This window comes from Aristolochia californica, unplaced genomic scaffold (assembly GCF_029961685.1).
Source record: "Aristolochia californica isolate CCGP_79_NKW_82.1479 unplaced genomic scaffold, dmAriCali1.0.hap1 SCAF_4, whole genome shotgun sequence".
Taxonomy (NCBI): Eukaryota; Viridiplantae; Streptophyta; class Magnoliopsida; order Piperales; family Aristolochiaceae; genus Aristolochia; species Aristolochia californica.
In genome coordinates, this window is record NW_027182103.1 from 35,368,506 (window position 1) to 35,440,594 (window position 72,089).

At 38.8% G+C, this 72,089-nt stretch overlaps 1 protein-coding gene and 1 pseudogene across 1 annotated transcript; both read right to left on the bottom strand.

Annotated features, from left to right (window-relative positions):
- Nucleotides 1–40,136: 40,136 nt before the first annotated feature.
- Nucleotides 40,137–43,470, bottom strand: LOC137963632 (enolase 2-like; annotated as a pseudogene).
- Nucleotides 40,269–41,593, bottom strand: LOC137963289 (putative pentatricopeptide repeat-containing protein At3g23330). The gene is made up of 2 exons (XM_068810430.1): nucleotides 41,221–41,593; nucleotides 40,269–41,110 (listed from the first exon to the last, which is right to left on the bottom strand). The coding sequence occupies exons 1-2, from the start codon at nucleotides 41,591–41,593 to the stop codon at nucleotides 40,269–40,271; spliced, it is 1,215 nt and encodes a 404-aa protein (XP_068666531.1).
- Nucleotides 43,471–72,089: the final 28,619 nt, after the last annotated feature.

Here is a 72,089-nt window from a genome sequence, read left to right on the forward strand (position 1 = left end):
TACAAGGCTATGCATAAACAACTAGTGGTATGAATCATATTAAAATGTGCATCACCCAACACCACACATATTAAAACCCAAGTAATCAAGACATTAAAATATGCAACAACTACGACTTCTAAAATGATTGAAACTTCAAACATATGAAGGAGACACAAGAAGGAGAACAAAGAAATAAAATTTTTCTCTAAAAATATCTGAAGAGAAAAATTCAATTTGGATTTATGATGGGGAAAAGTTAGACAACTAGAGGAAGGATAGGGTTAGGACATGTTGAAGAAAAAGGGAAAGCATGAGACAAAAAGAAATTTTTTCTTCATGAGTACATTGGTGGCCTATTTATAATAGGAAAAACTAGAAGTATAAGTAAATTACTGTAGTCCCAGTTATATCCAAAGTAAAACTTCAAAAGATAAGAATTAAAAAAGTCAAATAATATTACATACAAAATAACTAATAGCAGTAAAAGACTTCTCGCGTGATGCTTCTACCATTAAAATTTAAAATACTCCACCATATTAATTCCTTGATTGTGAGACTACTTGTCAAAAGAGTTATGTAATGCACATTCTATTTTACTTCTTTAACAAAAGAGCAATGTTTGCATTAGTTAAAGTATCCAATACTAGAAATCTACATGTTGAGACAACACTACAAATGCAAATAGACTATATCTATCTATGTTGTTTGTTGGAGCAAAGAATCTCTTCTCTTTTATAACAAAAGTGGTTGATCAAATAATGGGCATATGACTACAAATTTAGAATTTTGTTATTGATTCCCTATGCAACTGGCATCAACCAATGTATTTTGCTAGTAGTTATTTATCCAATTCCTTCTATTTTCAAGTTCCAACAAAGTCCACTAAACTTCCCCAACCATGGTTGATAAGAGTCCTTAGTGCTCTACATTGAATGGATGATGATTCCAAAAGTACAAACTGTCCTTCAAGGTCTTCTTGTAGAATAGCATCTCACAATGAATGCCTTTAAGGATTCTACAAAGGTATTAAAAGACCTAAATGCTTTTGGGATTCAAATTAATGCTTGTGCCCCTATAATACAAAAAATACCAATACATCTTTTTATTAAATTATTTTAATTTAGAAATAACTTTAATAAATAAAATTCATAAATTCCCTCTGATAATAAATTTTATATGTAACTTTTTATATATAGAAAAAAAATGACAATGGACCTAAGTCCACCCAAGTTTGGTGCATCCAATTCTTAATTTCAACAATTAATATTGAATTGAATGAAAATTGAAACTTTTTTTGCCTTTTATGTTTGTTTCTTATCTCATATATTTATTTTTTCTTGTTCACTTGAGTTCCTTTTCTATTTTTTAACTTCTAATAAAAAATTGGGGATGCTAATGTTATTGTAACTATAATGAATAAATGACGTTCTTAAAAATAATATAACATTTTTAAAGGAAAAAAATTGGATGTGACAAAATTAGTTGGACTTGGGTATATTGTCCTATTTCTTAATTTGGACCCAAATAATAACCCTATGGGTGCATGTACGCTAGTTTTAGAGGAATTTAAAAGGCAAGAGAATTAGAATTTGATTAGTCTAATGTTGGCACATATAACTTTTTCATGTATTAAAATCAAAATTGACATGAAAATTTTAAATAGAAGGATAATTATAGAGTACAGTGGTAATTAATCGATAAAATAAATACAATGAAAAATTAGTTAAGTTGGAATTAAGAAGTTGAGTAAGCTTGAATGAAAGTTGAAGATGTGATTCTATGGGCCTATTAGTGTGCAAGGAATCTACAGGGAGCATTCACTATTTTTTTACCTATGGTAGAATCGTGTTCATCTCCTTTGTTTGATGATAAAAAACGGGTAGCTTGGAATTATGCTACTAATGGTGTTATCTATGAAGCTAAACACATTCCTTCCAGCACAAGCATTATGCAATCTATGGTAAGCTCAAGACAAAAAGGTTGATCCATCAAGTTACCAAATCAAGACTCGAAGCAAGACGACTTTCATGATTGTTGCTAAGAAGAAGAACTTACAAAAAGAACAGGAGGAAAGAATTGAAGATTAGAGGCAAGTCATCATTAGATATTCTTAAAAATCTCCACATTGTAAGTAGATAGCCAACCAATCTCTGATTTTTAAGCACATCTACTTAGATGGAGCTATAGGACATGATTATTTCAAAATAGTGTTTAGCTGATTCATTAAAATATTTTATAACTCACTAAACCACCTTAGGATATTTTTAATTATGCTTAGAAGGCATTTTAGAATACTGACAATTGACATGATTGATCATTACCTACCAATGATCGATCATCCAAAGTGAAGTCGAGCTAAAGATATAAAGCATGATCAATCAATCAACTAGATTGATCGATCATACTAAGTCCAGACATTTGAAATTATAAAGAATGATTGATGATAGTTATGTATTCATTGATCAGATAGAAGTTAGCAAGAAATGGACAAAAAGCATGATGGACCATACACCTGTACATGTTCAATCATACTGACTTTTGCACAACCGAGAAATAAAGCATGATTGATCAGTCGAGGTTGATTGATCAATCAATCATGTTTTATGAAATTCATTATAAACCTATTGATTGATGCAACGATCAATCAATGAGCCTAAGGATTTTAAGGTAAATATTTTTCAACGTTAAAAATCCCTTAGTATAGCCTAAATCATTCCTTAAGTGCCAAAATACGACATTTGTATATGGTTTGTTTGGTCAACATACATAGGCTTGATCAAAGATCCAAAATGCAATTGGAAAAATTTATAAAGCGTGATCAATCAATCATATTGGCATGATCAATCATACATCTTCTTACTAGGAAATGCTATAAAGCATGATTGATCACACAAAACTTTGCATAGCCAATTCTATAAAGCATGATCGGTCGATTTTTTTAAGATGATAAATCAATAAGTTTGGGGAATATTAAAAATATAGTTGTTAAGTAAGATTGATCAATCATTGCTTTTCAATGATTAATCAATAATTTTTGCAGCCTTTTGGCAATGAGAAAAAAAAACTAGTTTTGACGGAGACTATATATATCCAAACTATAAAAATTGATTTGAGCCTTACTTCCTCATTTATACCCATTGGAAGAGAAAATTCTTAAAATTACCCATAATTTAATTGTCTCTTCAATCTTCATATGCATCTTAGTTTCTATCAAGTTCTCTAGACATTTTAATTCGTGCTTAAATTCAGGATACTTGGATCTCACTTGGACAAAGTATCTCTCCAAAGCAATTTGTAAGTTTTATGTATTATTCCTTTTTTCATTGAAAATTTGTAAAGATTGTCTAGGATCTTAAGTCTAGAAAGGAAAGGCTCATTTGGGGGGGGGGGGGGGGGGGGGGGGGGGGTGGTTAGTCAACATGACTCATATTGGAATATTTGTTTGTATCGACCGGGCCAGTCCTTGTATAAAGATCCGTGGGGTTGCTTTCCTAACAGGTTCGAGCCTTTTAGCGCACTGGTTTCAACATGGTATCAGAGTAAGGAGTTTAGGATCTCTTCATGGAGTTATTATGAAATTTGTTCAAGAAGTTGTAAAAGGAGTTCAGTCATAAAGAGATAAGTTCATCATCTTCTTATTTACGTTTTTTTTTTTTCCTTTTCTTATTTACATACTCCTTTTTACTTTTTTTCTTTACTTCTTGAATTTTGAGTCACATCAAGTCAAGATAAATCTTTCTATGTTGTCAAGATTTATTTCTATGACTAAATTGATGTTATAATCTTGACTCCCTGTAAATCAATTACAAGAGTGATCAAGATCATTTGTTGTTTGCATCTTATTAAGATTGATGGGTGAAATTCAATTACCTTTATGTAATTTGGATTCATCTCATTTGAGGTAGAATTCCAGCACATGTTGTTGTATCTTCTCCTACTTGAGGTTGCTCATGGTTTGTGTTATGTTGTTGGATGCCCATTATATATTTGATGAAATGCCAACAGCCATTTACCCTTTGTAATTCCGTTTTTTTTAACTTCAACAATTGAATTTTTTTCTTACGTTGAAGTCTCCCATGAGCTGAAGATAAATCTCTTCCAAGTGTCTTTGTTTTTCATTAAATCTTCTCTAAATTTTTGTCTATTGCTCGTTTGTGTTGGAGTTTGGATTAAGGCCTAATCGATTGCATCTACTTTCTTCTCTTTGTTCTTATGAATACAAGAAAACTTGAGTGATGGCTGGATGTTATTATCACTTTCTAAAGGCACAAATTTGTTGATAATTTGGTGCTTGCCCTTGTGAAACAAATTGGTTCTTGTTCTCTTTTGTTGGTGATTGATTTGGTCTACGGGTTCTTCAAATTACATAGAGTAATTGTTCTTTGAAGAAGGCATTTTCCCTTGACCTCCATATTTTTACTTGCTTCATCATGGAGATTGGATACAATAGTAATACGAGTGATATACTCCGTATTACTACAATTTTACTTAGAGGTCTCTCCAATTACATGAGCTGGTCACAATCGGTTCGGAGGGTTCTTATTACTCGGGACCTCTTGAGCCACATTGTTAACTTTCCTCCTCCGATTGATGAAGAAGATGTGTCCTACCACAAGTGGGTTAAGGATGATAACATGGTGATAAGTTGGCTCATTAATAGCATGGAAGAGCAGGTGGCCAACAATGTGGTCCACTTGGAAACTACCAAGAACATATGGGACACTTGTGCCAAGCTTTACTCAAGTACTGCTTCATTACAAAAATTATATGATGTCTTACAAAACATGCTGCATACGAAACATGGAGATAATATTCACGAATTTTTGGCACGGTTTTGCGGTCTTCTTCAAGAATGGAAACTAGCTCAACCATATTCCACTGATATTGCCATTCAAGAACGACAAAGAGAAGCTTTGGTAGCAGCCATTTGCTTATCAAATATTAAACCATACCATGAGGTGGCCAAAACTCAACTTCTAAGTTCTTCTGCTCTTCCATCCTTCGATGATATTAGTGCTACATTACCTAGGATACCGGATCCCTCCCGTCCTTCTCCTATTGATGCTCCATCGACGATGTTCTCTGGAAATCGGGGAACATCTTCCTCATCCCGAGGACGGGGCAGAAATATGAGAGGGGGTCGAACTATGAGAGGGGCTGAAAATAGAGGTGGTAGAATGGGTTAGAATTCTTTCCATATTGAGCCTCAACTTTTCACTTATTGTGGCCGTCAGAACCACCTTGTGGCATCATGCTGGAAACTTCAGTGCAAGCCTGATTGGGCCACAGCTAACCCAGTCTCAGTTAACATTGAGAAAAATGAAGATAAGGCTGAATCATCATCCGGAAATGTGACTCTTACGGCTGAGGACAATGTTGCATTTCAGAAAATGAAGTCCTTCATGGAATCATCTATTCTCTCATCATTTACTGCTGCCACTGCTATTGCTTCAGGTATGCTTTCTTCCTCTTCTTCCTCTTCCTCTTGGATCATCGACTCCGAGGCCTCCGAACATCAATCAGGTAACAAACACTTGTTGCAGTCCTTATCTCCTTGTTATCCTCATAAATTTGTTACTATTGCTAATGGTACCCAAACCAAGGTCCTTGGCAAAGGCTCCTCCTCTCTTACTTCATCTATTCCCCTTCAAGATGTTTTGTTTGTTCCTCAATTTCCTTTAAATTTGCTCTCGGTTAGCCAATTGACCAAACAATTAAATTGCTCTATCAACTTCTCACTGTCTTCTTGTGTCTTTCAGGATCTTACTACGAAGCGGGTGATTGGTGGCGGCCATGAAAAGGGGGGTTTGTACTACTTCACTCTTCCACCATTAGCTGCATTATCATCCACTATATCTGAGGCCCAACTTTGGCCCAACCGACTTGGTCATCCATCTACCCCTTCACTTCGTTCTTTGGTTCCATCTTTAAAAGGACTTTTTAATATCAGTTGTGAGGTTTGTCAATTAAGTAAACATGTCAAGAGTACATATTCTCTTCGTCTTACAACTACAACTACTGCTCCGTTTGAGCTAATACATTCTGATGTATGGGGCCCTTTATGTGTCTCAAATATTTCCAAAGTTAAATATTTAAAGAGCGTTCCAAAATTCTTCCTTTGTTTAAAATTTTTCATGATATGGTCTTGACACAATTTGGGAAGAAAATTCAAACCCTTAGATCTGATAATGCTAAGGAATACATATCTCATGACTTCAAATCATTTTGTGAGAGTAATGGGCTTATTCATCAAACATCATGTGCCTATACTCCTCAACAAAATGGTGTTGCTGAAAGGAAGAATCATCATCTTCTGGAAGTTGCTCGGGGCCTCCTCTACTCCATGAAGGTACCCTATTTCTATTGGCCTTGTGCTATACTTACAACATGTTTTCTCATTAATAGGTTACCTTCATCAGTCCTTCATCATAAAACTCCTTACTCTATGTTATTTAATGGTGAAGATCCTTTTTCTCTTCCTTTGAAAGTGTTTGGATGTACGTGTTTTTTTCATGTTACATCTCCACATAAAAATAAACTTGATCCTCGGTCTATGAAGTGCATTTTTTTGGGATACTCTCGCACCCAGAAAGGTTATGTCTATTACAATCCTACCCTTCGGAGGATGTTTATCTCTAGGGATGTGACTTTCTTGGAGGACACTCCCTTCTACTCCTCCCATGATGCTCCTCCAGGATGGACTTGTCCTTCTACTACTCCTTGTCCACTTGTGCCGTTCAATCTTGAAGTGGATCCATCCCCTGTTGCACTGGCCATACCTTCACCTGTGGAGTTGTCGGATCCACCCGAGGTAAGTCTTTCTCCTCCTATGTATGGGCCTGAATTTGATACTCAGCCTATTGCTTTAAGAAAATAATGTCGCTCCTATACTACTTCGCATCCTATCTCAAATTTTATGTCTCACCATCGCTTGTCTTCCGAGTGTTTTCAGTTTCTTGCGTCCCTTTCTTCTAGTTCCATTCCGCAGTCATATCAGGAGGCCCTGAGACATCCAGGAAGGAAGGTGGCTATGGATGAAGAAATGCACGCCTTATTCTAAAACCAAACCTGGTACTTAACATCACTCCCGAAAGGTAAAAGACCGGTTGGTTGTTGATGGGTTTTTTCAGTGAAACATAATCTAGATGGATCAGTTGCTCGTCTTAAAGCTCGACTGGTTGATAAGGGCTATACGCAGTGCTATGGGATAGATTATGAGGAGACCTTCTCTCCTGTTGCAAAATTGAATTCGGTACGCATCATCTTATCTATTGCTGCTAACTCCTCATGGCCCATCTATTAGTTAGATGTTAAAAATGCTTTTTTAAATGGTGATATCAGTGAGGAAATTTATATGGTTCAACCACCTGGTTATGTGGTTGAGGGGGAGTCAGTATGCCAGTTAAAAAAGTCTTTATATGGGCTTAAGCAGTCCCCTCGGGCTTGGTTTGATAAATTTAGTCAAACACTCCTACGGTTTGGTTTTCATCGGTGCTCAGTTGATCATTCCGTATATTATAAAGATCCGGTCAAAGGAAAAATATTAGTGGCCATATACGTGGATGATATTATCTTAACCAGTGATGATGCTCTGAGCATACAAGAGGTGAAACAGATGATATGTCAGGAATTCAAGACTAAAGACCTTGGTATGCTTAAATATTTTTTGGGTATAGAAGTTTTTCAATCCAAACATGAGATAATATTGTCTCAAAGGAAATATGTCTTGGATCTCCTTGAAGAAACATGAATGAAGGGTTGTAAACCAGTTGACACACCTATGGATACAAATGTAAAATTATGTGCCACAAATGAAGAAGATATATTAGCGAATATCAAAGACTCATGGGAAAACTGATTTATCTCATGGTAACTAGGCCAAACAAATTACCCACTGGTAGGCTATAGAGAGAATATTACGTGATCTCGAAGGAGCTCTAGGAAGAGGATTGCTGTATAAAAAACATGGGCACTTCAACATAGAAGGCTTCTCAGATGCAGATTGGGCTGGATATCCTAATGATAGAAAATCTACATCAGGATATTGTACCTTGGTTGGGGGAAACTTGGTTACATGGAAAAGTAAGAAGCAAAATGTGGTTGCAAGATCTAGCGCCGAAGCAGAATATAGAGCTATGGCCCATACCGTTAGTGAAATTTTATGGATTAGGACCCTTCTTACCGAACTAGGTTTTTATAAAAAGGGGTCCATGAATCTGGATTGTGATAATCAAGCAGACATTCATATCACTTCAAATCCAATTTTTCATGAAAGAACTAAACATATTGAGGTGGATTGTCATTTTATACGGGAGAAGTTTCAAGTAGGAATAATCTCTCTCAAACATATGTCATCTCAAGAGCAAGTAGCTGATATTCTCACTAAACCCGTTACATCTAAAATCCTATCGTTTATATGTGGCAAGCTGGGTATTTATGATGTCTTTTCTCCTCCAGCTTGAGGGGGAGTGTTGGAAGATGGGCTCAAGCCCACGAGCTCAAGACAAGAAGCCCACAGGTCAAAGGAGTGGCATATGTGTAAAATATGGTACTTTCCATAAAGATGGCATAGAAGTGTAAATATGTGTTCCTTTTATGTCTTTTGTTTTATCAAGTTGTAGCCCTAAGGGTATTGTAAAACTATAAATAAAGGCATTGACTACGAGGTAGGGCATTGAAGCACTCTCCTCTCTTTCCACAAATTCGTTCAGCCCTCATTTTTCTTTTTGACGCAACCTCTTCTCCCTTAATCCAAACTCTCTTCTTCCACGTTCTTCTTCTTCTCTTCTTCTTCTTCTTCTTCTTCTTCTTCTTCTTCTTCTTCTTCTTCTTCTTCTTCTTTCTTGGAGCAGGTTGGTCCCGTGTTCGAGTCCTGCTCCCACCGAATTTTGTCCCAGGTATTTCTGGTGAATTTGTCCCAGGTTTTTCTGGTGAGTTTGTCCACGAGTTTTCTCATGCAGGGGAGTGTTGGAATATTTGTTTGTATCGACTGGGCCAGTCCTTGTATAAATATCTGTGGGGTTGCTTTCCTAACAGTTTTGAGCCTTTTAGCGCACTGGTTTCAACAACTCAGGACATGAAGATCAAGCGCATTAGTCAGTTCTTGTCCTGATGTCGTTAGGGAGTGCCAAAGATCATGTCATGTACATGATTATCCATGACTCAGGAGTTCATGTCCCAAGAGTAAATGGCAGAAAGCGCTTTTTTCCCGATTTTGAGAATCATGTACATGACACTCGCGGGATGATCTCTTGGGCCTCTGTCTCTCGCACACCGTCGCTCTCATTTTCGCTCATTTTGGTCTTTGGTTTCCGTAGCCCTCTCTGGCTCCCACAACTCTCTTTCGTTCCGCAACCCTCTCTCATTCTCTGCTCCCTCTCTTATCTCCACCATCCCTCTCCAGTCTCTCTCTCTCTTCGTTCTCCCTCTCTACGGTGTCCTTCTCTCCTTCTCGGACTCGCTCTCCCTCTGAACCTCTCGCTCGCTTCTCCCTCTCACTTATCTCTCTGTCTCTTCTCCCTCTCTTCTCCCTTTCAGCATCTCACTCCCTTCTCCCTCACGCTATTATCTTTTCCCCAAAAAGACCTTCCAATTTCTTGCGATTTCCCTTGTTTTAGTTTCGGTTTTCTTCGATTTTGACATTTGGGCTTCGATTTCTTAATTTCTACTTCGATTCGGCATCGATTTCCCCATTCGGCTTTGATTTCAGCCATCGGCTTCTGTTTAATAGCCATCCTCCCTCTCCTCTCCCTCTCGACCTTCATCACAGAGCACGGGGTCGAGCATCTACTGGAGAGCTTCTCGGCCTCCCTCTCTTCTCCCTCTCTGCATACAGTCGGAGCGCCGCCTCTATCGGTGTTGCCCGCCGCCGTCATCATTGCCTATTGGCTTGCCGCTGAGGAAGACGACAATGGTGTAATTTTTCCTAAGTTAGAAAAAATAAAACTATCGTCTTCAAAATCATTAATTTATAAATTTTATTTATAAAATAATTATTTTTATTTATTTAATATATTTATTTTATAATTAATATATTAAAAGAATGATTTAATAGTCATAATTAAAATATTGTTAAAATAAATATTTGATAAATTATTTTGGCATAATTATCCGATTGTTATAGTTAATTAAACCAATGGTTTTAAATTTTGTGATAATATATTCTTAATTAATAATACATAAAATATATTATATAAAAATATATAGTGTGTTAAATTTATGTTAAATTTATGATTAGATCAATTTTTTCTCTTAAATTATTCATTTTTAGGTTAAAGTATATCATGTTATTAATAAATTAATAACTCAACGTATTACTTTAATTTTTGTTATTTATAACGTTATTTATTCATTATTTGTAATTAATCATGTGCGTATTTAATTGGCTCATGTAATTACCATATTAATGCACAATAAAATATCTAATTCAATTAATAAATATATTAATATATTTAATTATACATTAAATAACTTATTCGTGGAGTAATAATGGTTGTTTTACTTAATTTGGGGTTTAAGGATTATGTTGTAATTAAGTGTACTGTAAAGGTTTAGAGATTCTCTTTTTTTTTAAAGTTTTTCTCATGTTGGGGCACTAACACTGGAAACTATTTTCTAGTGCACATGAAGTTGTCAACACTAACACCAAGTGCGAAGATGATCTTCATGTACATGACTGACATGATCTTCATGTTGGACATGAACTTGATTTTCATGTATCCATTTGGGGGATTAACCCCCCTAGAGCTAGAATCTAGTTATAATCTCTTGGGAGAGATTGAAATTGTGTATTTGGGAATACATGTGGCTTTAAAAACGAGCTAAAATCTTTTTTAAGTTATAATTTTTTGCTATTAGAGCAAGATAGTGGAAATTTCCCAAGCAAGGGTTCTTGGTGGTGACTACCAATAAGGGCATATTGATAACAAAAATTCCATGTCTTCCTTTTTATGGTTGTGTGCTTATTTGTTAAATTTACAATTGAAGTTTAAATTTCGTGATTCAAATGAATGATTAATTAAGAATGCTAATAGTTTAAAATTTTTATATCTCTACCCCCTGAGAAGCCACCTCGACTAATAATTGGTATTAGAGTAGGTTACCCTTTGAAATCAAAACCTATTTGATTTTGATAACAAGATATCAAATGGTATCTCTAGTAAAAACTACATTCCAAGAGGGTCATTTCCCTTGCTCATTACTTCACAATACCAATGGTGAAGATTAATAATGAAATTTTTTATATATTTCATTGGATTTGAACTATTACAAGCAATCATAAGTGGGCCCTTCATGATATACCAAAATCTAAAGAGAAGATATATTTCAAAACAAGTATGTGAGGGATGACTTTGACATTGCGAAATTGTTACAGTGCGAAATTGTTACAGTCCTAGATCTCACACGGTGATTCGTTGGGAAGAAGAAGAGTGTTATGGACTCCATAGCATCACGAGTTATCCATAGGCATAGGAATTAAATTATGTCAATTTACTTTTCATGTAATTTCAATTCGGTTTGGTTTACTTTATTTGGTTTGGTTTAATTTGGGTTGGTTCAGTGTAATGTGGTGTGAACCACTTGACCTAATGGGTCATCTTTGTATTTTTGTCCTCAACCCTATTTAGGGGGACGTGAAGGAAAAGAGAGGCAAGTATTGAGAAAATTATATTTTACAGGTCTGATTCTCCCTCAGAGGTCAAGGTCGGATTCTCCCTTTGAGGTCCAAGGTTGAGCTTCCTCCAAAGCTCCTTCATTCTAAATTGAGTTCCACCATTACTCGTTCAAGAAACAAGGTTTCTCTTCCAACGTCAAGATCAACCATGGAGGGAAGAGAGGAAAGAAGGTGACTAGATCCATGGCAAGGGAAGAACCTAACAAAGAGAAAGAAGAAAATCAAGCCGAAGGGAAGATTGAAAACCCTAGGTTCGTTAAGGAGAACACACACCCCTGAGCTCGTTGAGGAGAACTTGAAACCTTTGTTTACTCTAAAACAATACTTACCCTTTCTCATTTCTTTCACCCCTTAAGTAGGGTTGACAATAACAAGGTTCAAGATAAAATATTATAATAATGCCCCTACGGCATATTAAGTCTTCAACTGAAATAAAATTGAAGTAAAATTAAATTAAAGAAAAACATTTAACTTAATACTAATTGACTCAGCCCATGAATCGGCCTGCTATTGAGGTAATAATAGAAATACAATGACAATGCTAAGGCCTTGGAACTCATTCTTAGTTCCATAGACGATGAAATAGTTGATTCTTACTTATCTTGTAAATCAAATAAGGATTTATGGGATTAATTAGAATCTAATATTTCTTGGAAAAAAGAATTTTGCTCTTCACACTCTCAGTGCTATAATTCTCGTGAAAAATAAAAGTAATTAATCATATGCACTTATGTTTATATGGAAACACCATCTCAGATCAAGGTGAGAGACATCAAAGAGTGATAGTGTTGAGGAATTGGGTACATAAGAATTGGTGAAAAAACATGATGAATCCATGTCCTCCCATAGAATAAGACAAAAAGAAAAAAAGAAACTAAGGAAGTAGCTTTCTAAATTAAAAAAAAAAAATTTATTGAAAGCTAATTTTTTCTCAAAGTTAGAAGATCTTAGTGTTAGGAATTAGATGCCCTAATTCCAAACTAACAAGAGCAATAATAATAAACGTGGAGGAAGGGAAAAACCAAGCACAAAAAAAGTACAACAAGATTTACACAGGTTTGCCTCAAGGTGAGACTACGTTCTGATTTCCACCGTTGCAGTAATCCACTATGAAGATGAAATAGTTTACAAGATATATTGCACACTTACAGATGTTTCTCTCTAACCTCTTAAGCTGCAACTTGAGAAGCTCTTCGGATTAAGATGATAAAACCATAATAGCAGCGCCCCTCAATTATAAAGAGAAAATTAGGGCAACCGCGATACAAGAGTAAAATTTCTAAACTACCCTTAATGAAATAACAGTTAATATATCGTGGACCGAACAGGGGAACCACCCATTTTAATCTAAATCTATTTGTAGATTAGGGCAGGTTGTAAAGAAGAGTGGGCCTAATCCTAAATTTTCTCTAACTCCTCCGAGTAGGGCTTTTTCAAAATTATTTCTTACTTAGTTATCTACAATAACTGATATGAAAGGTAAATTTTGGTTGATTCATATTAAGGGGTCTAATCCTATACGAACTAGTCCATAATGTACGTATTTGAATCTTTTTAGCTTGGCTAAGTCTGATTCACTTAATAATTTGTAGCCGAAGGTACCTGAGTCGGTATTTTGTATTTCTACAGATAGTTCATTCTAGAAGACGAAGGATTTCTTTTGAAACTCAATCCAATCTCTATTGTAAACTTCAGTTATCCGAGGGATACTGATTGTCCACTTTTGTCCATCCTGCATAAGGTTAGGAAGTTCTTCATATTCTCCCTGTGTTTCATGATGTACATGAAGAATATTTTGAAGAGAAGTACATTCTATTCCTATTTGTTCAGACATTTAGGAATTTTAGTTGAGATGATGTCTCTTCTAGTTTTCGGAACATAATTTCTATTAGTCGTTCCAATTGATACAAAGTAATGATTGCAGAGGTATGTTGAATAACAAGTTTTCTTAATTCATTATTTTGAATTAAAGTGTAGATGTCTCGTATAAGACAATCTTTATCTATACTTTGTTGATTTTTTATGGAAGCTATTTTACAAATGACTTCCTGTAATTCTTTTCTACTTGGTTTGTTATTAACCATTTTAGTTTTCATCTCTCGGATAAGTGCTAATATCCTAGAGTGATTTATTTCCTTATCTACAAAACTTTGTAGGTCTGTAAGGAGTTTTACTCTCTTGAGTATATCCTATTTTTAGTACCTCAAGATGGGCATTGATTCCTCTCTTGAGTTTTTGTACTTGTTCATATATGTCGCCTTCTATTCCTAGGCATAGGAAAGCAACATATTCTGCAATGTATTTTTCACAGCAACCTTTCATAAAGAAACTGTGATGAATATCACCAACTAAATCCATTATATTGTTTATTATTGGATTATTTTTGTCATGCTATCCATGTGGATAACCTATTATTGAACAAACATGGGTATGTCTAGTTTTTGACAATGTGTCGTATGAAGGACCATTAAATTCCTTCTGAACGACCAATTGAGCTCTTTGGTACATTTGTAGATTACAAATGTTGTTTGGGATGTGGCCGGTTTTGGGTCGTAAAGTTTTTGGGAGTATGTAAACCTAAACAGAAAGAACCAAAGCTCTGATACCATTTTATTGACAAACTAACATATTTTATTGATTTACTGAGAAGCTATTACGTGGCGTTGTTAAACCAGTGGCAACGACCGTTTTGGCGAGTGAGTCTCTTCAGACCAATAGCCCTGTAGCCTCGGGTATTCCAGCCGATATAACACGAGTCTCAATCTATCAGTGTTAAAATATTAGATACTCTCCTAAACACATATTAGTATCTCATAGGCCCAACATGACTTCTGCTGCTACTCATTATTATTCAGGGTTTGACCCTATTCCAGTCGGCTTAACACCAGGTGGGCTAAATCGTCATACGACCTCGCGGTTTTCAGAGGTCCCCAAGCCGTACATGTCAATCGATGTGGCTCCATGGCTGCTTAAGCAAGGTAGAACATAGCTCCATTACATTTTCTACCTCGGAGCATAGCCGAATAACTCTAAGTACCTAGCTTGGATCTATTAGGCACTATTTTGATACTATTACTATTACGAGTGAACAGTAATAGTAAACATGAATAGTAAATTTGAACAGTAACTTTTGAACAGTACTTTGTACAGTAAAAATATTTACTGTGGAGATTCATATATATTTTTGGAAAATGAACAATAAAAACAAACACTGTATGAATTTAAATATTATACACATGCAAAAAATAAAAATATTGTTTCAAAATATAAATACATACTACATAACTCCCGAAGTTACTTACCATGCTATCGGTCGGCTACCTCTTTCTACTCAGCCATTATGGTTGTTTTGCACATACCGTGCTTTAGGAAATTTGCCGGAGGATGCTCACCGAAAATCACCTTCTTTCTCAGATCACCATCTTCTTCTTAGAAAACTCAGAGTGATTTTTCAAATGCCTTGAACTAGTGCTGGCCTTCATATTTATAACCAGATGTTTGGTTATTTTCCCACTTTTACCCTTGAATGAAGGGTTTGTGTTTAAAGATAATGGGTATCTTTTTTCTTTTTCATTTTCTATTTCTTGCCCTTGCTGATTAAAGGGTAGAAATGCCTTTTGCTTCTTCTGATGTCACCTCGCTGACGTAAAAGAATCTTTTCTTTTTCGGTGGTCATAATTCTCCTAAAATCTTCATTTCCTTGCACAGTTGACATGTGTGCTCCTTTGGAAACGATTTTTGAGCCATGCTGTTGAAACCTTCCTTTGTGCTGAAGGGAATATTTCCTTTGTGTATTTTCTTAAACGTTTCTTTGAGACTTTTTTGAACAGGTGCAGGAGTCTCCTTATAGCTCTTTGCAATAATCGTTAGTGGGACGAATGTCTTATAAATGAAACTTTTCTTTTTTTGAACCAGCTGTCGTATGAAATGTGTCAAAAACTTGAGCCCTTGTATACGTCTGGTTGGCCAAACTGCTTTGAGGCATGACTTTGTCTTTGGAATATGTTTGGGATCATATTCATGTGTTGCTTCACTGTATTTGATAGCTTCAAGAGTCATTATAGAAATGTTTGAAAACTTCTTGATGTTCTCAACAATTTCAGCAATGCAGGAAACAAAATTAATTCGAATTCCTTAACTTTTTGTTATGGAGATGAAACTTTTGCGTGTCCATACTTTTACGTCAAGAATCGACAAATCGGTGGAGTGAAGGATAATCTGCTTTATGAATCAATAAGAATAAAGTATGGACACATATTTTGAGTCTATTTCTTGACTCAGTTTCACTTCATTCCAACTATTTCTGGATTAGGCTGTGAAGAAGGGAGTGTTCATCCCTTGTCCGATTTGTTCGTTCAATCTTTGGAATTGAACGATATGATCGGATTCTATTTTTGAACGAATGTTATCCACCTTGTGAGGGCGTAGCGAAGGTTCCTCAGACATGATGTCCGAAAGTTTCAAAGGTTGAATTTTCTTCAAAAATTTGAACTCATTAAAACTTGCTTTGTCTGGCTTATTGAGGCTTTTCAACCTTGTAAACTCAGACGAGGTAACCAATTTTGTCTTGAACGAAAATGTTTTTTTTTTTAAAAATCCATTTCCATCTTAGATGGATCCGTTTTGACTTCATTTCCAGTTCTAGACTGGCAGGTCGAAGTCCTTGATTCCCCTATCTTCATAGAAGACTAGGTTGTGATTTCCTTCTCATGTCTAGCATGACCGATAGAAATCCCGGGTTGACCTGTGATTAATAAAACACTAAAGTCATCCATATGCTTGCCGGCTGACGTTATGGCTTCCTTTTCTCGTGATGGAGATCCGATAGAAGTTCCAGAAGAACTTGGCATATCACATCTTTTATGAAGTTCCCTTAGCTCTTCAATTATTTCTTCAATTTTTCCTCTTTCAGAAAGAGCAAGGAGGTTATCAAAAAGGATTGTAATTGAGATAGCAATACCATGAGAGTGGCTATTGCAGCTGCGAGGTCTGTCAGAGAGTTGTTGAGAAAATCCATGTCGATTTACCTGTTTGTAGTGCAAGAAATTTTTTGAGTAAGAGTATCAGGTAAATAATTCTTGTCTCCTTTAATGTGTTCTATAGTAAAAGAGAATTAAAAGAACCACTGCTGCTAGCGGAGTAATCTACCATGACAAAGTGAATCTTCTAAGTTTCTTGTCATAAAACCAAGAAAATTCTTACAGTCAGTTCTAACTAGAAATTCTTTGGGGGGAAAGATGTATATAGAATATTTTTATCCCATTTTTTACTGCTAAAATTTTTTTTTCATAAGAATGATAGTTAATTTCAATAGATGAAAATGTTCCTGAGGTATATTTACATATTCTCTTAGAATCATTGGTTTTACATTTTAATACTGGTGCCCAAGTATGATCCGAGGTGTCAGTTTCTAAAATTAGTTTTGCATCTAGATCTGGTAGAGTTAACGCCGAGAGGTGTTTCATCATTTGTTTGATCCTGATTCTGAACTGTCAGTGGGAGTCCATTCCCATTTGACGTCTTTGTTTAACTTCTGTTGAAAATGTTTTCAAATTTCTGCTAAATTCTTTATGAATCGTTCAGCATACATTAGGCATCCTAAGAAATGTTGAAGTTGTTTTACATCTTCAATTTCATTTGGAAAAGCTGCTAATTTTTCCAGAATATGATTTTGGAGAATGATTTCTCCTTTTGAGATGTATTGTCCTAAGAAATCACTCTTAGTTTTAAAAAATTCTTATTTCTTTTTGCTGAGTGATATCCCAGTATTTTTAAGGCATTTAATAACTTAAGTAATTGCTCTTTATGTTGATCTTTGTTTTTAGAAAAAAACCAGGATGTCGTCAACATAAACTAAGAAAAATTTAAAGAATTTTTTGAGGATATCGTCCATTCTTATTTGAAATATATAGGGTGCTTGTTTTAATCCAAAGGGCATAACAAGCCACTCATAATGTCCCGAAGGACAGCTGAATGTAGTAAGGGGAATAGCTCTTTTGGTTAGACGAATTTGCCAAAACCCTGATTTGCAATCAAACTTGGAAAACCATTGTTTTCCTCTTATTGTGGTTATTAACCTTTCTTTGTTAGGAAGATTGTAGCCATCCATTTTTTTGGCCTCATTAAATTTTTTATATTTAATGACCATTCTAGCTTTTCCACGTTTTATCTCCGCATGATTCCTAACTAGGAAAACAGGAGATGTATGTGGAGAATAACTTGCACGGATTAATCCTTGGGTTAGCAAGTCATTGATCTACGTTGAAAATTCTTCAACATTAGAGGGAGTGTATACCATAGGTTTTTCTCAAATTTCCTTTTCAGGATCAATGAGTTCGAGGTCGGCATATGGTCTTTGTTTATTCCACCATTCTAAGGGTTTCTCAGAACAAGTGGATTCCAGAAACTGTTAAACTTCTGATTCATAGGATTCTGTGAGGAGGAGAGATTCCAGGGAGGAACCTCATCACCACGCATGCTGAGTTTTTTGAAGACTTGTTGGAGGATGTCTCCATTGGCTTCAGGGGGTTTTACTGCGTAGACATATACTACAAAATTATCTTTTTTGCGTCGAGTATGTCAACGACTTTGTAGTTGGCTGGTGTTTGTTCAACAGGGGTGTGGAGCATTAACCATTCATTTCCTAGGACGAGATCAGGTCCGGATTTTATGTGAGGTCCTAAACTAATAAGTTTTTGGATCATAAATTTTTCACCTCCAATGTCGAGATGAATGTTTCTGGCTTCTGCAGGAAGATAAATATTTTTGCCTGAGCAAAGTGTTACTTGAGGGTAAAGTGTTTTCCATAAATTTGTGGGAAGTAAATTTTGTCTGGCGAGACAATATGAACTTCCAATATCTACTAGAGTGTGTATATGGAATTTTATGTATCCGGGTAGCTTAAGCATGACTGTGATATAAGAATTTCTAGATGCTACATGCTCTAAATTTATGCGGATACTCATTCAAAGAAGGTGCCTGAAGAGTCCGACATGTTTTCTAAGTTTTTCGAGGTAGAAGACTCTATTTCAAGATGAAGTTCATATACTTCATCGTCCGACTGGACTTCATCATGATGGATGATCTCCAATCCTTTTTCTTCGGCAAGTATCAAGTAGGTATTTTACTGCCATTTTTTCTTATCATTTGGACAATCACGTGCAAAATGTCCTTCTTTCTGGCATATCTAGCATTTACATTTGCTTAGTGGTTTCCCCTTTGGGAAATATGCATTTGACCCTTTACTGGATGTGGTAGGGCCAGAGTTCGTTCTTTTTCTAAAGTCTCTTTCAAGGAGTATACCTTGTTTTGGAACTTTGTTGTATCCAAATTTTTTTCTTGCGAAATTTCTTAGGATATTTTCTTTGCTTATGGAAGTTTGTTTTTCAACCATAATCTCCTACATTTTTGTTCTCGTTAGAACAACATAATGTTTGCGTTTTTTTTTTACTACTTTTCTTTAGTAGTCTTTGGGTTTCACAGAGGTTTGACAACATGTCTTGTACAAACTTGTGTCTTCTTCCTAGAGTATCAAAATGTCGGAAGGATTCCATTGTTGCAGGTGGAAATTTTGCGTTGTTTTGTGGCCAATATTTTACAACATAGTCTTTTTCAAAGACAGTTGCAAAAGGTTCGGGCAATTTTGAGTAAAAGATGGAAAGATAAGGTTCTGATCATCTTTTTGTAATTTATAGAAGTAGCTTGTAAATTTGCAATAGTACTTCTCATAAAAAAATGTTACAGATTTGTAACTTGTTGAGGTTTTGAATAGTTTCTAAACGTTTTCTTTTTTTAGTTCCTTCATTATGAGCTTCTAAGGTAGGATGTATACCTAGAAATTCTTTTTATATCTTAGCAACTAACCCTTTTAGAATTGAAGTTATAGATGTGGATGTAGGTGTTTTTTGGTCTTCGGGAAGGTTGTCCCACCAATTAGCTACATTACCCTATAAAGCATGGGTAAAGAAGTTAAATGCAAAATCTTTGTCCCAAGATTCGTGCATATTTGCTGCATTTTCTCATGCTTCTTTCTCATTCTTTAAGAACTTTTTCTCCATCCTTGGGACAATCCAAGTTGAGATAAAATCCAAATGGATTTATGCTATCAATGGTTTGATGTCCTTTGTTAGCATGATTTGGATCGATGTTGGTATATTTTGTCGAATATCTTTGTCCTCCTAATGGAACTTTGGAGTGGGAGAAACTTTCTCTTTCTCGAGATTTATCCGTTGTGCGGTCTCGGAAGTTGTCTTCCATGTGGGTATCTCGAACCCTAGAAGTTTCTGCTTCATGTTGGCTAGTGTTGCCACCTCGAAGCATTCTAAATCTTTTACCAAGATCATCTACCTTTTTTTTTTAGGAGAGTAGTATGTTTTCTTGGTATTTTCTATTGCAACTTCGTCAAAGGCCCATGCCTTTGGTTCACTGTCTTGTTGCTCTTTTTGTTTACTAGAGGAAGGTTTTTCCTCTTGATCATAATAAATCGGTTAGCGACAGAAAGTATTATATTCTGCATAAACTTCATCATCAGTAAAGGATGATGCTTTTGAAGCGATCCTAAAGGCAGAAGGTTCTGGATCCTTTTTCCTAGGTGCTAAGCAAGGTGCAATGTACACTAGGTTTTTAAGCCATCTGGTTATGACAAAAGGCCTAAAGGTAATGGAGTTTCCATATCATTTAAATAGAAAAACTCATTCATAGAGCTATTTCATGAAACTTTCTTTGAAGTCTTTGGATTATGCACAGTAGTGCATGTGTTCTAAGGTTTAATCTCAACCATTCAACCTGAAACTCGATATAAGTTGTCATAGATTCATTTGCTGGTCTGAGATTATCTCTATATTGCAAAGAGTGAACTATTGTTGTTCATGCCAGATTTAAACGATCTAATAGTCTTTCTCTATAGATCATTTTTATAAAACTAAGAGGTTTACCTTTTGTTTAATTCTTTTGATCTTGCATCTTAATTTATGGGCACAATCATTATATCTTTCCCATAGATAATGGTACATCACCATTGATGTGATTGTGTCATCTTCAGGCTGAAGAATGTCTCTTTGAAGTAAAGCAAAGGCAAGGCCTTCTCTTTTTAATTCTAAATGATCTAAAAGTTTCTTCTTGTAGATCATTTTGGAGTCCAAGGTGTTAAAAGGGTTTTATACCTTGATGAGCTGCAAGAACCTAAACATTCTTTTAATGCTAAGACTTCAGTTAGAAGTTCTTGTATTTGATCTTTGTTTAGATAATATAAACTTTTTTTTAGTTCTGTTAATTCTTTAAATGTTGAATTTAGGATCCCTTTTCCATAATTCCGAGCAAGAGAAAGAAGAAAGAAAAATAAGAAAATGGAAGAAGAGCTCTCGGGTAGAGAGAAGAAAAATAAAAGAGAAAGGAGAGGTTGCACCAAGCAAAGAGAGAGAGAGAGTGAGAGAGAGAGAGAGAGAGAGAGAGAGGAAGAGTAACTCGAGATTGAGAAGTGTAACTTGATTCATTCCGAATTACAACACCTCTATTTATAGTAGAGGAAGTGATAGAGTCCTTATACAATTATCCTTTCAATCCAAATTAAATTCCAACTCTAACTCTCTAAGACAAGTCTATTCCAACCAATCTACTAGAAGACTAATATGAGTTGAACTAGAACTCTTTCTTCATTCATGTGAATTAAGGGAGGAGGCCAGCTCGTGGCCTTATCCTTGTGGGTCCCTTATGATCTTCCAACACATCTTGATAAGGTTGCCAGCTCGTGAGATATTTGTGGGTCCCACTTGATCTTCATGTCTTCTAACTCAATTCAACTTGTGCTTCTTGGGGGGGTTTAGTCAACTTGAAGGACGAGATGATCTTCAACCGCATAATGCCCTTCAACACTTGAAGTCGTTAGTGGAGTGCAGATGAAGATTCATCTAGATGCAGGGGATGAAGGGGTCCTTCATCTCCACGGTTTAATTTTTGTCATCTTGAAGAAGGCCTTGTTTGATCTTCTTTGAGTTGAAGGACGCACGACGTAGGCTTTTTCCCCTCTCTCTCCTCGCACCCCCCCCCCCCCCTCGCGCGTCGTCAGTTCTCATTTTTTCTTCCTCTCTCCCACACTCCCTCTCTCGTCTCCCTGCGCCCCCGACGTTCTGCTGCCATAAAATCGATCGGATTTTCGTCTCCGGCCACCGTCTCAGCTCCCTCTCATCTTCGGCCTCATCTCTCGGCTTTCTCTCAGCCTCACCCTCTCTCTCATACCCCCTCTCTCGTCTCTCTGACTCCCTCTCTTCTCTCGGACTCCCTCTCTCTCGCTTCTTTCTCTCTTATCCCTCCCGACCTCCCTTTCTTCTCTGTCTTCTCCCTCTCTTCTCCCTTTCGGCCTCCCACTCCTTTCACTCTGGCTATTCTCCTTTCCCCCAAAAATACCTTCCGACTTTGTCTGATTTCCCCATTTCCATTTCGATTTTCTTCGATTTTGGACATTTGGGCATCGATTGCTCAATTTCTACTTCGATTAGGCATCAATTTCCCCATTCGGCATCGATTTCACCCTTCGGCTTCGGTTTTCCCCAAATTTCAGAAGGTATGCCTAAACCATTTTTTTCATTAAATTAGTCTTTTATTTGATTTAAATTTATTTTCAGTGTCTAATTGGGGGTTATTTGTGCGTAATTATGGGATTTAGGGTTACGGTTTAGGGTCTAAATTTTTTATTCGTGTCAGGGATTATTTTTAGGGTTTGGTGTTCGGTATTTAAGGTTCTTGTAATTAGGGTTTAGGGTTTATGGTTAAGGATTTAGGGTTTTTAAGGTTTTGGTGGTTTTGTGTTTTTAAGTTCTAGGGTTTTTTGGGTTTAGGGTATAAAATTAGGGTGTAAGGTTTAGGGTTTAGGGCTTTTAAGGTATTAAGTTCTAGAATTAGTGTTTAGGTTTTAGAGTTTAGTAGGTGATAGGGTTTAGGATTTGATGGTTTAGGGTTTTAAGGTTATGGGGGTTTTGTGTTTTTAAGCTCTAGGGTTTTTTGGGTTTAGGGTTTAGGGCTTCTAAGGTTTAGGGTACTATGTTATGGAAAGTGTTTAGGCTTTAGAGTTTAGTAGGTGATAGGGTTTGACTTTAGGGTTTGATGGTTTATGGTTTAGGTTTTATTATGGGTTTTTTTAGTCCAATTCAAACAAGGCTGAGTCGCCTACACGGGCGTCCATTAGCCATCGAAACCCGACCCCCATCACTGACAAGGTACAGTTCGTAGTGACTGCGAAGTTATATGGGGCTCTACCAGGGGTATTCGGTGAATTTTGACTTGATGTGTGTGTTTTCTTATTGATTAGTGCATATGCAGTAGTGAAAATAGTTTAATTAATTTTGAAATGTTTTAGAATGTTGTTGAGGATTTTTTAAGTGTTATGGAATATTTTTGCCATGTGGTGAGGAGATTCGAGTGTTATACATATCCACCACATGGTATTTTCTTTTTTTGTGGTTTCGATTTAACCCTTCGGCTTTGATTTTCCTCAAATTTCATAAGGTAAGTCTAAACCCTATTTTTTTAATTAATTTAGTGTTGTATTTGACTTGCCTTATAGACAGCTACTTGTGATGGATATATCCTACTTTTGATATTGTTGAGAACTTGTTGACCAATGCCATTTCAACCACTGTTCTAAGATTTTGTTTTCCAATCTTATTTTTTTGGAGTAGGAGACTTTTCAGTCCGGAGGCCTGCTTGAGAATGTCTCATCAGGGCAATATTTATATCCCTATTTAGAATTTTTAGATTGTTAAAAGTAAACTAGTAAAGAATTGGCCCTTTTTTTTTTACCATAATCAGGGATTTATTCTGGATGTTCTTACTTGCAGGTGAGGGCAATGCGGATGATGTAACAATTGCAGTATTGAAGGAGTTGCCTCCTCTACAAGAGAAAGATCAATCAAGGGGAAGATTTGGAGATCAGTTCATAGGGGGAAATGGGCGAGGAACAACTAGCATGAAGAGAAACAACTATAGTTTGTAAATTTACAATGGATTTATAGTTTTTATTTTGGTGATTGTAAATTGATAGTGATATTTCATTTAATTTTGTTGTGTTTGATTATTTTATGGTGTTTATTTATAATGTTATGCAGTGTATGGAGTGTTTAGACTATTTTATGGAGTGTATAAACAATTTCATGGAGTGTTTATGGAATGTATAGACAATTTTATGGAGTGTTTATGGAGTGTTTATGCAGGTATTATGTATATTGATTATGCCCAATTTTAAGTAGAGGTCATGCCGAATTTTATACAGGTATTATATACATAGATTATGCTCAATTTTAAGAAGAGATTATGCCCAATCTTATACATGTATTATATATATAGGTTATGCCTAATTTTATGTAGAGGTCATGTCCAATTTTATGTAAAATGTATATAGCCAATGACAATTGCGATGGTCTTGGGGATGTGGGTAGCCAAGTAACATGCTTTCGGAGGTAGAATGCATTAGAATCCATAAGAGCCGCACAATTTCGAGATGCCATATCGACTTCCATGTGGAACGATAAATGATGGTTGTATCTTATTACTTTTGAACATGCGTCATTTATATGTACTAAACTTGTAACTTGATGATTTTAATATTAAAGGCACGAACTCGTTATTAGAATAATTTTTTTTAGGTTATTAATAAAGTTGTATATGCATTTATTTATTATTTTTGTACAATTTTATTACTATATTAAACTTCATATTTAAGTCTCTGGTAAATAAAATATAATTAAAGTATGCATTTTATTAATTAATTACTTTTAATTTTTTCAAAATATATTATTAAATACATGTAAAAAATCTATCTTATGTTATTAATATAATACTTTTTTATTCATTAATCATATTCATTTTTTATTTACTCTATTGTATTAGTGATTTAATAGTAGTAATTAAAATATTGTTAACTCAAACACTTGGTTTGATTAACTTATTTTTATAATTAGTAAAATCAATGGTTTTAAATTTCGAAGATGAAGATGAAGATGAACTTGTCCATACTAACACCCTATTTCGAAGATTTCGAAGATGAACTTGTCCACACTAACACCCATTTCGAAGATGAAGATCATGTGGATACATAAGATGAAGAAGAAGATGAAGATGAAGATCAAATTTCCAGTTTGTTGACTAACCCCCCTTAATTCCTTACCTCATTCTTGCTTGGGTGAGGACTCTTCTTGGTGCCCCACGTCCTCTTGGCGAATCCCACATTGTAACACTACCCCTCAAGTTAGGGGTGAGAAGACATAATAAATGCCCAATTTTCTGCATATGGTAGACATAATTTTGTGAGTGACTGGCTTGGTAATAATATCTGCAACTTGACTTTGTGATATATGCTTCAGAGATAAGAAACCAGCTTGGAACAAATGGTAATCCACTTCAATATGCTTTGTTATTTCATAGAAGACTGGATTCGATGTAATGTGTATTGCTGCTTGATTGTCACAATATAGATCTATTGGAGCTTCATTGTAGAATCCCAAATTAAGTGAGAAGAGATCTTACCCGTATGAGTTCACTAACAGTGTGTGCCATGGCCCTGTATTCTGCTACTGCACTAGACTGTGCTACTACATTTTGCTTCTTGCTTTTTCATGCAACCAAATTCCCTCCAACCATCATACAAAATCCCAAAGTAGATTTTCTTTCATCTGGGGATTCGGCCCAGTCTACATCTGAGATTCCTTCGATGTTGAAGTGATCGTGGTTTTTATAGAGATGCCCCCTTCTTGGAGCTCCTTTCAGATATCGTAGTATTCTTTCAAGTGCTTGCCAATGACTAAGTTGTGGCTTGTGCATGTATTGACTTACCACACTTACTGCATATGAAATATTCGGCCTTGTTACACACAAGTAAATAAGCTGCCCCACTAGTCTTTGATATTTCCCATTATCTACATCTTCTCCAGTGCCTCCACATAGTTTTGTATTTGAGTCCATAGGAGTGTCTGCTAATTTCCATCCCATCATTCCAGTCTCTTCTAGTAGATCAAGGGCATACTTCCTTTGGGATAGCACAATCCCATGTCTGGATTGTAATACTTCAATACCCAAAAAAATATTTGAGTAGTTCAAGATCCTTCGTCTTGAATTCAGCACATATTTTCTCCTTTGTTTTCTGGATGCCCTCGGAATCACTCCCAGTTAAAATAATATCATCAACATATCGGCCAGAATCACCTTACCTCTTGGTGTGTTTTCAATAAATACTAAGTGATCTCTAGAGCATCTGTGAAAGCCAGCCCGTATAATGGCTTGACTAAATTTCTCAAACCTTGCCCGAGGGGATTGCTTTAGACCATATAGAGATTTGTTTTAGGCAGCATACTGACTCCCCCTCAACCACATACCCAGGTGGCTGTTGCATTTAAATTTCTTCTTTAATATCACCATAAAAAATGCATTTTTCACATCAAGTTGATATATCGACTATGTTGAATTGGCTGGCAGAGATAATAATATACGTACCAAGTTCATTTTTTCCATCGAAGAGAAGGTTTCCTCATAATCAATTCCATAGCACTGAGTATAACCTTTGGCAACCAGTCGAGCCTTCAATCATGCAATTGACCCATTCGGATTATGTTTGATAGTATAAACCCACGGGTTTTTTACCTGTGGGAAGAGGAACCAGTGACCACGTATGATTGTCATTAAGGGCCTTCATTTCTTCATCCATTGCTGCCTTCCACCCTGAATGTTGTGGAGCCTCCTGAGAGGAGTGTGGAACATATATGGAGGAAATAGAAGAAAGAAACTAAAGGTCTAGTGATATAGAGGGCATAAAGGTGAGAGGCGATGATGAGACACAAAATTTGAAATGGGATAAGAAGTAGAAGTCTAGTGCATGATAGAGGTTCTTTCTTCAATAGGACGAGTATTATATTGAGGGAAAAAAATAACTGGAGATGAAGGACTTACTTCATGTTGGATCTGTTAACTCGGAAGGTGTGGTGTCGGCCACTTGCTCTGGGGTTGAATAATCTCTGTATCACGAGGCACAACCAGTCTAGGAGAACCTGGTACTGAGGACAAACAAGGAGAAGAGCTATCAGAATAAAATGAGGGGTCTTCAAAAAATGTTAAATCCCTGGACACAAATAAACGTTGAAGAATAGGACTATAACAAACATAACCCTTTTGTGTGCGAGAGTATCCCAAAAAGATACACTTGATAGATTTAGGATCAAGTTTGTTGTGTCTAGGTAACGAATTATGAACAAAACATTGACATCTGAAGACTTTCAAAGGTAATGAAAATGGATCATCATTTGGTAATAATCTAGAGTAAGGAGATTTATTACCAAGAATGGTAGATGGTAGACGATTTATAAGAAAGCAAACCGTAAAGACTGTGTGAGGCCAATAAAAGTATGAAACTTTCATGGCATATAATAGACCTCGAGCTACCTCAAGAATATGACAATTTTTTCGTTCGGCTACAGCGTTTTGTTGAGGAGTGTAGGCACATGATTTTTTATGGATGATGTCATTTTCTTGACAAAAAGATTTAAGGTCTTTGGAAACATATTCTTTGGCATTATCAGACTGGAGAATTTTTATTTTCAGACCAAATTGTGTGAGTACCATAGCATGAAATGACTTAAAAATGAATGGTATCTCAGAACGCTCCTTAAATATAAACAACCAAGTTGTGCGAGTGAAATCATCAATAAAATTAATAAAATATTTTGCTTGAGAAATATTGGAGACACTCAAGGGCCCCCAAACATCAGTATGAATTAGCGAAAATGGAGTAACACTTTTGACTTCTGCGCGAGGAGAGTATATACTCCTTTGATGTTTACTTAATTGACAAACCTCACTATGAAATTCAGACCTTACTTTAAGAGAAGGAAACATATAATGAAGAGACTGTGCAGATGGATGTCCCAACCGATTGTGCCATAACTATGTCTCATTTTCAGTTATAGAAACCTTATTTATTTTCAGCACATCCAAGTAGTAAAGCCCCTCTTGTTCATCGCCTCCACCAATCACCTGCTTCGTTATAAGGTCCTGAAAGACACATGAAGTGGGTGAGAAGGTAACAAAGCAATTAAAATATTTTGTCAGCTGACTAACAGATAATAGATTCAAAGGTAAAGTAGGAACGAAAAGAATATCAGTGAACGGAAGTGATGGGGTGACAGAAGTGGAACCTTTCCCTTAGACTTTGGTTTCAGAACTGTCAGCTATGGTAACAAATTTGTGTGAAAGACTCGGAGATAGAGAATGTAATAAATTTTTGTTACTTGTAAGATGCTTAGAGGCTCCTGAGCCAATTATCTAGGATGAAGATGAGTAGATAGCATACCTGAAGCGGTAGTGGCAGTAGTAGTTGTGGATGAATTGGGAGAAGAACCCAACATTGTCTTCATTTTCTGAAATAGCTCATACTATTCATCAGTAAAAGTTTTATGTGCTACTGATTTTTTAGATTGTTATTCTTTTGTATCACTTATTAAGGCTTGATTAGCCCTTGTCAATTCTGACTGTCCATCGGCTTTATAGCATATTTCTTTATAATGGCCATATTGTCCACAGTAAGTGCATAGTCTATAATAGCATTTATCTATAGTTCTGCCAGCACCGGTCCTTCCACCTCTACCTCGGCCTCGGCCGTGGTCAGATGATGATCCTCTATGATCAGAATACATAGCGGATTATATGTCAGTAATGGAGGAAGAAGTGTCTGGAATACGAAGTAGTATTGTCCATACATCATCAAACTTAGGGATAGTAGAAGCACTCAAAAGTTGACTCTTGGCAATCTCAAGATGGGGTTTAACATTTGCAAGACAAATAGTAGTAATTAAGCTTCCTTCTATTTGTCTGTGATAGAAATATATGTGGTTGATGGCTGAGCTAACTTCCACTCTTGAAGAAAACCTCTAAAGCGGGCCAAGTAGTCATGGATATTTTCTCCTTGTTTAGTATTCAACATTCTTTGGAGAATATCATATGGTCCATGTAGAGTATCTAGGCATGTATACAATTTAGCACATGTCTCCCACATTTGTTTAGCAGTGTCAAGATGAATAACATTGTTGGAGACATGTTCTTCCATGCTATTGATTAGCCAACTAATCACCAAAGTATCATTTTTCAAGCATTTTTTATCAAAATATCATCTTCTTCAATAGGTGGTCCTCGAGTGGTGAGGTGACCAAATAGGTCTTTTGTTATAAGAAACCTCCGTACCGATGTCAAAAAAATCATAAAATTTGATACCCCACGTAAGGGTATGGTGGTGATTCTCAGTATATCACCTTTAATATTCATATTCTCTTCAGCCATGATAGGCCCTTCTTCAAAAAAAAGAAAAATTCTAATAATAATACCAAGTAGTACTTCTTCAATCAACTCGATGTATGAGGAATTTTAGCATTGATGCTAAATTATTATTCTGATTTTTTTCTCTAATACCACTCATAAGAGACTCAATAACAATCTTCTATATCAGGGAACTCTTATCCCACGAAAAAAAAATTCCTACAATCTGATCATGGACTGTTATCGGTAAACAGAATTTCCAAACAAACAAAACTGTTTTGATAGCTCCTTCTAGATAGAGAGGCGTGCATATCCATAATATAATAAGATGAAAGCATTTACATACTCATCCTTAAATCATCTTCTAAATTGGAAACCAGTAACATGCAAAGAAAAAAAAATTGAACACTTATCTCTTGGCTTGTATTCTTCCTTCATAAAAGAGCCTTCTTTGAGTGGTGTTGATCATTAATGCTTTAGAGAATTTCTTTGATGAGGGATCATAAATATAATGCTCTGATACCATGTTGAATTTAGGATCCCTTTTCCATAATTCCGAGCAAGAGAAAGAAGAAAGAAAAAAGAAGAAAAGGGAAGAAGAGCTCTCGGGTAGAGAGAAGAAAAAATAAAAGAGAAAGGAGAGGTTGCACCAATCAAAGGGAAAGAGAGAGAGAGAGTAACTTGAGATTGAGATGTGTAACTTGATTCAATCCGAATTACAACACCTCTATTTATAGTAGAGGAAGAGGTAGAGTCCTTATACAATTAGTCTTTCAATCCTAATTACATTATAACTCTAACTCTCTAAGATAAGTCTACTCAAACCAATCTACTAGAAGACTAATATGAGTTGAATAGAACTCTTTCTTCATTCATGTGAATTAAGGGAGAAGGTCAGCTCATAGCCTTATCCTTATGGGTCCCTCATGATCTTCTAACTCATCTTGATAAGGTTGTCAGCTCGTGAGACATTTGTGGGTCCCACTTGATCTTCAAGTCTTCTAACTCAAGTCAGTTTGTGCTTCTTAATTCCTTACCTTGTGCTTGCATGGGTGAGGACTCTTCTTGGTATCCCACGTCCTCATGGTGGGTCCCACCAACTCGAGCACCATGGTGGGTCCCACATTGTTACATTAAAGAAAACAGGACTATTTCCATGGTCAATTTTCTCTAGAATATCTTCTAGAATAGTTTGACATTTTATTATTGCTCTATGTTTGAATCCATCATAGAGGAAATTTACTTTTTGTTGTAGACTTTAACTCTTTCCTATTGATGGGCCTAAGGCATTATATGGGCTATGTGCCATCATCGATGTGAAGTGGAACATAGGCATTGGGCCTTTGATTTCCTATTCCTTCAAAATGGGAAATGGTTGAAGTTCTACTGGTAGAGGTAGAGGGCATATTCTGTTTGAGGGAAAAGCTTGATCTAGCATTGGTGATTACTAGTTTTCCTTCAATCTCCTTTATAGTTTTTCTGGAGAGGGGAAGGTGTCTGGGTGTCAAAGGTTGGACTACCCATTCAATTGGCCAAGTTAACTCTTTGGGGTCGAGTTCTTCAATGGTCAAGTTTTCAAAATAACCAGTATTTTTGGCTAATTCTATGATTTTCTTAGAATCTTTAACTGGAACCTTTCCAGTGTTGATTCCTTTGGCTATGACGCATATACGTATGTGCATAACTCGTCTTCCTGGTTGAATTTCATTTTTCGACCAATTGTCAGTGTAAATTTTTAGAGAGAAAGTATCCCCTTCCAACCCCCACGACGACCTGACTGTACAAGTTGATCCATGACCAACTCAGCGTAGGGCGTTAATTAGGCTCCACAACTTAACACTTAGAGAAGAAAACATATGGTTCATCTGAGAATGTCAGAAGCTTGAAGTCTATTCTTCAAACATTATTGAGTTGAGAAAAGAAATTGAAAAGGTTTGCTCTAGGGTTTTAGAACTTCAAAAAGAAAACAAATTACTGGAAACCCAAAAATGTATAGTTATTAGAAAAGCCCTCGGCTTATCCCATACTTTAAAGAATTCAACCATGGGAAAAGTCACTCATAAGATTAGATAAAAAAATCAAGTGAGAACTTCAGAATAAGAGGCAAAGTTCCATGAGATACGAGTCAAAACAATATCTAGTTGCTCTCCTAGGACAAATGTGACTAAGGTCACAATGTCACCTATGCATAATGATTCTTTCTATAAATTTAGATTATAGGACATTAAGCGTTTAAGTGTTCAGCTAGAAGATCAAAGCTGAATGAGGTGAAGCAACTTTGGATTCCCAAGGGAAGCCTAAACTTTTCTTCCAAAATTGAGATAGTGGGACCCAAGAAAATTTGGGTATCCAAGGTCACTTGATCTTTGATCAAGGAGTGAACTCTCTGAGCCAAGCTATATACTACTTAAAAATCACCTAAATGTCTTGAGAGATATGAAGTGTGCAAATTAAACTCTAAATTCAATGTTCATGTAATTTCGGAGATTCCTCGTATGGGATTTGGTTTTGAGGATTGAATCAATGATAGTTTTATCATTTAACTTCATACACCAATCCTTTTCTGATATATGACAATTTTTGAATTTCTATGAAAATCAAATTCCTATATAAACTAGCACTTTTGAATCCATTGGTGCAAGAAGAATTAGACCAGCCAGCATTAACCAATGACATGCTATGGAAAGATGTTGTTAGTCTTCATCCCTATCTTAATTTAGTAAGGAAAGATCTTGTTAGTCTTCTTTCCAATCTGAATTTAGTGACAAATATCATAAATAGCATTAGTTGTTCATAAGTAAGTGTTTAAAGATATAGACAAGCTTAGGTGTCATTATTATAAATATCTTATCTTTTTTGTCTCTTCTTCACACTTTCTAGGGTGAAGGGTATACTTGTAATTTATGTACTCTTGACATCTATCAATAAAGGCTAAGGGGGAAGGTTTGGAATAATCTATAACCCTAATTCTCTCCCTTTTTCTCTCCTCTACATGCCACTCTCCCTTTTTCTCTCAGCCGTCCTCACTTTTGTCCTCTTCTTCTCTTCTCCTTCTTCCTTCTTCCTTCTTCTCTCCAAAATTTTAAGTTGAAGATCTTGATAGTATAGAATCCTGAAATCAATATGGTATCCGAGCTGCGGTTTTAGGATTCTAGTTATTTTTTCTACTTGGATTATGATTCATGAAGGAATTATTCGCCATGGAGGAGCTGCATGACTAAGATAAATTATTTCCCTTGTTCATGGATCTGAACTAATAGATACCCCATGCTTCCCTTCGGTATATAACTGATTATTGTTGCTGCTGTTAATCTACATCTTTTGACGATGCAGTAAAGGCTGATCACTTCTTACATCTGAAATCTCTTTCTTTTGCAAAAGATATATCTCACGACAGTATGCATCTCTTATAATGCGCATCTTTTCATGATGCCTTGTTGCTGCTGATATGCATCCTTTAATGATGTTTTGCTAATATGCTAATCTGTAATTTGTTGCTCGTTTATAATGTTGAACATGTTTTTGTTCTGCTATTGTTTACTACCATCGTTAGCTGAGTCTTTGAGCAGTAGTCTCTGGTTTGCTAAGCTCTCTGGTAATTTTTTTCTGGGATCCTACGTTGAGTCCAGCAATCCCTAGTTTTTCTGGTAAGTTTTATCTCCAGAATGCATCTGCTACTTAGAACACTCTGAACACTCTAAATCCTCTCTTGTTCAAGTTGTCGAATAGTTTTTTTGTTGGAACCAGCAGCACTATATTTTACAATTTTAGATATGTGTGCTAAGCACCTAGCCAATACAACCCAAAAGACCGGCCTATTAGGAGCGGAAGGCATAGGTACTTAACCTCAGGACCATAACAACACACCCCACCTTCACGAGCCGACATCCACAGCAGCCCACTCTAGTAATGGCCTACTCTAGCGACAACCCATTCTAGCGAGACTGGCCGGACCTGGGTTAAGTTCCTATGGCCTACCAATAATTTTAATCTGGCCTCTAGGTCGCCCCTCCACTAGGTCACCCCCTCCGCTAGGAGGCCCCTTCCGCTAGGTCGCCCCCTCCGAGATTCGAACGTGTGATGTGGGAACCCACTCTGATACCAAATGTTAAGCACCTAGCCACTACTACCCAAAAGACCGAATGTTAAGCACCTAGCCAATACATCCCAAAAGACCGACCTATTAGAAATGGAAGGCATTGGTACTTAACCCAGGACCATCACATCACACCCACCTTCATGAGTCGACGACCACGGCGGCCCACTCTAACGACAGTCGACTCTAGTTTCTGCTAGGTCTCCCCCTCTGATAGGTCGCCCCCTCCGCCCAGGACTCTCGCTGCTCAAGACTCACGCCGCGGGGATTCAAACTCATGATGTAGCGCCTGCTCTAATACCAAATGTTAAGCACCTAGCCAATACATACCAAAAGACCGTCCTGTTAGGAGCGGAAGGCATAGGTACTTAACCTAGGACCATAACAATGTGCTATAGAGTAAATGAGAATGAAAATAATACGAAGAAGATTATTTGCCCTGTTACCATATTTTGGATTTCATATAAGTTAGAAGTTATATTAATGTTATTTTTTTAGATATTTACATGTATATAGGTTAATAAGCAAGGATTAATGAGCTAGGTTGGATTGAAATTAAGCCCATGGGCTGTCTTGTACTTAACCTAACCCTATGTTTAAATAGAAGATAAAGGAAGGGAAGAGGGCTCCAGATTTTTCAGCTTCTCTTGTGTGTTGGTGTAGTTGTTAGTCTCAGAGCTTGGAGCTCTCAGTTGTGGCTGTTCCAGGAGCCTATTGGGTAGATTTTCTTGGTTTTTGCTGCTTCCTCCAGCAACTAGGTTTCTCGCGGTAAATTCAAAGCTTAGAGCTCTTTATTTTCGTTGCTCACGGCAGCTCCACTTGGTGGAAATCCTTGGTCGTTGCTGCTCTCTTCAACAACTCAGTTTGGCTGTTCCAGCAACCACTCTTGGGCTAGAAAATATTGACATAGTATCAGAGCTATTATTATTATTAAAAAATTTCGTGGTGCTGCTATTATTTTTCTTGGTGTGCTTGAGCTGCTAGGTGATGCTGAGTTTGGACTCAGAGTTGGCATTCTGAGTTTGGACTCTGAGTTGGAGTTCTGAGTTTGGACTCTGATTTCGTGTTTTCTGCGAAGGAGCCTAAAGTGGGATGACTCTTTACCCTTCAAATTTTTCTCTTGTTAGATTCCCTCGCCATAGATCGAGTCATCCAATGATCACTCCTACCTTCCAGGTTGACGTGCGACATTGAAGGAAACTTGGAATTCTTTGATCGACCAATAGTTGTAATACAAAAGGATGAATAACTGAGCTTGTGAAGGGAAGCTCACCCTGGACCGAGATAAGAAAGGGAGAATCCGACCTTGTACTAATTCTATTGATCAAAGCTTGATTACATTCAGACTACCTTCCTTCTTATAACAAGAAGGACCATGACGTTACACTTCCCAAACCCCACATTTTCCTACTCATTTCCCAAGCTATTCTCTTCTGATGACATCCATTCATTTCCCCAGCCATACTCTTCCCAAAGTCTAACGCTAACTACCATTTCCTAAAGCCTGACGCTAACCACCCTAACCATTTCCCAAAGCTTGACTCTAACCACCATGATGATCCCAACACATAACTAAAAATTACATTAGACCCAACCCTTATCCTTATTTGAAAGTGACCCACCTAAGTTCTACGTCTAGCAATGACTCTAGATGCAATGGAGTCCATAACATCACTCCTCTCTGGAGAAAGAGCTTGTACTCAAGCTCAAAGTTGGGTAGAGAGCCTGAAATTCCGCCAATGGTTCCCACGAGGCTTCCACTGGATCTGTCTCCATCCACTGAACTAAGATTTCCCAAAGATCCTTGATGCAGCGAGCCTGAAAGACGCGGGTTGGAGTGGGTAAGACGTGACCATCATGAAGGGATGGCAGAGGAGTGTGCAACATCGGTGAGTCACCCATGAAAGGCTTTAGCAGTGATACATGGAAGACATGAATTTGGGCATCGGGGGTAGCTGGAGACGGTAAGCCATGCTATCGATGCGCACCAAGACCTGGAATGGGCCATAGTACTTGGGTGACAGTTTGTTGCATTGGGACGTAGAGAGGGACAACTAGCGATACTTATGAAGATGCAGCCACACATAGTCATCGGGAGCATAAGATTGGTCACAGTGGCTCATGTCATAAGTATTCTTCATGAGTGCTTGAGCCTTTTGTAAGTTCACTTGAACTTGGTCTATCACACGGTCTCATTCCTCCAATGCCTGATCAATAGCAGCAACCCGAGCAGAACCAAGAATATAAGAGACAAGTCGAGGGGGTTCCCGACCATAAACCACTTGGAAGGGAGTGGTCTTGAGCGCGGTGTGATAGGAAGTATTGTAGCAAAATTCGGCCCACTCAAGCCAACGGACCCAAGTTTTGGGATGATCGCCTGCTGAGCAACGCAGATACATTTCGAGAGTACAGTTGACTACCTCGGTTTGCCCATCTGTCTGGGGGTGGTAAATTGAGGAGAAAGCCAACTTGGTGCCCTGTTGCTTGAAAAGCTCCTTCCAAAAGTTACTCGTAAAAATGGCATCTCTTTCACTGGTGATGGATTCCGAAAGGCCGTGGAGTCAGACAATGTGATCCATGAAAATTTGAGCTATGTGAGAAGCTATATATGGATGTGAAAGGGAAATAAAATGCCCATAATTTGAGAAACGATCCACCACCACTAATATGATAGATTTACCTGAAGATTTTGGAAGACCCTCAATGAAGTCCATGGAGACATCGGCCCAAATCTGAGTAGGGAGCTGTAGTGGCTGGAGTAAGCCTGTTGGGCTTAAAGTTTTTGTTTTGTTGCGTTGGCAGACTTGGCAGGCGGATACATAGTTAGCAACCATTCTTTTCATTCCTTTCCAATAAAAGTCGCGACTAAGTCAGAAATAAGTCTTCTGCTGTCCTTCATGGGTACTATTATGATATGTGGAAAGGATGGTGGGCAGTAAGGTCGAGGTGGCAGGAAGATAAAGTCGTTGATTATACAAGATGAGGCGGTCCTGGATGGCCCAGTTGCTGACCATGGCCTGTTGTTCTATGCTGTGCAATAAGGCGAGGAGGTCTGGTGTTTGTTGAATTTCATCCCGAATTGAATCCGGCAACAAGAACTGAGGTTGACTGATGGCATTGGGTTGTGGTGCTGGTATATCTCTGCGTGACAAGGCATCGGCGCATCGGTTGAGTTGGCCTGGTTTGAACTCCACCCGAACCATTAATTTGCTGAGCTAGTGCTTCTGGGGTGAAGTGGTAAGGCGTTGTTCCAATAAGTACTTTAGGCTACAGTGGTTTGTTCGAATAAGGACGTGGTGGCCCCACATATATAGTCTCCAATGCTGAATGGCTTTGGCTAAGCCAATAAGTTCTCTCTCATAAGCTGCCAATTTGTGATGATGTATAGCCAGTTGTCTACTGAAATAAGCAATAGGATGTCCCTACTGTTGTAATACCGCGCCGATGCCACCCCCAGATGCATCACGTTCAATAATAAAAAGATCCTCAAAATTAGGAAGATGGAGCACTGGTGTTGACGCTAAGGCGTGCTTGAGTTGTGTAAAGGAGGAAGACGCGGCCTCGGACCATATGAAAGCATTCTTTTTCAGCAAACTTGTCAGTGGAGCTCCTATTTGGCCATAATCTTGTATATATTTGCTATAGTAGCCCGATAATCCCAAGAAGCCCTTTAACGCAGTTGTTGATTGAGGAGGGGGCCAATCAATAATGGCCTGAATTTTAGTACTGTCAACCTTGACGTCAAAGGCTGAAATAACATGTCCCAAATAAGCGACCTCCAGGTCGCCGAAAGAGCATTTCGAATGCTTGAAAAATAAGTGATGAACACACAATATGTGAAATACAAAACACAAGTGTTGTAGGTGACCTTCTCAGGTAGGGCTGTAGATCAAAATATCATCGAAGAAAACAAGTACAAATTTTTGTCAAAGGGGTCGAAATACCTCGTTCATGAGATTCTGGAAAGTGGAGGGGGCGTTTGAAAGCCCAAATGGCTTGACCAGAAACTCGAAATGGCCATGATGGGTGTGGAAGGCGGTCTTTTCCACGTCCATAGGGTGGACACGAATCTGATGGTACCCGGAGCGCAAATCCAGCTTGGTAAAGAATCTGGCGCCATGTAGTTCATCCAAAAGCTCATCGACCACTGGAATGTGAAATTTATCCTTCACGGTGTGTGCATTTAATTCTCTGTAATCGACACAAAAATGCCAAGTATGATCCTTTTTCTTCACTAATAGCACTGGAGACGCAAAGGGAGACCTCCTGGCTTGGATGAGGCCTTGCTCGAGCATTTGGTGGGATTGGCGTTTAATTTCATCTTTTTGCAAATATGGGTAATGATATGGTCTTACCACTACCGGCTCCGTTCCCATCTTCAAACGAATCTGATGGTCACAGTTGCGGCTAGGAGGGAGTGATTGCGAATAAATCCCTAAATTCTGCAATGAGAGAGTGTAAGTGACTGTGATCGGAATCAGCCGCTTGAAGGTGCTAGAGTGCACACAGCGAAGGTGCATGAGTCCCATGAAGGGTGATGTGGTGCTGGCCCGAAGTGAAACCCATAGTTAATGAAGTGAAATCCCACAATATCAGACCCAACTGTTGGAGCCACTTAATGCCCAAAACGAGATCAAACCCAGCCAATGGAATAACCAAGAAATCCGCTGCAAAGTGGTGGCCCTCGATAACAAACTACACTGCTGAACAATGACCAATGCTAGTGAGCTTTTCCCCGTTAGCTACTAAAATGGAGAGTCCAGAATTCTGCTGAATTGCTAATACCATATGGGTGGCCGCTGTTTGGCTCAGAAAATTGTGGGTGCTATCCGAATCCACCAAGGCAAGTAACCGGAAGTTTTGAATGCCCGCATGTACTTGCATAGTGTTGGTGTTGTGTAAGCCAGACATGTCATGGATGGAAATGGCCGGTTCTTCCTCCTCAGGGGTTTCTTCATCTGGTGGTGGGGAGTTCTTCTCTGGATCTTCTACTTCCAACCAAAAGAGTCGCTTGCATAAGTGACCCGGTAAATATTTTTCATCACAGTTAAAACAAAACCCTTGTGCCTTGCGCTACTCCATTTCTGATTTGGACAGGTGCTTAATGTATTGTGGTGGGGGAGTGGACCGGGAAAGCTCTGTGGTCTCAGTAGGATTTGTTCCTTGGCACATAGGGGAATTGTGGCTGTAGGAGTTTCCAGTAGCTGCTCGGCCTGGCCATGGTGGGCGACGCCCCATAGAGTCTTTTAGGATTCGTTGTTTGGCACCCAACGTGCGTACCAAATTCATAGCATGAGCCAAAGAAGGGGGGTCATGCAATTCCACCTCGAGGTGAAGTGCCTCCACTAAGCCAGCAGTAAACAGATTAACATATTGATCGGAACGTAAATATGGACTAGCTCAGACAAGGAGTTCCTGAAATTTTTTTTGGTAGGTCTCTGTGGAACCAAATCTCCCAGAGGATTGCTGCGGGCGGGGGGCCCAAATCTCAACATACAAAAATCTCTAAAAAAGTCCCAATCATGCACTAGATGCTCAGACTTAAATTGATGATACCACAAGTTGGCTTCATCCAGCATGTGAAATGCTACTAACGGAACCCGGTCCTCTAGGTGGGTTCATTGGTTAAAAAAAATTGGTCACACCATTGCAACCAAATCAGAGGGTTAGTGGACCCATCACAAGGAGGAAAGTCCAGCTTAGTATACATGGGCACTGTTGAAGGGTTGTTGGCGTCAAGTCCTCCTGGAACAGGGTGGGCTGGGCGCAGAGGAGCCATTGGTGGTGGCGGGGGAGGTAAATGCTGGTGTTGTTGGTGCGGGTAAGCAGGAGGGGCAGTGGCCCGTGTCATAAAATCCTCCATTCGAAGAGCAAATTGTTGGAAGGAGTCCCGCAGCTCAATGAGTTTTGTGCGGACAGAAGCTACAAAATGTTGTCTCTCCATTTGGAGTGCATCCACCTAATAACTCACATCCATAGGGGAAGAGGAATTGCTGACGGTGGTCCTGTCTGATACCACGATGTTAGGTTCCCTCGCCATAGATCGAGTCACCCGACGATCACTCCTACCTTCTAGGTTGACGTGCGACGTTGAAGGAGGCTTGGAATTCTTTGATCGACCAATAGTTGTAATACGAAAGGATGAATAACTAAGCTTGTGAAGGGAAGATTACCCTGGACCTCGATAAGAAAGGGAGAATCCAACCTTGTACTAGTTCTATTGATCAAAGCTTGATTACATTCATACTACCTTCCTTCTTATAACAAGAAGGACCATGACGTTACACTGCCCAAGCATTTTCCCATGACGTCCACTCATTTCTCAAGCTATTCTCTTCTCATGACATCCATTCATTTCCCCAGCCATATTCTTCCCAAAGTCTAACGCTAACCACCATTTCCCAAAGCCTAACGCTAACCACCCTAACCATTTCCCTAAGCTTGACTCTAACCACCATGACGAGCCCAACATAACTAAAAATTACATTAGACCCAACCCTTATCCTTATTTGAAAGTGACCCCACCTAAGTTCTGCTTTTAGCAATGACTCTAGATGCAATGGAGTCCATAACATCTCTCTACCAGTATTCCTCGTGCTCCTTTACTTTCCTTTGTATGTAATGTTGTTAGTTCTGAAACTAAGATGTGACATAGACATCTTGGCCACCCAAACTTTGATGTACTTCATACCGTGTTTAATTCTTGTTTATTAAAAGTACAACATGTTCTTCTCTTGTTCTTTTATTTGATTGTTCATCATGAAAACTTAGCAAAAGTAAAGTTATACCTTTCCCTCATCATGCATCTCATACCTCACACTGTTTTGATATTATTCATAGTGATGTTTGGGGAATTGTGTTGGGATCTTCCCGGGACATGGATCTCGTCACCCTTCCTCCCTCTCTTCCCTCCAGATTGGTTGTTGACGCTGGAAGAGAACTCCTGTTCTTGGAACGTGTAATGGTGGGAATGAACTGAGCCTTGAGGAGGCCCGACCTAGACCTCTGAGGGAGAATCCGACCTGGCTAAAACTAAATGATTCAATGCTTAGTTTCTTTCATTCATCTCGCGACCCTATATAGGGAATTAGGGAAAACACGCCAAAGACCATAAGTTTAAAAAATTACAAATAAATCCCTAATGAATTAAAATTGCAAATAAACCCCAATCTATCCTCTTCTCCGGCTATCCACTCTAGATGTTATGGAGTCCATAACATCACTCCCCTCCTAGAGAACAAGCATACCCTCATGCACGAAAGTAGGTCGGCTTGCTCGTGCCGACGTCTGGGTCCATGCACAAGTGTCAACCGCTGTAACTGGGTCAGCCCTCTGGGATAACCTCTCCTCGTCCAGAAATGTTGGCATGATATTACAGTCATCGTGGTTACAAGTAGTACAGGACACAATGAAAATCAGGAACTGCATGATAGCCTCAACTTCTGCCATGACCTTAGAATGGCTGGCAATGTTGTTGGGGACCAGAGCAAATTGATCATATAAAATAAAAATGTGAAACTGGCATGAGTTTATGCTTTGAGTCTCTCGACAAAATTTAAAGAAATCTCTCTTAATGATGAGCATTAACCCACTTCCCAGCCTTCGAATTCCTCCATCTTTGATCCTCTCAAACACATACTGCTTGAGCGAACTGTCAACTGTAGCAAGACATACACCAACTGCTGTAGTATGTTGGTTCAACATATATAGCTCCCCTAAAATCATTTCAAACTCAGGATGTGAAAATTCTTCTATTGAAAATTTATACAATTGATCTTTCAAAATCACCCAGCTACTTCCAGGATCCTTTGTTACTCCAATCTTTGCCATTTTATTCCTGACTTCCAAAGATTCTTTCCATAAACCAGCTTCTGAGCAGAGATTTGACAAAAGAACGTAAGAAGCATGAGCATCGGGCTCTAACTGCATCACTCTTTTTGCTAATTCCTCTCCTATACTTACATTCTGATACTTCCAACAAGCACTTAGTAACGTTCTCCATACTGAAACACCCACATTGTAAAGGCAGCCAGCAATGAATTTATATGCATCATAGAGTTTTCCAGCTCGCCCTAAAACATCAACCAAGCAGCAGTAAGGTTCAGATTCAGGCTGCATCTTATAGTTGTCGCACAACATATCAAAGAAGACATGCTCTCCTCTAGAAGGCCCACATGACTACAGGTTGTGAGCAAACAAATGAAGGTTGTTTGGTTAGGATTTGTCTCCGTTTTTGCCAACTCGTTGAATATTTGAATTGTGTTGTCTGCTCTTCCATGCAGCGCTAGTCCTTTAGCATACATGTCAACAACCGAGCTTCCAACATAGACATCTCCAACAAAACCAGCTTTAATCATCAAAGAATGAAACTGCCTTCCAACATCTAAAGCTGCTAAGCCAAAACAAGCAGAAATACAAGAGGTAAAACGGAATTGAGTTGGACCAAACCGAGCCACTACCATTTCCCTACGTCTTCTTAAAGTTTCAAATCCAAGCCCATTCCACTCATAAGCTCCAATTATAGTACTCCACGAGACTTCATCGCTCATATACATGGTGTCAAAAGCTCTATCAGATTCATATATTGCTCAACATTTAGAGTACATATTGATTATTGCATTTCCCACATTAGTTTCAGAACCATGAACTGATGTGACGGCATGGCCATAGTTCTTCTTAATTACAGCCTTCAAATGGTGATACACTTCGACTCCCATTTGCATGACTTCCTTGAATGAGGAGGCCCCAACAGGAAGGATCATAAACTCCTGCAGTGCAAGTTTGTTGCCAGCAGGAGATCCTCCATTGAGCACATTGAAAGCAGGTACCGGCAGCACTAAGGTCTTGTGCCCAGCCAGGTTGGCAATGTGCAGGTATAGAGGCATTCTTCACACTAGCTCCTGCTTTGCAGATGGCAAGAGAAACTGCGAGAATGGCAGTAGCACCAAGCTTTGGTTTGCACCAATCCCATTCATTAACTGTTCCAGCAAGTACTTGGACCATGAAGTTGTCAATCTTAGTCTGCTCAGTTGGATCCTTTCCAATTAAGGCAGGCCCAATTATTGCATTGACATTCTCAACAGCGTTAAGAACAACTTTGCCAAGATAGTCAGATCCCCCATCCTTCAATTCTAGAGGTTCAGATGTACCTGTAGAAGCACCATTTAGTACGGCAGCCCTAGCAAAAGTCCCATTGCTGCAAATGATATCTACCTCAATTGTAGGATTTCCACGGCTGTCGAAGACCTGTCTAGCCTGAACAGTCTTGATGGTCACCATTTCTAGCACAACCCAAGTTTCCCCGGCATTTCGGTTGTGGCTGAATGCGAGAAGCATGGCTTGCCCAACATTTTCATTTCGACCGGCAATTTCAGCAAATATGTGGAAGGCACTAGGATTATCCCCAAATTGGAAATCCAGGTGAAACAAATAAGGGCACCCGAAGACCGAACGTTCAAAACCCAATGGGAAGAGCCTGTAATAGACTCTTTGGACCTGGAAAAACATTCGAGATGAAATCCGCAACAGTGTCGTTATCAGTTGCATGTGGAAGCAATTTCAATTTGAAATCCGTTGGGCGAAACCTCACTATTGCCGCTAGGGCCATGATTTCAACTTCGAAATCGAAATCACGGGGTTTGGGTTATTGTCGGTTTGTAGAGGACAGCAATCACAGTGCGTCAATGGTGGTTGTCTCGAATTTTTATACCCCGAGCCAGCTTCTAGCCCGTCAAGCTGGAGACGTTGTGGACGGCGAACAGCATGGAGGAGTGGCCAAAATTGATAGCATTTCTGCGTCTCGATGAACATGTGTCGTTACGTTGCGACGGCAGAGGAGGGCTTCGGTTTGGAGGTCACCTCGCCGTCGGATTTCGGAAGTTCGGGGAGGTTTTCCGAGACAGGAAGCTCTCGGATATCCAGCGGCGTTGGAGGGGGAAGACTTAGAGCATCCAGAGAGGGAGGGGTGGCCTGCAAACCCTCTTCTGTTTGTGTCGACGAAGGGTTTGCGGGGTATCCTTCCGATTTTGGACATGGTGAATCCCCAATTTTGGATTTCGCCGTCGCGGGAGATTTCACCGTCGTGGGAGAGACAGAGGGCTCTCTGAGGTCATACACTGCGGATTTCTCTGATTTCTTTGCTGCGGCACTAGAGACCTTACCACAAATCCAAGCCATTTGTGCATCAAGTCAAAGAGCAGATTGACGAAGAAGCTCCTCGTGAGGAGATGAATCATCGCCGGTGGTCTGCGCTGGTGGAGCTAGGGGTGGATGGGGAGAGAGGGGTTCGGCAGGTCGTGTATAACTGGGCACCGAATTAGGGGAAGGTGCATGGGGTCCCAATGGGGTATGTGGCTGGCGCAACGGTGGTGGGTGGTGCACTGCCAGTGGTGTATAACTTACCGCCGGCGGCGCTCGAAGCCCATTATCCTCCTGTCGCCGAAGGAGAAGCTGGATTGACGCATCCATGGGTGCCATGGCCGAACGCAGGTCAGTCCGTTGACAATTTTCATCGATCAGTTAACGCAAATTCTCAAAAGGAAGACAATCCCCAAGCGTGGACCTGTCTGATACCAAGATATTGGGATCTTCCTGGGCCATGGATCTCATCACCCTTCATCCCTCTCTTCCCTCCAGATTGGCTGTTGACACCGGAAGAAAACTTCTGTTCTTGGAACATATAATGGTGGAAATGGATTGAGCCTTGAGGAGGCTCGACCTGTACCTTTGAGGGAGAATCCGACCTAGACTTCTGAGAGAGAATCCGACTTGGTTAAAACTAAATGATTCAATGTTTAGTTTCTTTCATTCATCTATATAGGGAATTAGGGAAAACACGCCAAAGGCTATAAGTTCGACAAATTAAAAATAAACCCCTAATGAATTGAAATTACAAATAAACCCCAATTTATCCTCTTCTCCAGCTATCCACTCTAGATGCTATGGAGTTCATAAAAAAATGCTCATGTTGTTTCTCATGCGTATTATAAGTACTTTGTTACTTTTATCGATGACTTTAGTCAATTTACTTGGGTCTATTTCTTACGGGCTCAGTCTAATGTTTTTGTCGTATTTAAATGTTTTTTTGTGCTTCTTGAAACTCAATTCTCTGTCATGATCAAGGTATTGCGCTCTGATTCTGGCGGTGAATACATGTCAATGAGTTTCAGGATTTTCTTCAAAGTAAATGCATCATCTCCCATCGTTCATGTCCTTCAACGCTGCAACAAAATGGCATTTCTGAGAGGAAAAACTTGTCATCTTCTTGATGTGGTACGAACTTTTTTACTTGATTCATTTGTTCCTCCTCATTTTTTTGTGAAGTGTTGTCTACTTCAGTTCATTTAATCAATCGCTTGCCTTCTCCTACGTTGAATCATGTTTCTCCAGTTATTTGGTCATTCTCCTTCATATGTGGATCTTCGAACATTTGGTTGTATTTGTTTTGTGCATCTACCTGCTCATGAACAACATAAACTTACAACCTAATCCGTTAAGTGTGCTTTTCTTGGTTATGCTATATCTCAAAAATATTATGTTTGCTATGATCCCCATGCCCGTCATATATATGTTTCTCAGAATGTGATTTTCTTTGAAAATCAATATTTCTTTCCATCTCATATTGCGTTGCCATCTGCATCTTTATCTATTCTACCTAGCTTTTATGAGCCCAGTTCCACTTCATCTATGCCCCCTCATGATCCTAACTTGGCGCCTGCTCCTAATCCTGCTTCCACCACTCTTCGCAGGTCGATTCGCCCTTCTTGCCCCCCTTATAGGTATGTGTTAAGCACCTAGCCAATACTACCCAAAAGATCGGCCTGTTAGGAGCGGAAGACATAGGTACTTAACCCAGGACCATAACATCACACCCCTCCTTCGTGGGCCGACGTCTACGACGGCCCACTTGCGATGGCCCACTCTGCCAAGGTGGCCCCCTCCGCACGTGCGGTGGCCTACTCCGTCAAGGTCGCCCCCTCCGCATAGGTCGCCCCCTTCGCAGTCGCCCCCTCCGGGATTCGAACACGCGATGAGGGAGCTAACTCTGATACCAAATGTTAAGCACCTAGCCAATACTACCCAAAAGACCGGCCTGTTAAGAGTGGAAGACATAAGTACTTAACCCAGGACCATAACAATATGGTTTCTCCTCCGCTGTCTCTCTTGTAGCTACTTTATCATCTATTTCCATTCTCTCTTACTACAAATAAGCAATAGCACATGAGTGTTGGCAAAAGGTAATGCAAACAGAACTTCAAGCTCTTGAGGAGAATCACACTCGGGATGTTGTTACTTGCCCCCCTACTATTAAGCCTCTTGGGAGTAAATGGGTTTTCTCTGTAAAGCTTCGATTGAATGGTTCTTTGGATTAATACAAAGCTCGCCTCATAGCTCTGGGAAACATGTAGGAATATGAGATTGATTATGAGGATATATTTGCTCCAGTTGCCAAGATGACCCCGGTTCGCACTATTTTAGCTATTGTTGCTTCACAGTCCTCGCATCTGCATTAGATGGATGTAAAGAATGTCTTTCTGCATGGTGATCTACAAGAAGATATCTACATGAAGCTTCCCTCTGGTATGACTACTTCTTCTCCTCGGGATGTCTGCAAGCTACGCCATCCTCTGTATGGGCAAGCTCCACGATCTTGGTTTGAAAAGGTTCGTGGTACACTTCTTATCCACAGATTTACACAAAGTCAGTAAGATTTTTCTCTCTTCTTTCACAAATCGACATTGAGCAAGATCCTTATCTTGGTCTATGTGGATGATATTATCCTTAATGGCACTGACTCTGGCCTGATTACTAAGCTCCAACAGCTGCTGCATGCCACCTTCCATATGAAAGATCTAGCCAACTCACGTACTTCTTAGGACTAAAAGTACATCATCGGGCCAAAGGTATTTTCCTAATTCAGCACAAGTATACTCAAGATATTATTACCTTGGCTAGTTTGGCAGACACTTCTTCTATTGCTATTCCAATGGAAGTGAATGTGAAATAAAGGACAAATGAAAGGGACCTTCTAGGTGATCCTACTCTCTATCAGCGTTTGGTTGGGAGTCTCATCTACTTGACCGTGACTTGCCTGGATATCTCCTATGCCATTCATTAGGTCAATCAATTTATGTCTTCTCCTCGAAATCTTCATCTTACTGCAGTCCGACGCATCATCCGATATCTTCGAGGTTCTCCTACTTGTGGGTTATTTTTTCCTACTGGCTTATCTCTTCAACTTATTGCATATAGTGATGCTGATTGGGCTGGGTGCCCCAATACCCATCGCTCTACTATAGGTTGGTGTATGTGTTTTAGGGGATGCCTTGATTTCTTGGAAATGTAAGAAACAAGATCGTGTGTCCAAGTCATCTACTAAGGATGAGTATTGTTCCATGTTTACTATGTGTTCTGAAAGTATTTGGCTACGTGGTCTCCTTGAAAAACTTGAGTTTTCTCAAACTACCTCTACACCTCTTTATGCGGATAACACTAGTGCCATTCAGATTGTTACCAATCCTGTTTTCCATGAATGCACCAAGCACATTGAGTTTGATTGAAATTTTATTTGCGATACTTGAAGCGTCGAGTGATATCTCTTCCTTACATCTCTTTTGATCTCCAAGTGGCTGATGTTTTCACCAAAGCAATGACTCATCAACACCATAATTTTTTGGTTGGCAAATTATTATTGGTTGACTTACCAACATCAATTTGAGGGTTAATAAGCAATGATTGATGGGCTGGGTTGGATTGTAATTAAGCCCATGGGTTGTCTTGTACTTAACCTAACCCTATGTTTAAATAGAAGATAAAGGAAGGAAAGAGGGCTCCCGATTTTTCAGCTTCTCTTGTGTGTTGGTGTGGTCATCGGTCTCAGAGATTGGAGCTCTCAGTTGTGGCTGTTCCAGGAGTCTATTAGGTAGATTTTCTTGGTCGTTGTTGCTTCCTCCAGCAACTAGGTTTCTCTCAGTAGATTCAAAGCTTGGAGTTCTTTATTTTGGCTGCTCACGGAAGCTCCTCTTGGTGGAAATCCTTGGTCATTGTTGCTCTCTTCAACAACTCAGTTTGGCTGTTCCAGCAGCCACTCTTGGGCTAGAAAATATTGACATGCCCGTTCTTCATGGTTTCACATCTATACTAGAAGAAGTCTGTTTTTATCACGCTGATATTATCCGGGAAAGTTACCAGCAAATTTTCTGTCTAGTATTGAAAATTTCTGCTCCAGTATAATTTAATTTTGGGAGATTTCTGTATCAAAGGTGGCACATAATTCTGAATTATCGTACTTCAGATTGGGCCGTTACAGTAAGATCATCTTCTTTGGCCTGAGTCATTTCTGCTATTTAAGGATGGTTTTCAAATTCAACTCCAGATCGTATCTTTTCTCTGGTCTGAGTCATTGATTAGCCGCAGATTTTTCATTTTCGTTGCTGTTTGGACGTCTCCATATTTTGGATTAATTCTGGATTAAGGCTTCAGCATGTTGAGTTACACTTCAGCAGAGTACTAAATTCAGCACGTTGAGTTAGACCTCAGTCTTCATTGGCTTCAGCAGATTTTTATCACGATACTGTTTATCCAGCTGGTGAATTACACTTCTCCGACTGCTTGCACTGCTCTGCTTTGGTATCTTGACGTGGGATCATCAATTAATTCCATTCAGCTTGCAAATTTTATCTTGACGTGGGATAGTCAAGGATTACTATAAGCTAAGAAGACGTGGGATAGTCAAGGATTACTATAAGCTAAGAAGACGTTGCATTCTCTGATGTTGGATCAGCCTCTAAGCCCCTTCCTTCTTTAGTCTTTGAAGATATATTTGCAGCAGAGTAAGGAACTTAGTTGAGTTGTGGGCAGCAGAAGTGCCTTCATGAAGAAGACGAATTGTTTTTTGAATAATTGCAGCAACTCTCGGTTCAAATTATTGTTGGCTGCTTCTTACTCATTACTTGCAAATATGATATGTGCTACTAGATCATTACCGAAGCCACTATTATGTCTCATTATCTGTTGATACTTCTAGTTACCCTCATTGTTGCATAAGTGTCACTTGGGCCTTGGGTCATTACAACAACTGATATTGTGCCTCTTTGATTGAGGCATTTGTGTTAAAGAAGAAAATCATTGGATTGATTACCTTAGATTATTATTCGCTGACTGTTGTCAGTTTGGTATATACTATTTTTAAAAAACAAAGGGGGGTTCAGTTTGTTCACAAGTTTAGTACTACAATGGCTCTTAAGAACACCAAAGGCAAGAAGACTTTCTTTGCAAGAGAGTTCGCACTGCTTCAGAAGATCATGTGTCTGATGGCTTTTGCAAACAACCAGGCCAGCTCCAAGAAGAATTCTCCTATTGTTCCTACTTCTATAACAATTATGGTTTAAGCCACTTTTGCATCCTAGATCATTGACTATGGGGCCTCTGAGCATATGACAGATAATGGTATCCTCCAAAGTTCTATATCTCCTTGTTTGACTGACAAGTTTGTTTCTATAGCAGATGGATCCCAAACAAAGGTACATGGGGTGGGGTCTATATTTTCTACACCTACTCTTCATTTAAAATGTGTCTTTTTTATTCTTGAGTTTCCATTAAACCTTTCATCTATCAATCAATGCACAAAAAATTTAACTGTTCCATCACATTTTCTCGCACTTCTTGTGTTCTTGAGGATCTAAAAATAAAGCAGATTATTGATGTAGGCCATTAACGAGGGAGTCTCTATTATCTTGATTCACTAGCACTAACAGCCACAACTAGGGCCAACATATGGCTCTCAGTGGCACAATAGGTTAGGACATCCATCCCTTCAGTCTTTCAAACAAATTATTCCCACATTAAAGTCTATTGGAAGAAAGGCCCAAGCCCAGATGACAAAGGAAGGCCCACATATCTAAGAGTATATTATAAGATGAGCCACACGACCAAGGAAGGTCCACAAGATGGGCACAAACCCATAAGAAGTAGGACCCACAATGATTACCATGAACTGGCATCCTTATCACATAAGTTGGAAGTTCAAGAAAGACTCACAAATGCATCTTTATCTTATGGTCACATCCTATAAGAGTTCTAGTTTAAGTTATGTTTGTCTTTTATCTATATTGAGTTATTTAATTATGCTAGCACTTATCTTTAATTGTTAGAGTTTGGGTGTAATTGGGACAAAGGTAGTTTTATTGTAATTGGACTCTACTACCATCCTCTATTATAAATAGAGGTTCATGTACTCCAATTATAATAAGTTTATGAAGTCATTTGAAGTATTTCTCATTTTCTTAAATTCAACATGGTATCAGAGCAGCTTCTGTGAGTTGACTTAGTCAACCCATAAAGATAATGAAATCCTTTTCTCTAAACCTAAACCCTAAGTCTAGGTTCTTAGTTTTTTTTTTTTCAGTCTCAACACCCATAGTTTTCTTTGCATTTTTCTCCTCTATACTGAGATTTTCATATTTCAAATTCTATATTGATAGAAAGCTATTTGAGACTAATTTCCATTAAAAAATATTTTTTTCCAATCGGAGTTATCTACAGAGAGATATCGATATTTGAATGAGCAAATGTCAGATTGAAAAGGTTTGAGAAGCAGCAAAAAACTTTAGATTTTGAGGTATTTTACGCTATCAAGAACTAGATTTTATATGGAGAAATATATATCAAAATAAATATTTGTAAATCTATTCTTTTACATATTCAACGAATTTTTTATCTGGGTTATCTTCAAGGAGAAATCAATATTGGAAACAGTAAAGGTCGGATTGAAAAAGAGGTTCAAGCAGCAGCAGAAAGCATTAATTTCTGAGATATTTTTTGTTATCAAGAAAGCGACTTTATATAGAGAATTATATATAAAATAAAAGATATGTAAGTCTATTTTCTTACCTGCTCAACCAATTCTGGGTATGATATTTTTATAAGGAGATACTGATCTTGGAATAGTCAATGGTCATTTTGGAAAAAAAAAGGAGAAACAGTACTTAGTTTAGCCAGATGATAGAGACAAAAATCTATCTAATTATTTATCTTCTAATAATTATATTTTATGAAGATAATTAATACTTGGATGAAAGTTATTTAATTCTAGTTTCAAAAGGAGAAAATTTCATGTCAATCTGATCTATATTTAAAGATATATTCGCATTGGAAGAATCATAGGTCATGTTGGTATTCTGTTGTATTGAAAAATCCGAATTTATGCCAATTGTTTTGCGTCATTCTTTTAGTTGATATATCAGGAAAATATCTCACTTCTCTCTGGTTTGAGAGCTTATTTATACATCTCTGTTATTTGGGCTTATTGCTACATCTATGATATTTGGTTCAAGCTGGGATCACTGCCATTACTTCCCAGCTTGAGGGGGAGAGGTATAAGAAGTACAAAAAAGAGGTATTTTATTCCTTATGTTGTGGATAAGTTTATGTGACCAAAATATTCAAGAAAGGGCGAGCACAAAAGATGAAGCTTCTGCATCTAAGAAAAATATTTATATCAGATTATGATTATTTCATGGGTCCTTCTACGAAGTTTATTATTGTGGTTCGTGTTATATGTGTTGGAAGATGGTCGTGTTACATTACAATTGCTGCTATTATGCCTCATTGGATGAGACATTATTATAGAAGAAGAGGTGGCCTCAATACCTTTTCTCATACCGTAGTTTATTTGACTCTCAAACTTATCACGGTTGGGATACCATGAGAGTTGGTGTCCGGATTGAGACACCATTATAAATAAACCCACTACCTCCCCCCCCCCCCCCCCCCCCCCCTCCCGTAATGACTTTTATTACTCCTACCACTTGAGAGTCATTGTCCTATGGAGGGACACGGTGGTGGACATTTCAAAGCTAAGTTGATAGACAAACTACCTACAGAAGACAGAGTGTGCCCTACATCAAGCATTAACACTGGAGTATGAAGCAATGTCTTACCGGTTAGGAGTGGTTTTTACTCTCACTTATATTATGCCAGCAGGGCCTCATGGAAGGACACAACAGTGTGAGAGGGAGTGTTGGAAGATGAAGGCATATTGGAATATGTGACATTTTATATATATAAAAAAGATTATGTACATCATTTGCAGCAAGTTGGGATTTCATTTTGTTCTCTCACCCCAACTTGAGGGGGAGTGTTGGAAGAAAGGCCCAAGCCCACATATCTAAGAGTATTATAAGATGGGCCACACGACCAAGGAAGGCCCATAAGATGGACCCAAGCCCATAAGAAGTAGGACCCACCATGATTATCACATACGTTGGTAGATTAAGAAGGACTCACAAATGCATCTTTATCCTATGGTCATGTCCTAGAAGAGTTCTAGTTTGAGTTATGTTTGTCTTTTATCTATATTGAGTTATTTAATTATGCTAGGACTTATCTTTAAGTGTTAGAGTTTGGGTGTAATTGGGACAAAGGTAGTTTTATTGTAATTGGACTTTACTACCTTCCTCTATTATAAATAGAGGTTCATGTACTCTGATTATAATAAGTTTATGAAGTCATTTGAAGTATTTCTCTTTTCCATAAATTCAACAAAGTCCATTTCCAGTCTAAACTATGAAGATTGTCAAACAAGTAAACACCAACGCAGTACTTATTCTTCTCATGGTGAAATCAAAGGTTTTGCTCCATTTTATTTAGTTCATACCGATGTGTGGGCCTTATGAACATCTAATTGTTTCCCATTCAAAGTACTTCATTACATTAGTGGATGATTTCTCTCTAGGTACATGGTTTTTCTTATTAAAAGAGAGATTAGAAGTCTTACCTCTTTTTAAGTCTTTTTGTGTCGTGGTGTCTACTTAGTTCAACACTACATTAAAGATCCTTCACTTTGACAATGCCAAGGAATATCTATCTGAAGACTCATGTTCCTTTTGCCAAGAAAAATGCATCATTCATCTAACCTCTTGTGTCTACACACTGCAACAAAATGATGTGGCTGAAAAAAAAATGGACACCTTGAGGTTGCCCGTTCTCTACTACATCATATGCATGTGCCTCATTTCTACTGGCCCCATGCCATCCTCACAACTTGTTATCTTATTAACAGGTTACCTTCTTTGGTTCTTGGTAATCAGACACCGTTCACATCTTTTTCCTGGTGATAAGTTGTTCTTTCTTCCATTGGTGTACCTGTTTTGTTCATGATACCTCCTTCCATACTACTAAATTGGATCTTAGGGTAATTAAATGTATTTTTTTGGGGGTACTCTCGTACCCATAAAGGGTATGTGTGATGTCACATCTGAAAATGTTTTTTTTTTAAGTGGTTCATATTCTTTGAGGAGCAGCCCTTTCATGCATCCACCGGTGCACCCACCTAGTTTTTTCTGCAACAAACGAGTTTTCTAAACCTATTATGTTGATTGATGTGTTACCATATGTTGGAATGTATATTAGATAGGCTTTATGTTAATATTTGTTGTATAATTTATGTCATGTACATAGGGTAATTAGAAAGGGTTTAGTTGGGCTGGGTTGCATTGTATTGAACCCATGGGCTGTAATGTAATTAACCTAAACCTAAGTTTAAATAGAAAAGGGAGAGGAGGGAGCAGCACTCCCATTTTTCCAGCCCCCTTAGTGTCTTCTTCCTCACGGTGAAACCAAAGCTTGAAGCTCTTCTCTCAGGCTGTTCCGTCAGCCTTTGGTGGTGGTGGTTCTGCCAGAGCTTGGAGCTCTTGGTGTAGGTTGTGCCGTCAGCCTCAGGTCATGGTGGTTATGTCCACAAAAACCCAGAGCTGGAAGCTCTGTTCTTGGCTATTCCATTAGCCTTTGCTTGTCATGGTATCAGAACTTGGACCTGTTCTTGAAAGATTTTCTGAGAGTGGTGGTTCAGCTTCTCTGTGTTGAACGTGAGCTTGGAGCTCAAGCTCTCTTTGTCCCACGAGTCAGTGCTCTGTTCGAGCTCATGGTTTCTATCCAAGGAAGCTGAAAGGTCTCTTGTCGGAAGTTTCTGTCCGAGCTCAGAGGGGTGGGCTGAAGGGTCCTTGTTCAAAGTTTCTGTCCAAGGAAGCTGAAAGTTCATTGGTCAAAAAGTCTATCTGAGCTCAAAACTTCTGGGCTGAAGGTTCTTGGTGGCTGCTGGTGTCTCTCTCTGAGCTTAGAATTTCTGGCCTGAAGGTGCTGGACTACACTATGTTCTGGGCTCTTTTCATCCCAAGGCTAGCTGTCCATTGGTCTTAGTCCCTTGTTCTCATTCCAGTCTCCGTCTAATCAATGCTTCTTCCTAGCTGCTATTGCTCGACTGCACTGTGTTTTGGGTTGAAGGTGCTCGGCTACACTACAGTTCAACAATAAGGTGGTATTTCTGAAATTTTTAGCAGTAGTGCGGGTAGATCTGGAATTTTCAGCAGCAGTGGGGGTATGTTATGATCCTGGGGTTAAGTACATATGTATTCCGCTCCTAACGGGCCGGTCTTTTGGGTAGTATTGGCTAGGTACTTAACATTTGGTATCAGAGCGGGCTCCCACGTCGCGAGTTCGAGTCTCGGGGCGCACAAAGACTGGATTAAAATTACTTGTAGGTCGTAGAGGCTGGATTAAAATTACTAGTAGGTCGCGTCTAGGTATTATTGCGGTTGGCTAGTGTCGCTTTGGTTGGGCTAGTGTCGTTGAGCCGCCGTGGTCATCAGCTCGCGAAGGTGGGGTGTGATGTTATGGTCCTGGGGTTAAGTACCTATGTCTTCCGCTCGTAACAAGCCGGTCTTTTGGGTAGTATTGGCTAGGTGCTTAACAGGGTAGATTTGGAATTCTCAACGGGGTGGTATTTCTGAAAATTTCAGCAGCAGTAAGGGTAGATCTGGAATTTTTAGCAGCAGTGGGGGTAAATTTAGAATTTTTAGTGGGGTGGTATTTTTGAAAATTTTGGCAAGGGTTTTAGTCTATTTGTGGCCTTCAGAAAAAATATTTATGAGGGTTGTATTCAGCCACTCTAGCTCTCATCATGTCAATGGACATTTTAGATTTTTTTTCTATTCGGTTTATGGGTAAGAACTATAGTGCTTGGGTATTTCAGTTCTGGTTATTTGTCATGGGAAAAGATTTATGGGGTCATATTGATGGGTGTAATCCGGCACCTCGTGAGGTTGAAGCGTTGTTAAAATGGACTATCATGGATGCTAGGGTCATGACTGGATACTTGGATCCATTGAGCCTCACCTAGTTCTTAATCTGAGGCCCTCTAAAACTGCAACGGATATGTGGAATTACCTTCACAAGGTGTATCATCAAAACAGCATAGCTCGGCGGTTTCAAGTAGAATATGATATGGCTAACTTCACGCAAGGAAGTCGTTCCATTGAAGAATATTTTTTGGGTTTTCAAAATTTTTGGGCTAACTATACTGATATAGTTTATGAGAATGTCCCAATTGTTGCTCTCTTTGTTCTGCAAGTCGTACATAAAACCAGCAAGAGAGATCAATTCTTGATGAAGAACCGTCCTAAATTTGAGATTGCCCATTCACATCTAATGAATCATCATCCAATGCCATCTCTGGATGCCTATTTGAGTGAACTTCTTAGGGAGGAGTACCGCATTGCTACTCAGGATGGCATGGAACATCTGGTCTAGGCTGATACCTCTGCTCTTTTGGCCTATGTAGCACAAGGGAAAAATAAGGGTCGGGACATGATCTTTGTCCAGTGCTTTCACTGCAAGGATGATGGTCACTTTGATCGGGAATGCCTCGAGAAGTCCTATAACTACTGCAAGAAGTCAGGTCATCTAATCGTACCTTGCCCTACTCACCTTGAAAAGAAGAAGAATACTGATTATCAGGCCTCCACTGGTACTCCTACTTCTGCCGCATTGCTGACTGTCGTCCCGGTTACTACAATTCTTGTTCCTCCAACACCCGCAAATCTGAGCACACTCAACCTTGAAATGGTACAACAGATGATCATCTCTGTTTTTCTACTTTTGGTCTCTCAGGTAATCATAAAGTCTCTGCTCAGCCATGGTATTTTGATTCCAGAACTTCTAACCATATGACCAACAATGTCATTTCTCTTTCTAATGTCCGAAAGTATGATGAAAGCCTGAAAATCAACATTGATGATGGCATCTCTCTGCCTATCAGTGTTGTTGGTGATCTCTCTCCCACCTTAGTTGATATCTTTGTGTTCCTTGACCTATCTAAAAATATTCTTTCTGTTGGTCAACTGGTTGATAAAAATTGTAATGTTCAATTTTCTCGCTCTAGTTATGTTGTGCAGAATCAAGCGTCAGGGAAGGAGATTGCGAAGGGGCCTAAAGTAGGACAACTATTTCCACTAAAAGTCTTTCTCTCCACAATTATTCCACGTACTCCTGTACTTTCTTTTGCATGTAATGTTGTTGGCCCTGGTACTAAGATGTGGCATAGATGTCTAGGCCACCCAAACTCTGATGTTCTTCGTACAATGTTTAAATCTGGTTTATTAGACATTCCAACATACTCTTCTCTTGATTTTTCTTTTGACTGTACATCATGCAAACTTGGCAAAAGTAAAGTTCTAACTTTTTCTCATCATGCCTCGCATGCCTCCCAATGTTTTGATCTTATTCATAGTGATGTTTGGGGAATCATTCCTATTGTCTCGCATGTGAAATATAAGTACTCTTTTACCTTTATTGATGACTTCAGCCGTTTTACCTAGGTCTACTTCTTACAGGCTAAGTCTGAAGTTTTTGGAGTATTTAAGCGGTTTGTTGCACTTCTTGAATCTCAATTCTCTGCTCACATTAAGGTATTGCGCTCTGAATCTAAAGGGGAGTACATGTCTACTGAGTTCAAGGATTTTCTTCAAAGCAAAGGCATTATCTCTCAGCATTCTTGTCCCTCGACACCGCAACAAAATGGGGTTATTGAGCGGAACAATTGTCACCTTCTTGATATGATCCGAACCCTTCTACTTGAATCATCTATTCCTCCCCGTTTTTTGTGTGAAGCACTTTCTACCTCAGTTCATTTAATCAACCAGCTGCCCTCTCCTACCTTGCATGATGTTTCTCCATTCTTTAAGTTATTTGGCTATTCTTCGTCGTATACTGATCTTCGGACATTCGGTTGTGTTTGTTTTGTGCATCTACCTGATCATGAAAGACAAAAACTTACAACCCAATCAGTTTTGTGTACTTTTCTTAATAATGCCATTTCTCAAAAAGGTTGTGTTTGCTATGATTCGCATGCTCGTCGAATCCATGTTTCTTAGAATGTGGTTTTCTTTGAAAATCTATATTTCTTTCTATCTCCTATTACACTACCATCTGCATCTTTGTCTATTCTGCCTAGCTTTGATGAGTCTCGCCTCACTTCATCTGTGCCCCTTCTTGATCCCGACCTAGCGCCTGCTCCTGATCATCCCTCTACTCTTGCTCTACCGCTCTTCACTGGTCTACTTGTCATTCTTGCCCCCCTGATAGGTATGGTTTCTCCTCCCCTGTATCTCTTGCGGCTACTTTATCATCTATTCCATTCCCTCTTGCTACAAATAGGCAATGGCACATTAGTGTTGGCAAAAGGCAATGCAAACAGAACTACAAACTCTAGAGGAGAATCACACTTGGGACATTGTTACTTGGCCCCCTACTATTCGGCCTCTTGGGAGTAAATGGGTTTTCTCTATCAAGTTGTGTTCTGATGGATCTTTGGATCGGTACAACGACCACCTCGTAGCCCTAGGGAACAAGTAGGAATATGGGATTGATTATGACGATACATTTGCTCCAATTGCCAAGATGACCACATCCGCATTATATTAGCCATTGCAGCCTCCCAGTCCTGGCCACTGTATCAGATGGATGTGAAGAATGTCTTTCTATATGGTGATCTACAGGAGGATATCTACATGAAGCTCCCCTCTGGTATGACTGCTTCTTCTCCTAATGATGTCTGCAAGCTACATCATCCTCTGTATGGGTTTAAGCAAGATCCTAGAGCTTGGTTTGAGAAGTTTTGCGGTAGACTTATTTGCCACAAGTTTACATAGAGTCAGTATGATTCCTCTCTCTTCTATCACAATTCTGCCATGGGCATGGTCATTCTCTTGGTTTATGTGGATGACATCATCATTACTAGCACTGACTCTGGCCTGATTACTAAGCTTCAGCAGGTGTTGCATGTAACTTTTCATATGAAGGATCTTGGCCAGTTGACGTAATTCTTAGGGTTGGAAGTACATCATCAACCCAACGGTATTTTCTTAAACCATCATAAGTATATTCAAGATATTATTAATCTAGTAGGGTTGGAGGATACTTCTTCAATCGCTACTCCTATGGAGGCCAATGTCAAATACAAGAAAGATGAAGGGGCTCTTCTTGATGATCCTACTATCTATCGATGTTTGGTTGGGAGTCTCATATACTTGACAACTACTCATTCAGACATCTCCTATGTCGCTCATCAGGTAAGTTAGTTTATGTCTTCTCCTCAGCACCTTCATCTTGTGACAGTTCGGTGCATCATCCTCTATCTACGAGGTTCTCCTACTCGTGTATTATTCTTTCCTATAGGCTCCATGCTTTGACTGGTTGCCTACAGTGATGCTGATTGGTCTGGGTGCCCAGATACCCGTCGCTCTACTACAGGTTGGTGTATGTTTTTAGAGGATGCATTGATTTCTTGGAAATATAAGAAACAAGACCGGGTATCCAAGTCCTCTACCATGGCAGAGTATCGTGCCATGTCTACTGCATGTTCTGAAGTTATATGGCTACGCGGTCTTCTTACTAAGCTCTAGTTTCATTGGACCTCACCTACACCTCTCTATGCAGATAATACTAGAGCTATTCAGATTGCGGCCAACCTTATTTTCCATGAGCGCACCAAGTACATTGAGGTTGATTGTCGTTCTATCCGTGACACTTTGGAGCGCTCAGTAATATCTGTTCCATACATCTCTTCGGATCTTCAAGTGGCTGATGTCTTCACCAAAGCATTGTCTCAACCCCGGCATAATTTTCTGGTTGAAAAATTGTTGTTGGTTGATTTCCTAGCATCAATTTGAGGGGGAATGTTAGCATATGTTGGAATGTATATTAGATAGGCTTTATGTTAATATTTGTTGTATAATTTATGTCATGTACGTAGGGTAATTAGAAAAGGTTTAGTTGGGCTGGGTTGCATTGTATTGAGCCCATGGGCTGTAATGTAATAAACCTTACCTTAAGTTTAAATAGAAAAGGGAGAATAGGGGAGCAGCACTCCCATTTTTTCAGCCCCCTTTGTGTCTTCTTCCTCATGGTGAAACCAGAGCTTGAAGCTCTTCTCTCAGGTTGTTCCATCGGCCTCTAGTAGTGGTGGTTCTGTAGGTTGTGCCATCAGCCTCAAGTCGTGGTGGTTCTGTCCACGAAAACCCAAAGCTGGAAGCTCTGGTCTTGGCTGTTCCATCAACCTCCGTTTGTCATGATGGCTCAACAACTCATGCCCGCATTGATGTACCTAGCTGCCCCTAGAAGCATTGGCCAACACTACACTTGTGGAGTCTCCAGACCTCTCTGAGGTAAGTTCTCCTCCACCCCTTATTTTTGGTCCTCCATTTGATACCCGACCTATTGCTCTTCAGAAAGAACCCTGGGCCTGCATCCGACCTTCTACCTCTCATCCCATTGCTCATTTTTTATCCACCCATCGGTTATCACCATCTTGTTGTTAGTTTCATGCCTCCATTTCTTCTATATCTATTCCTCAACCTTATATGGAAGCCCTATAGAATCCAGGATGGAAACCTGCCATGGATGATGAGATGACAACCCTTTATGAGAATCAAATGTCGTACCTTGTTTCCCTAACATCTAGAAAAAAAAGTTGAAGGGCTGTCAATGGGTCGTCACTATCAAACAAAATCCAAATGGCACCATGGCCCAACTTAAAGCCCAACTTATGGCTAAAGGTTATACTCAATGTTATGAAAATGACTATGAGGAAATATTTTCTCCAGTCACCAAGCTCAACTCTGTACACTTTTTATTATCTCTGGCTGCCAACTCTCAATGGCCTATTTTTCAAATAGATGTAAAGAATGTCTTCCTAAATGGCATTATTAAGGAGAAAGTTTATATGCAACAACCACAGGATATGTGGTTGAGGGGGAGTTGGTGTGCTACCTTAAAAATTCATTTTATGGTCTGTAGAAATCTTCGTGGGCCTGGTTTGACAAGTTTAGTCTAGCAATGATTCAATTTGGGTTCACAAGGCACAATGTAGACCATTCCGTATTTGTCAAGCATACAGAGAAAAGCGTTGTACTACTTGTTGTGTATGTGGATGATATTATTTTGACGGATAGTGATATAGATAGTATCAGTCAAATAAAAACAAGATATGCAATGAATTCAAGACAAAAACTTGGGACTCCTTAATTACTTTATCGGTTTTGAGGTTCTTGGGTCCAAGCATGGTATTATCTTATCATAGAGAAAATATGTTCTTGACTTGCTTAAAGAAAAAGGAATGATGGGATGTTGCCCTGCTGACACCCCTATGGAGACAAATACAAAACTATGTGTTGGCTTGGAATAAGAAGTTGATGTTGGCAAGTACCAGAGGCTAGTTGGCAAGCTTATCTCACTGTGACTAGACCATATATTTATTTTGCAATCAGTGTGGTCAGTCAATATATGCATAAACCTCAATGTCTCATTGGCAGGCATTGGAGAGGATTCCCATGTACTTAAAAAATGTGACAGGAATGGGTCTTTTATATAAGTTTCATGTTCATTTTTATATTGAAAGCTTTGACGATGCAGATTGAGCTGAATCACCAGATGATAGAAAATCTACCTTCGGATATTGTACTCTACTCGGAGGAAATCTTGTTGCATGGAGAAAAAAATAAAGTATGGTTGCAAAGTCCAATATAGAAGCAGGATACAAAGTCATGACACATGTGGTAAATGAGCTTCTATGGATTAAACTTCTTCTAGCATAATTGGGATTCCACAAAGAAGGCCCCATGGAACTCTGTTGTGATAATCAAGCAGTGACCCACATTTCCTCCAATCCAATTTTTCATGAGAGAACTAAGCATATCAAGGTGTATTGTCACTTTGTGAGAGAGAAATTGTAAGAAGGAACCATAACTCTCAAAAATGTCTCAACTCATAGACAACTTGCTCATATATTCACAAAGTCAGTCAACTTCAAAGTTTACTCCACTACATGTACCTTGCTAGGGATATACGATGTTTTTTCACCACCAAGTTGAAGGGGGAGTGTTGAAATATATAGACAAACTTAGGTATCATTATTGTAACTATCATATGTTTTTTTTATCTCTTCTTCACTCTTTCTAGGGTGAACGGTATACTTGTAATTTATGTACTCTTAACACCTATAAACAAAGGCTAAGGGGGAGGGTTTGGAATAATCCACAAGCCTAATTCTCTCCCTTTCTTCTCTCCTCTATGAGACTACCCTCTCTCAGTCGTCCTCACTTCTCTCCTCCTCTTCTCAACTTCTCTGTTAGGAATTAGATGCCCTAATTTCAAACTAATGAGAGCAATAATAATAATCATGGAAGAAAGAAAAAACAAGCACAAAAACAAACAAGATTTATATAGGTTCACCTCAAGGTGAGACTACGTCCAGTTTTCTGCCACTACAGTAATCCACTATGAAGATGAAATAGTTTACAAGAGAGATCGCACACACTTACAGGTGCTTTTTTTCTCTAACGTCTCTCGGCCGCAACTAATGCTTCCCTTAGATTGCACCCCCATATATAAAGAGAAAATTAGGGCAACCGGATTAAAAGTATAAAATCTCCAAACTACCCTTAATGACACAACAATCAGTATATCGTGGACCCATCGAGGGCTCTGCCCCCCTTCCAACCCCCATCGTGACCTTACCAGGAAGGTCAATCCACGCCATAGGGTAAGGTGTTAATTAGGCTCCACAACTTAACAATCTCAGCTTCTTTCCTTTTCTTCCATCTTCTCTCCAACACTCAAAGTTGAAGATCTTGATAGTATGAAATCCTAAAATCAACGGTAAGGTTATGTATATTAGCTATAATGTGATTAGGCTTGATCCAAACTTCATGGGATTATGGCTCAAGTAATTGACCCATGTCAACTTAGACATTTTCAACTCAAACTTTTGGAAGATGGGCCCGAGCCCACACTACCAAGGAAGGTCGACACGTCCAAGTGTGTGGAATATGGGCTCAAGACAACAAGACCAAGGAAGGCACACACGTCCAAGAGAGGTGGCATCATGGTAAATAAGAAGACTTCTAATAAAGATGGCACAAGGATATAATTAGTCAAGGAGGAGCTTGTCTGCTTATATCTTTTCATATATAAAGCCTATAGCCCTAAGGGCATTATGGTGTTGGAAGATGGGTTCAAGCCCACATGACCAAGCAAGGCCCACATATCTAAGAGTATTATAAGATGGGCCAAACAACCAAAGAAGGCCCACAATATGGGCCCAAGCCCATAAAAAATAGGACCCACAATGATTACCATGAGTTGGCATCCTTATCACATCAGTTGGAAGATCATGAAGGACTCAAGAAAGTATTTTTATCTAATGGTCACATCCTAGAAGAATTTTAGTTTCAATTAGGTTTCTCTTTTATCTACATTGAGTTATTAGGTAGGTCAATATTGATAAAAAACAAATATAACTTAAACTAAAACTCTTCTTGGTCGTGACCCTAAGATAAAGATACTTTTGTGAGTCCTTCTTGATCTTCCAACTGATGTGATAAGGATGTCAGCTCTTGGTAATCATTGTGGGTCCTACTTCTTATGGGCTTGGGCCCATCTTGTGGGCCTTCCTTGGTCATGTGGCCTATCTTATAATAATCTTACATATGTGGATCTTCCTTGGTCGTTTGGGCTTGATCTTATCTTCCAACACTCCCCCTCAAGCTGGGGGTGAGAGAACAACAGGAAGTCCCAACTTACTGCAAATGATGTATAAAATATTTTTGTATAAAATAACACTTCTTCCAATATGCCTTCATCTTCCAACATTCCCCCTCATGCTATTGCGTCCTTCCTTGAGGCCCTGCGACATTATAAGTGAGAGTAAAAATCACTTCTAGTCGGTAAGTCATTGCTTCATACTCCAGTCTTAATGTTGGATGTAGGACACACTCCACTGCTATCGGTAGTGTGTCTTTCGGCATTGCTCTGAAGTGTCCACCACCGTGTCCCTCCACAGGACAATGATTCTCAAGTGGTAGGAGACATAAAAGCCATTACAGGGGGGGGATGGCATAGTTGTAATCATAAGTTCCTCCGTCATGGACTTTCAACCACAAATAATTTTCATCTTTTTGACGGGGATGAAGTTCCTCCGTCGTGGACTCCCAACCACAAATAATTTTCATCTTTTTTATGGGGATGAAGTTCCTCCGTCATGGACTTCCAACCACAAATAATTTTCATCTTTTTAACGGGGATGAAGTTCCTCCGTCATGAACTCCCAACCACAAATAATTTTCATCTTTTTGACGGGGATGAAGTTCCTCCGTCGTGGACTCCCAACTACAAACAATTTTGATCTTTTTGACTGGGTAAAATAAATGATCACATGAGGCCACCTCTTATACAATAATAATGTCCCAAAGAGACATAATAGTTGCAGCTGAATATAACACGACCATCTTCCAACACATATAACACAAACCAAATAGTAAACTTTGTCAAAGAACCCATGAAATAATCCGATATAAAATTTTTTTCTTTGATGCACAAGCTTCATCTTTTGTGTTCCCCCTTTCTTGAATATTTTGGTCACATAAACTTATCCACAACATAAGGAATAAAATACCTTTTCTTGTTCTTCTTCTACTTCTCCCCCTCAAGCTGGGAGGTAATGGCAGTGATCCTAGCTTGAACCAAATATCATAAAAGTAGCAATAATCCCAAATAAAAAAGATTTGTAAATAAGCCATAAAACTAGGGATAAGTGAGATATTTTTCTTGATATTATTGATGGGGTAAAATAAATGATAATATGAAGCCACCTCTTCTTTAATAATAATAGCCCCAAAGAGACATAATAGCTACAGCTGAATATAACATGACCATCTTCCAACACATATAACATGAACCAAAATAATAATTTTTTTAGGGACTAGACCTAGGTTTTAGGGTTTAGAGAAAAGGAATACGTTATGGTCCTGGGTTAAGTACCTATGTCTTCCGCTCCTAACAAGCTGGTCTTTTGGGTGGTATTGGCTAGGTGCTTAATATTTGGTATCAGAGCTGGCGCTACGTTATGAGTTTAAATCTTGTGAGTCCTGAGCGACGAGAATCCTGAGCGGAGGTGGCGACCTAGTGGAGGGGTGACCTAGTAGAAACTAGAGTGGGCCATCACTAGATTGGGCCGTCGCTAGAGTGTGGCCATCGCTAGAGTGTGGCCGTCGTGGTCGTCGGTTCGTGAAGGTGGGTGTGATGTTATGGTCCGGGGTTAAGTACCTATGTCTTCCGCTCCTAACAGGCCGGTCTTTTGGGTAGTATTGGCTAGTGAAAAATTTCACAAAATTGGTCCCAACATTTACAGCCATTTAATTCTGAGAACCATATCGAATCCGACAAGAGGAATGATAAGAAATTCTGCATCAAATTGATGACCCTCAATAGAAAACATAACGGCCTTGCTGACCCCATAACTTGGAAGTTTTTTCTCCATTAGCCACTGATATTGAAGCTATTGAGCAAGGTTGCACCTGAAGTTGTAAGTGCTGGGCCACATTGAAGCTTATAAAATTATGGATACTCCCTAAGTCAACCAGACTTAAAAGAGGTTGTTCGTTGACTAGAGCACAAAGTTGCATGGTTTTGGTGGATTGGAGGCCAGTGATGGCGTGGAGAGAAATTGTAGGTTCTTCCTCCACTGGCTCTTCACTCTCTGAAGCTTCCTCCTGATCATCATCCACTTCTAACCAAAACAACTTCTGACATTGATGTCCAAATGTGTACTTTTCCTCACAATTATAACATAAGCCTTTGGACCTTCTGTCTTCCATCTCTGCCCTGTTCAATTTTTTTATGAATGCTAGTTCAAATGGACTGGGCTTGGGGTTTATAGGCACAACTGCAGGTGCATTAGTGCGCCATTGGTTACTGGTAGAGGTGGCGCCCTGAGTTGGTTTCCCTCCGTGCCAATTAGGCCTTCGGAATTGAAGTTTTTGTTTGGCTTCTAATATTTTGGCCAAATTCATTGCCTGTGCTAAATTAGGAGGGACAAGTATTTCCACTTCTAAGCGGAGGGACTCAATCAAGCCTATTGTACACAGACTGACCTGTTGATCCACCCGAACAATCTTGCTAGCCCTTGCCAACTTTTCTTGAAATAATTTTGATAGTGCTCCACACTACCCTTTCGCGTAGCAGCACTAGATCCCCCAATGGGTTTCTTTTAGCAGGAAGTCCAAACCGAATTGTAAAAAACTCTTTAAACTCCTCCCATTCTAGGTGTGGATTCTCCAATTTTAACTGGTGGCCCCATAGTTGTGCTTCATCGAGCATGTGGAAGGCGGCCAACCCCGTCTATTTCAGCCGTCTTTTGATGTAAATTTTTTTTTTACATCTATAGAGCCAAATCAAAGGGTCCTCGGACCCCTTAAAAATTAGGAAGTTCAATTTTGTATATCTTGGGATGGTCCCACTACTTGGACCAGCACTCACGCCACTTGCTGGGTGCTCTGTTTGTCCAGTAAATTGGTCCCCTTGCGTGGTCGCAGAGCTACTCCCTCCTTCCCGAGGAGTTGGGTTTCTTACGCCCAAGCATTCATCTAACCTATTAGATAAACTTTGAACTTGCACATTTACCTGGTTAGAGACTTGAGAAATTTTGTTGTCCACCAACGTAGCCAGACGCCCCTCACTTTCTTCCTGTCCTGCTACTAGTTTAGCGTGTATCATTTCCCTGATGTTGGCTAACAATTCAGCGTTGTTGGAGGACTCTCCCATCCTGAGCGGCTCTGATACCAAGATGTTGTGGTCTTTGACGATGGACTGAGTGATTCGATGAAAGGAGAGTTATTCTTGCAATTCCGAATCAGAACCAGGTCGCCTAGCTCTGCCTGGTCGACCTATGTTGACGAATGGGTAGAAGGGGAATTGAGAAATCGAATGGAGTGGAGGATAACCAGGATCGTCAAAGGGAGTCTTGCACCTTGGGTTACTCGAGGGGAATGCTGACCCTAGGTTCCACAAAGGAAAATGCTGATCCTTGATAATTTTTGCTTGCCTTCTCATTCCTTTTCAATAATGCCCTTAGTGGCCTTCCTACTTATAATTCATGAAATAAAGAAATAAAGGAAACATGTAATGCCTAATATCCTTCACTGCTCCACTGAGTCACCAACTCATTCGCGTCTCCTCTCTATGACTCGTCCTACTATCGAGTCCACAATAAAACACATTACCTTTGTGGGTTGACCACATCAACTCACAGAACCTGCTCTGATACCATGTTGAATTTATGGAAAAAAAAAATACTTCATTGACTTGTTGTAATAAGTGTACATGAACCTCTATTTATAATAGAGGAAGATAGTAGAGTCCAATTACAATAAAACTACCTTTGTCCCAATTACACCCAAACTCTAACACTTAAAGATAAGTCCTAGCAGAATTAAATAACTCAATATAGATAAAAGACAAACATAACTCAAACTAAAACTCTTCTTGGATGTGACCATTAGATAAAGATATTTTCTTGAGTCCTTGATCTTCCAACTGATGTGATAAGGGTGTCAGCTCATGATAATCATTGTGGGTCCTACTTCTTATGGGCTTGGGCCCATCTTGTAGGCCTTCTTTGGTCATTTGGCCCATCTTATAATACTCTTAGATATATGGGCCTTCCTTGATCGTGTGGGCTTGAGCCCTATGTTCCAACACTCCCCCTCAAGTTGGAGGTGACATTGTAACATCCTCTCAAAAACCATAAATAGGGGCCCTTGCTTGGGGTAGAGCATTCAAGCTCTCTCGCCTTCTCTTAATTCGTCCAAGCTCTCTCTTAGCCAAAAGACACTCTCTTCCTTTCTCTCCTCTCTTCTCTTCTTCTTTTCTTCTCCTCTCCCTCTCTTACTTTGCTCAAGGTTCTAATCATGGGATCCTAAATTCAACATAGTATCAGAGTGGGAAAATATCTAAGAGAGAAAAGGAGAAGAAGATGGATAAGAAGGGGAGGAAGAAGAAGAAAAAGATAACGAAATAAGAGAAGTTTCTCATTTTTCCATTAGTCTTCTTTCTCAATTCATGTTTTTATTGGATTTTTAACCCTCTTACCGTATGTTCCATATAGAAAAATATACATCATTGGAAAGATATTTAAGTTTAGTTTCAAACTCAAAAATAATCGTTGAGATCAAATTTTTCTAAAAAAAACTAAATAGACTTCTGAAGCAACAAAGATCAAGGAGTAAAAAAGTTTCTTGTAGCAGTAAAAAACTTCAACTTTCGAGCCATTTTATGCCATCAAGAATGAAACTTTATATGGATAATTATATATAAAAAGAAATGTCAGTAAGTCTTTTTTTTTACTTAATCAACCAATTATTAATCGGATTCTTTTATATGGATATATTGATCTTGTAAGAGTCTATGGACTTGTTGGCCAAAGGAAAAACTAGTACTTAGTTCGGTAAGGTTACAATATTAGATTATTTTTGTCAAAAGAATTATATTTAATTAAGAGAAGTTATAATTTTAGGAAATTTATTTAAGTCTAGTTTCAAAAGTAGAAAATTTCATATCAATTTGATCAATATTTAAGGAGATATTCACATTGGAAGAATTTAAGCCAAATTTTTTGCTTCATATTTTGATTTATTTTATTGATAAAAAAAAATTAGAAAAGTATCTCATGATCTACCCTTGGAAAGTTTCTTTTTGCTAACTAAGAATATTTAGAAGATCATCTTATATTCAGAAACTTTCCTTGATTTATTTGTCGAAGAGAAGAAGTGTTTCTATTCTAGATTATGAACCTTTTTGGCCAACCACGAATTTTGAGAGATTTTGTGGGTGATTTGGAAAGATTACATGAATCTAATTTGATATACTTGAGTATTAAAGAATGGAAATATTTATTTATTGGTAAGTTGTGCCATAATAAAAGGGAAAGTTTCTGTATTTTTATTTGGAAGTGACTGATTTTATTCAAGATCTTCTCAAGATCATGATTTGGTGGACAATTTTATTATCAGCCTTTTTATTAAGAAAGATATGATTTTTGGCCACCCAAGAGTTTCTGTAATTAAGTGCATGAATAATTGACTAAAATTAATAATTGAGTTCAAGTTGAAATTGGAAGATTGGGATGGGATTCTTCCTTGAGCTGAGTTCGTTCAAGTTGTCACTTACTTGGGCTCTTTGATTTAGTTTGGTTCTTCTTCAACAAATTATGCCAATTGATATTTGAATTATTGTGAAGTTGTTACTACTAGCCTCCTTAATTAGTAGATGAGAAATTTAAATGGAAAATTGACCAAAGTGCATCATTAACTCGGGCTTGCTCAATTTATCAAGGAAGGACATCTCGGGCTAAATTTAGTTACAAGGTGATTCAAAAAAAAATTTTGTGAGCTTGTACTTAATCTATTCTTTCTTGAGATGATTATTAGCCCTTGCCAGTCCTAAGAGGATCAGTAGCTCTCAGCTTGAAGTTTACCTAGGCTTGGAAATTACTTTCTTACTTTATCCATTACAAGCAGCTTATTACTTAGTTCTAGCATATTATTTGTTGCGTATTCTCCTTATTCAAGAACATGTTGCGGATTATTTCATGTGTCCTTAGTAAGAACTTTCATTATTTGGTACATGTTATTTGGGCATTGGCCCACGTCTGTTGCTCCTATTGTGTCTTTTTTACTGAGACATTATTATTGAAGGACTTGTCGGTTGTTGACTATTGTCAGCATTGGTTATTTTGATGAAGAAGAAAGCACATAGTGGCCCCAACATATTACCTTCCAGTGATTCCCTATTACCCCCGTATTAGGCAGTTTTTCTCCTACCATTTGAGAGTCAGTGCCTGGTGTTGGGACACCATGATGGACGAGCTTATTACCACACTTTTGAGCAATGCCTATAGACCCACTACCTACAGAGGATAGGAGTGTGCCCAACATTCAGCATGAGCCATGTCTATTATTCACCCCAGAAGTATTCTTTTGAGCTACCCTGAGAAAGTGGGTAGAGTCTATGCCCCACAATAGGGCTAACTTCCACCTGTGAAATTCACCAAAATTTGTTTTTGACTATGACAATTTGATTAGAGCATGAAGCTTTGTCTTATAATTAGGAGTGATTTTACTTTCTCTTATATTATGCCAGTTGGGTCTCTTGGTAAAGAGTGTTACAAGGGAGGTTCCACCATGCTTGCACGAGTTGGTGGGACCCACCATGAGGATGAGGGATGACTTGATGAGTCATCACATGAGCTGGCGTGAGTTGGAAGAGTTTAAGATCAAATAGGACTACCACAAGTTGGCTTTCTTATCCCATAAGTTGGAAGATTATGTGAGACTCACACAAGCTGGTTGGAAGATCAAGAAAGACTCCTAAGGAGAGTCACGAGCTGGTTAGAAGGTCTAGTGGGACCGACAAGATAGATACAAGCTGACATCTTATCCTAAAGGTCACGTCCTCATAAGAAGGAGTTAGTATTTGAGTTATGTCAGACTTCTATTTTACTTTGAGTTACCTTATCATGATATGCTTATCTTTAAGAGTTAGAGATTGAATGTAATTAGGAGAATGAAGTGTAATTATACATGGACTCTACCACATCCTCTACTATAAATAGAGGACCTTTTACACGGATTAAAATTAAGAAAGGGAGTTTAAGTTTTTATCTTTCACATGAACTCTCCTCCTTACCCGAGAGCACTCTCTCTCCTCTTTCTTTTTTCTCCCTCTTTCTTCTTGCTCGTGATTTCAAAAAAGGGATCCTAAATTCAACATGGTATCAGAGCAATAAATTTAGGATCCCTACATCAAAATGAAAGCTCTAAAAAGGTATGATCAAAACCACTCATAGAAGGCTCCTCGTGAAGGAAGATCAAAAAGCGTGAAATAAGTTCTTTAATTATTTTTATTATTTCATGTTACTGGTTCAACTTTAGAAGTTGATTTGAAGTTGATTATGTGAATCTTTTCATTTTCATCTTAAGGATATGAATGCCTCTCGGTCTAGAAGAAGTTATCAAAACAGTTTTTTCGGTTTGGAATGGTTTTTTGACGAGACCAGTTCATGAGGAGATTATTGAAAAAAAAATTATTTGCATGGGAACAAGAGTCCTCTGATATAGAAGATTGATATTAAGTCATCTTGTGAGTGGTTATTCAGAAAAAAAAATCAGAATAATGATCATTTAGAGTCAATGCTAAATCTCTCCATTAACCGAGTCAGTTAAATAACACTACTTAATTTTTTTTATTAAATGGAGTTTTTTTAAATTGCCTATTATGGTTAAAGACAACATGAGTAACAAGAATGATATAGTCAGAATTACTACCATACCCTTACAAGGGGTATCAAATTACATGAGCTGGTCCACATCAGTTTTCCAATTTCTTATAACAAAAGACCACTAGGTCACCTCACCAACCGTGGACCACCTATTGATGTAAAGGATACTTTTTATAAGAAGTGGTTGAGGAATGATACTTTGGTTATTAGTTGGCTTATAAACAGAATGGAAGAACATGTCTCCAACTTTGTTATTCATCTTGATACTTCTATACAAATTTTAGAGACATGTGCTAAGTTGTATTCCAGCTCCGACAACTTACACATGCCATATGATATTCTCCAAAGAATATGTTGATGATTCAATAGCTAACCGAGTCATACAGAGGAGGCGCACAGAGTCACAAAGTTAATAGCAGAGTTAATAACTTTTTTCCATATTGTTTTAAATTCGTTTTTTATGCAATATTTAAGTTAAATTACCATAGGGGCAGAATTATAATAATTAACCCTAAAACTATGGTTGGCGTCAACCCTACTTAGAGGGCAAGGGAATGAGAAGAAAGGCAAGTCTTAAATTAGGTTAAACAGGGTTTGGAGGTCTCCTTGATGAGCTCTAGGTCTAGCTTCCCTCTTGAATCTGAATTTTTTTCTTCCCTATTTTGATTTCTATTTACATTGATCCATATCAAAGAGGAGAGGGGAATTTCTGCCCCTTTTCCGAGTTCAATCAGAGGCTTCAGCCTCCCATCCATCCACAGCAGCCATAGAGGCCTCTCTCTCCCTCTTTATGAGCCAGGGTTGAGGCTTCTCAATCCCCATACCACGAGCAGCACAAATCAGAGTTTTCTCAGCTTCAAGGCTAGCAAGAAGCAAGGTTAGGAACCCCTACCCTTTGATCCAGGGACTGTCCAAGTTAGAGGTTTTTCAGCCCTAGCCCGAGTAGCAGCAGCAAGGAGGGATTCTAAACTCTCTAAATCGTGAGCAAAAGGGGAACATTTTCCCTCCTGACCGAGCAGCAGCAGTAAGGGCTCTCTGCTCCTACCGAAAGCAGCATCATAGCCCCACAAAGGAGGATACTTTCCTCCTATCCGAGATCAGAACAAAGAAAGACTTTTCCCCCATCTTTACCGAGAGCAGCTACTCTATTACAATACTGGATTCTCAAATCCCACGCTGAGTTTCTCGATCCATAACAACTTGGTATCAGAGTGTTATGGTCCCTAGGCATGGATTTAGTAACTCAGCGAGGTTATTGTGAATCCAGCACTGTATTAGGGTTCTTGATCATGGTAATGAAGAAAATAACCCCCTTTCTTTCCCTGTTCTCATTATGCTTGAAATGGAGTTTCCTTTTCTTAATCTTCTACGTAAATAAAGTACTTCTCTTACTGTTCTTGGCCAGGAAGGTTTAAACCCTTTTTGTTACTCACATCTAAGAGGGTAGGGACCCTCTTAAAAAGGTTGTTGCTGCTCATGTAAGAGAGATTAGGACTTTCCATCCCTCCCTTGCTCGGATAGAGGCAAAAGCTGCCTCTTTTAGTGTGCTGCTCAATTAGGGGATCAAGCCTTCTGTTTTCTTGCTCGGATTGAAGGGAAATTCTTCCCTCTTGCTGCTGTAAATGTGGAAGAGGCTAAATCCCCTTCTTGAACTCAGAAAACAGTATTCAAGACCCTCTCCCTCTATCTTGGATAATCTCCATGCAAAGTCGAATTCAAAGAGAGAAGAAATAAAACTCAAATCAAGAGAACCATACCTGGACCTCATCAAGGAGACCTCCTAACCCTAGAGCTCATCAAGGAGAACTCCAAACCCTGTTTAACCTAATTCAATACTTGCCTTTTCTCTATTTCTCTACCCTTTAAATAGGGTTTGATGTCATAAGTGTTTTAAGGTTAAAAATGACAATTCTGCCCCTACATCCTTGCTCATTAATGGAAAAGTATATTGAAAGCAATATAAAATATAAATTTTAAAAGTAATAAACTTAGTGAGTAATTGCCTCCTCCAAAGGTTGTGGCAGACCCGTTGGACTTAAGTGTTCGGCCTTGTTATATTGACAAACCTGACAGGATGCTACATATTTTGTAATAGAGGTCTTCATACCCTACCAATAGAAATCTACTCGAATGCGATGCAAGGTTTTCTGAATGCCTTCATGAGTACAGTCATGGTCTACTAAAATGATAGCTGATACCAAATCTGAATTATGTAGGATATATAAGCGTGAACGATAATAAATAAGAGAGTCTTGAATGGTTCATCTAGTGTCCATGACCCCCTCTATGATTTTCTTGAGCATGTCAAGAAGAACCAGACTGCTGGCATTTTCCTTTTTCACCAAGTCTAAAAGGATAAAATGAGGCTGGCTGATAGCATATAGAAATGACGGGGTCTCCAAATTTTGGGACAAGGCATCAGCCGCCTTGTTTAATTTACTAGCGCGGTATTCTACCATAAAGTCGAATCCCAGCAATTTACTTATCCAGTGTTGTTGAGAAGAAGTCGTGAGGCGCTGCTCCAACAAATATTTGAGGCTTTAATGATCAGTCCAAATACGAAATGCATGACCCCGTAAATAAGGGGGCCAATGTTGTACAACTTT

What these genes read in the sequence shown, in the direction of transcription:
- LOC137963289 (XM_068810430.1), bottom strand. Translation starts at nt 41,593, where the DNA reads ATGTATATGAGCGATGAAGTCTCGTGGAGTACTATAATTGGAGCTTAT. An exon ending in CATTTGTTTGCTCACAACCT is followed by an intron (nt 41,111 to 41,220) that starts GTAGTCATGTGG and finishes TTGATGTTTTAG; the next exon opens with GGCGAGCTGGAAAACTCTAT.